Source organism: Pempheris klunzingeri, chromosome 9 (assembly GCF_042242105.1).
Source record: "Pempheris klunzingeri isolate RE-2024b chromosome 9, fPemKlu1.hap1, whole genome shotgun sequence".
Lineage (NCBI taxonomy): Eukaryota > Metazoa > Chordata > Actinopteri > Acropomatiformes > Pempheridae > Pempheris > Pempheris klunzingeri.
Window position 1 is genome coordinate 9,948,108 of NC_092020.1, and position 72,089 is coordinate 10,020,196.

A 72,089-nucleotide genomic window follows, 5' to 3' on the forward strand; every position below is an offset into this window, starting at 1 on the left:
TGTTTTTTCATTCTATTCCTAATGTGATAATACATGTAGGTTAGGTTTCAATGCGCAAAAGTAACTTTTTGAATGTGAGGGGTTATTTCCTCATTCCTTCCTTCTCATTATGTTCATTCAAACACAAGCCTGCCCCATGTTTCTGATTGTTTAGTGCTGTTCTGTGCTTTGAAGAGGCGCTTAGATAGGACACGTCTGCAGTGTTATGAGGCACTGCAGCATCCCCATGTGTCTGCCCAAGGAACTGCACCTCAGCATGTGTTCATTAAGTAAGATGGGAGGGGTGTGTGTGTGTGTGTGTGTGTGTGTGTGTTACGTAGAGTGAGAGGAGAGAGGGAATCCGACAGAAGAGGAGGAGGACGAGAAGAAATGAGAGGATAGGACACGAGAGGAGAGGAGAGGAGAGGAGAGAGGAGGAGAGGAGGGGAGAGGGGAGGAGAGGAGGGGATGAGAGGAGAGGAGAGGGGAGGAGAGAGGAGGAGAGGAGAGGAAAGGAAAGGAGAGGAGAGGAGAGGAGAGGAGAGAGGAAATGAGTAAGAGGAGAGGACAGGAGAGAGGAGGAGAGGAGAGAGGAGGAGAGGAGAGGAGAGGAGAGGAGAGGAGAGGAGAGGAGAGAGGAGGAGAGGAGGGGAGAGGAGAGGAGAGGAGAGGAGAGGAGAGGAGAGGAGAGGAGAGGAGAGAGGAGGGGAGAGGAGAGGACAGGAGAGGACATGAGAGGAGAGAGGAAATGAGTAAGAGGAGAGGAGAGGAGAGGAGAGGAGTGGAGGGGAGAGGAGAGGACAGGAGAGGACAGGAAAGAGGAGGAGAGGAGAGGACAGGAGAGGACAGGAAAGAGGAGGAGAGGAGAGGAGAGGAGAGGAGGGGAGGGGAGGAGAGGGGGGAGCCAAACAGGTACATTACTGTAAGTGCACTAGAGTGTGTTGGAGCTGCACTGAACCATAAAAAGTGACTGTAGAAATTGCAGAGACATTTTGAAGCCAAAAATACTGTGATGGGTGGGCTTAGCATATAATTGGGTGGCTAATTTTGGCTAACATTAAACTCAAAATCTAAAATCAAGTATACGCGAAACAACCCTTTGAGGAGAACACGCTCCTGTGTGTTAAAAGCTGCAGGTCTTTGCTGTACACCAAACCTCGCCAGACCGGTTCGGCCTGCGGGCTGATCTCGCCCTCTGCCGGGCAGCCAACGCCAGCTAACGCGGTTTATCCAACGCTACACTGTCCGACTCATCAGGCGAGTGACTGTGTGACTGCTGGTGTTTCCAGACCCTCTGCGATGATAAGAGTGAGGGCCAAAAATGATGGAATATAAGCTTGAAATTGTTTGAAAGCAGAACGATCCTTCAAAGTGTTTAGTGAATATGTGTGATTGGACGTTTTTGTTGTGCTCCTCTCATGTCCTGTGATGAGCACATTATCAGCTCGGTGCGCGTGGTGTCTCAGTGGGATCCCTGTCACACCACACACCGCATCCTGGCCCACTTTCACTGTCGACGCAGGCTGCTGTGTTTCCTCAGAATGCAATCCAACTTTTCCTTCTTTTTATGCCTCGCTCGCTCGCTCTCTCTCACTTTCTCTCTCTGCCTGCCTACAGACTCAACTCTGACACACTATTCACACAATGTGTGTGTGTGTGTGTGTGTGTGTGTGAGAGACTTAGCCTTTGGTACTGCGCTAACTCCTGGCATTTCCATGCATGTATCAGTGCTGGTCTGTGTGTGTGTGTGTGTGTGTGTGTGTGTGTGTGTGTGTGTGTGTGTACACTCGTGAGTGTTATCTCTGAGCTAGCAGCATGAATGTTCCTGAAGCTGACGCCGTGTGGTAATAAAACCATTTCATCACACACCTACATGAGAAGACGCGCAGCTGATACCTTCCATGGCCAAACTCTCGGCTCTTTATTTTCATTCTTTCTTTCACCTTGAACCTGAATTCTTTGGTGTATTAATTATCTCCTTCACGTTGCTCGGAGGTGAACAGAAAAGGTCGCGCCTCTTGACACTGAATCAAAGCATTTATTTACAGATTTCTCGGTTTCCTCGGTGTTTAATTAAAACGCGAGTTGTTAGGGCACAAAAATAGAATGTTTAGGCCCTTCTTCGCTGGCTGTAATGAGCCCAGATGCGGTGGTGTGTGGTTGGGAGATGATGTCGTGCTGTATGTTCTTAGTCTGCTCGTCCACTGGGAGCTCTCTTTTTTTTTATAGCGCCGACTTTCTTTTTGTCGTCATTCTTAGCCGAGACGATGCATTGCTGTACGTTCCCTCCAGAGTTTGGCTGAATGTGGTTTGAGAGCTTACCAACTGCTACAACTACAGAAATACATCAACTTCGGGCTTTTAGGGGACCTGTGGGACTAGGTGGCCGACTGCAGCTGGACACTGACGCCTGTTGTTCCGATGGAAATATTTAAAAAGGGTTGGAAACGATAGCTGTTTTCACCAGTCCAGTAAAAACATACTTTATGCATCAGGTCACTAACCTCTGTGAGCATGATAATCACTGTAATATTTCTGAGGTACTCTGGTATTCGTTTTCTTTCCACACCATATAACTTATATCATATTTAAGTTCAGAGGGATGTGACAGCTTCAAAATCCGTTTCGATTAATATACAGTAAATGATCATGATGACTATCCTTTAGCGTGTGGTCACACCACAACAGTATACCTGACTGTGAAGGGCCCTGTGGAAAGCATCATGGCATGGGGTTGCCCTTCACCTGTTCATGTCGAGTCATTTTAATAAATGTTTAAGTAACACTCCACCCTGAGCAGAGACAGCCAATGAACCATCACCAGCGTGGTTCAAAGTCCATACGCCAGCAGTGTTGGCACGGCTAGCTTTGCTCACACAAAAGCTAACGCTAGCTGACTTAAAACCAGCTTTGTTATGGCTCAGTGCTAAAGTGGAAGCTCCAGGGTATTTTGTCTCCATCCTGCCATCCTCTCATCAGCGGTAAAAGCCCTCCATTTACAGGATACAGAGCTGAGAGGGAATGCAGTGTGCCACAGGGCAGTGGTTACACAGACAGATTACCTGCAAATCCCACCCAGGGGGAATGGAGAGCAGCTACATCAGCACACACACACACACACACACACACACACACACACACACACCTCAGAGTAAGACTGTAGCCGCAGCAGGGCACATTGGCACACAGGGCCAAGCCACTTCATTCCTGATGCAGGAGGAAGACGGTGGTACCGATGCAGTTTGACTTGCTAATGAGAAATGTGAATGGACAACCGGCGGAGCAGAAGAGTCCACTTGAGGCCCGGGAGGTGATGGAAAGTCATAATAGCGGTTGAATCATCTGCATGCGAAAACCTGGCTGGAAGAGGGAAGCAACTAAAGGACACAAAACCTGGGTTCTTCTCACTGAACCCATGAAAGAAAAGGGTAATCATTCTCTCCTTCACAGCCCTCTAATGCTCAAGTTGCACCAGAAAACTTGCTCTAGCTGCAATAATCAATAACTTTTACATTAACAATGAATCAAACGACGTGTGTGGTGTGACGGGGGCTGCTCACTGACAAACCCACAGAAAGTTACCCACCGACTCTGCAATTTCCCACAGTTTTCACCGCAGCATCCTTCAGCTCATTACAGCCAGCAACCCAATTAAAACTATTCTCCCGTCAACTTACAGGGAAATTCTGATTTTTTTACATTTAGGCTTTATTGAAGGTTTTTATCGGTAATCATTTTAATGATCAGGAATTGTTTCTTTTAACTATCAAGTGATTTTTCAGTCTCGACGCTGACTTAAGAGCAGGTCAATCAGACAACAATCATATTTTCATTCTTGGCTATATTCGGCACGTCACTCACAGCGTTAACCTTAATTAGCTGCCGCTGACGTAATGTAATCTGACAGCAGCAGCATTTGTTCAGAGAGAGCATTGTTCACTGGCCTCTACAAATGACAAGCCTGCTGATTACCTGACTGTTTGGTACATTTCTGATAAAGAAAGCAAGGAGAGAGAAAGGTTTAGATTTTGTCAGCCACGAAGCACACCACATTTTGGTATTTTGTCGGCATCCAAATGTGTGCGCCGTGAGATTAGTACCAACATTTCAGACCCGCTGGACTGGATTGATCACAAAGAATGTTATTTATTTCGAGACAAAATACTCATTTCAGAATGTAAAGCATTTAAAACACCCCAAAATGAATGGGTTAGAAGAGCAGAATATTGATAAGCGGTGGTCTCTGACTGAGAGCCCTGACAGGCAGAGGCATCCAGCAGGTACTTATTACCACCTGTACAGTACAATGAGTCAACTTTTTCTAAAAAGAATTACATACTAAACTCACAGCAGACACTGTATCACGGTCAGTGACTTCTTCAACACAAACACATAGTTATTGTAGATGGACATTAACTGCTCCATAAATAATCACAATATTCACAAACAATACACACATAAAATGGTTGTCACTTCTTTCAACGTACATTTTTGTCCTTTTTAATAAAAAAACATTACGTAAACTCACTTAAAGCGGAGACACGTATATATCTTTCAGTCTTTTGAAGAGTACCCCACCACTTTTACCTCTGCGGAGTACAGTGAATGTGGCATTTGAAGTGATCATAGAAGTGATGCAGAGTGCTGTTATTGTTCAGCGGGGATGACTTCCAGGAGGATCTGTAAGGTTCTGTTGAAGGAATCTGAAGAGACAAAGAAAGCCATTCAATAATGCCCTCTCTCATGTTCTGTATGAGGTCAAATGTTTGACACATACTAGCCTAATGAGGATGTGTAATGGTAAGAAAGAGTGGTGTTTCGCACAGAGCATTTACAAGGCTGTGCCAACATAGGGATATACTCATTCCTAGGTTTATACAACAGAAATGAGATACTATTAGCCCAAATGTGCAATAAGCACATTAACAGCGGCTCATTAACACTGCAGAGAGAGCATACTTTGTCGGGGATATAGCTGCTACCTCAGAGTTTGCCTTTCATCTTTCCCATTATTATCAAATGGAACTATTCGACATGCCCATACAATAGGATGAAAAATTAGAACAATCTGCTTTTTAAATGACTTCACACTATTAAAAAGATGGGTTCCAAAAGAGTTCTCCATGAGTGCTACTTAAAGCCTTGTCTGGGAAACCCCTTTCTGTTTAGCATGAACACATATCCCACTTAACCTCTAAAGACCTGGCGTACACATGCGTGGACATCACATTTTGGGTTATATTACCATAGTAGTTAATTCTGCTTAGCTTAGGCCGTATGGACATGTATGTGGGCAAAATTGTTGATATTTCATATTGTTTTTTGCACCGTGATTTTCAAAATATGTTTTGTATGTGTTATAAATACATGCAAAAGCAGTCAGGAAAAAAAACTGCTATGTTCAGGGTGGAAATAAAGAGTTTTGCACAAAGGTGACTTTATTGTGTTTTCTGGAAATTAAGACCGATTGTCTTGTGGACATAATTTTTCTCTAAAACTGCACCATGTAAAAAGGTGATGCTTAGGTTTTATACTTATCAAGGTCCAATAAGCCCAAGGAGAAATAAAAAATGCATATCAAACAAGAGCTCGGGTCTTAAGAGGTTATGGACAGTTATCAAACATTTTTTATCAATAAATGAAGTAATCATGTATTCACATATTTCTATAGAAAATAGCTAATATGTCCATGTGCCATCTAAACCCAAAAACATTCATGTCACTATTCTATGAAGCAGAGAAAAGCACAAAATACATTCATTTGAGAAGCAATTATTTGATTATTTTTAATTTAATTTTCTGTCAGGAAGGACTAATTGATTAATCAAATAATTTTTACATCACTAATCCTTATATTCTAATGGCATATATGTGGATACATGTGAAGTTTTATTGAATTAGTAAGTAGCAGTGATGACTCACCTAAAGCCCTCTGAAGCCACTTTGGCCTGCGGTTGAAGTGAATGAAGATATAGTAGGCAGGGATGCCAGTAAGGGAAATGGCAAATCCAATCCCTGTGTTGACCGGGTCCGAGTACAGAGACAGGAAGACCATGAAGAAACATGTGACGCAGAACACAACTGGGATGAAGAGCGGGACCTGTGGCCAAGTCAGGAGAGATGTGTCAGTTCTATCTACAGTATATACCGTACGTACGCAGAGCAACTAAGTCACGCGTTCCTTTTAATTAAACATCGCTGAGGATGTTCTCAGTAAAATGACCCAGGGCAGGGTGAGGTACTGTGGAGTAGATGGAAGGAGAGTGGCCTGTATTCTGATTAATATTGTGGCACAGATAGTGCAGCGTGGTGGTGCAGTGATTAGCACCGTCAGCAGGTTTGTGGTTTGAACCATGAACCTTTCTGTGTGGAGTTTGCATGTTCTCCCCGAGCTCGCGTGGGTTCTTTCCAGGTCCTCTGGCTTCCTCCCACAGTCTCAAAGACATGCAGGTTAATTGGTGACTTTAAATTGCCCGTATGTGTGAGTGTGAGCAGGAATGGTTGCCGGTGACTGGCAGCCAGTCCAGGGTGTACTCCACCAGTGCCCCCATGACCCTTAAGCATAAGCGGTGTAGATAACGCATGGATGGATGGATGGATGTGACACAGACAGGAATAAATGCAGATACAGCTGTATACAGGCGCAGAAACACTGACCTTAAAGGGACGGGGGAGGTCAGGTTTTGTATATCGGAGATATATTAAACCGAGCACCACCACACCGATGAACAGCCATCGCAGGAAGCTCATGAAGTTCAACAGGCTGTAGATGTCTCCCACAAACAGCTGGAGCATGGTCATAGGGTACTGCACAAACACACATACACACATTTAATGAGTTTGAATTAGGTTTGTGGCTTCTATAACTACTGTGGCTTATGTAGAATGTCTAGAAAGAATAAGACATTATTGTTTCTCACTGGCTGGCAGGTGTCAATTAAAACCTGTCATCAGGACACTGTAAACATGACAATATGATATGATATGATATGATATGATATGATATGATATGATATGATATAATATAATATAATATAATATAATATAATATAATATAATATAATATAATATAATATAATATAATATAATATATAATTCTAAATGCTGTTTGTTGGTGTGGTTGTTATTTCAAATGAGGGCATTTGAGGTGTTGTCACTATTGTCTAATGAAGAGTTATTGACTGTTGTTCTTATTGCAGTAAACTGACCAGTATGAGGACAGAAGCCAGTGGAGTGTGTCTGTGGATGTGGATCATGGACAAAACCTCGGGGAGCTGTCCTTCACGTGATGCCACGTAGAACATCCTGGTGAAAACACACACACACACACATACAGAAATGTAAACAAGAATGAACTTAGAATGTCATGCAATTCAATGAGCATGATCAAAACTGGGAACTCTGAGATCAAGTCAGCCGTCAGGAAGTCTGCGCTCTGTTTTCTGATTTTCATGAGAAACGTCTCACGTGCAATGACTCAGAGACAAACAAAGAAATTGGCACACTGTGAGGCTCGAAGCTTGAAACCGAGGCCGTGAACTAGTTCAAAAACCTACTTAAATAGTAAAATAGTGGCTTTATTTGTCTCATTTGCATGGCTTTATGTGAAACAGGCCAATATTAAATATATATATAATATATAAGGTTTCTCTGTTTCCTTTTTATTCAAATTGGTTGATTGCTGTTAAGCTACTGCCAATGAAGCTCAACACTTCCTGCACAGACATTTCCAACACCTCCTCACATCGAAACAACAGACTATGACTCCCAAAATGTAATATATAAACATTTTCATTCCATGTGACATGACTCAAATTATATTTAAAGTCAAATTAAGTTTGTGACGTAATTTACGTGAGTTAAAATAACTCAACAATCACAGTACATTTACAGTAGACTAAACACCATAAGCTGTCATTTGTCCTCTACAAGTGATCTAATCATTAGAGCCAAATAGCTCCTGAATGTTTATGTAAAATAAATATGTAAAGCGTTTTGCCGTTGATATTTCAATCAATCAATCAATCAGTCTTTATTTATAGAGCGCCAATTCACAACAGCGTTATCTCAAGACGCTTTACATGAAGAGCAGGTCTAGACCAAACTCTTTAATTATTATATTTGAATGTGTTTGAAAAAGGAAGCATCTCTACCTTGACAATGCAAAGAGGCAGCCGTTCATGGAGCCGAAGCAGGACAAGGCCACAAACACTGGCACCACTATGGAGAAGTTTCCCATCAGCTTCTCTGCAAAAGTCTGTGAGAACCAGCGGGGCAACCAATGGGTGGACCAGGGAGAGAACCAGACAGAGCAGAGTGAGCAAGAGCATTGGTTGTAACATGTGAGCAGCATATAACAGCACTACGTACTGAAGAATGTCCATCCATTATCTATTCCACTTATCCCTAGAGAGAGAGGACTGGTGCCAATCTCAGCTGACATTGGTGAGGCGGGGTACATCCTGGACTGGTTGCCACTCTTACTTTAGACTTTAGACACTCTAGATTCACCAAGCCGGAGCACCCAGAGAGAAGAGGCAACAGTGCTAAACACCCCTGCTTCCAGTCTTTATGCTGTGCTAGGCTGAGCGTTTCCTGCCTCCAGGTCTGAATGTCACACGCAGATACTTTTCAAAACTAAGTCTAACTCCCAAAATGAAACTTCTTTAATAAGTACAGCAGGGTTCTACTGTAAATCTATCAAAGCGTCCAGCTATCGGTTTATTCAATTGTTTGTCTTATTTTATTAACCGCAGCTAGTTAGATGAAATTAGAGCAGTTGACAGTTGACAGGGCTGCTGGCAGTAATTGTCGTAAATGGGTCATGCAGAAGTGGGAGCGAAAGCTGCTTATTATTCATGAAGCCGTTCGGCAGTGACTAGTCACAGGCCATGCTTGTATGGACGAGTACGGCTGTAAGGGGGAAAGAATCACGTATATGTGAATTTCTAGTTCCATACAAGTGGACACTGACATCACGTTGTTATTAAAGATCATTTCTCACCACATAACGATGAACTACTGTTTTGAATGCATGACTTCCATTTAGAAAAGTGTTCTATCAATCACATATACGTTAAAATAACACGTTAAAAGGGCAGTGATGTATTGGAATCATTAAAGAAAATAGTCATAAGACATTTGTCATAAACCCATAAAAAAGTGTCATGCATGCCACCAGCTGGAACAGGATTACACCGAGACCACAATGTGTGCCATTATGATTAGGAAGTCATATACTGACAGAGTCAATGAAATCCAGGAAGGTGATCTGGCCTGCAAATGAAACAGCGAAAGGCAGCTGGATGGGATCTGGATCAGTGATGGAAAAAGGATAAAGTGGGTTGAACACTAATTGGAAGATCAAGCTGTGCTTCAGTGTGTGAGTGTGTGCGTTTATGATTGGTTTCCACTGGCAACCTGTCTAAATGAATGGTGTGTGAATGGGTGAACGTAGTGTTAAAATGCTTTTAGTTGTTGAAAAAAAAGACTAAAGAGGCGCTGCTGAAGCACAGTCCATTTACCATTTAATTGAGTATGTAATTATGTAATATATAATTACATTCCTAATGGTAGTCGGTCTATGCGTCAGCCCTTTGATTAACTGGCGACCAGTCCAAGGTGTACGCTGCCTCTCACCCAGTGTCAGCGGGGGTTAGCTCCAGATCCACCGCAACAGTGAAGGATAAGTGGTGCAGACAATGGATGGATGGATAATTGTGTTTGTATCATATATACAGGAAGTTAGCTTGCAGCCACAAAAGTAAAAAAGCAAATAGGTAACATAGCAGTTGTATTAACGCTAATGTCGTAGAAAAATGTAGGACAGTGTCTGCTAAGTGGCAGAGATGTGGTTTTGAGCTGATCAAGAGGTTGATCACAGGGTTGTGTCATGAAGAAAAGGGATATATCAGCATATCCCTCATATATTAGAGCTCATTAGGAAGCACTGTAAAGTTAGAGAAAGACTCAAGCTTGGTCTCCAAACTGTACACGTTATTCGTTTCTTTCATTTTTTGTTCATTGCTGAACTAAAGTCACCGCAGGTCCAGCAGATTTAGTTGGCAGTCTATATCCAGCATGCCGAGGTTGATCACTGGGTAAGGATATCAAGATGTTTGGGTTAATAATGGCTACATGGCTGAGTATTAATCAGCTAGAGTTTGCTTCAAAGTCATATAGCTTCTGAGGTCTCCCTATTATTATACTGACAATCCTTACAGCTGAAGACAGTTGGTTTTATCAGCTACTTGACCACATCTGGTCCTGCTAGCTGGAGTAGACTGTAGCAGCACAACGTCTCATAGAGTTTCCCCAAAATACACATTAACAGTACGTCTAAGGTTGTGGTAAACTGCCACAGAGAATTTCTTCTCTGGCTCTGCTGGCTTACAAAAAATCACTCCCAACACACCAAGCATTACATTCCTCACCTGTAGTATATATGACCTATAAACTAACTGAAATAGAACATCTGTTGTTGTACAGTACAGGTGATCATTGAGACAGGAGGAGAGAGGATAGAGGTTTAACAGGCTGATACCCAGCAGAGTTAAGAATGTAAGAGTTCTCTCAGCAACGATGTAATGATTGCCGTTCACTGTTTTGAACTGGTAGCAGCAGCAACAGCAGCAGGCTCCCTGCTACTTCTGATCCTACCAGCCTGGATACCACAGGCTGCTGCTATCCACTGTCCACCCAGTGTAATTCAGTTCACTTCAAAACACTTTATTTATCCCCATGGGACAGTTCTGAGGCTGTAGACTCATCACTCAGATGAAAAAAGCAGGTTGTGGTTTTAAATAGAAGGAAGGGTTATAGGGGCAATATGACAGTGCAGCATGTTTTGCTGACTAATATCATAAGTGTTGGTTATTTTAATGAACAGTTGTAACAAGTCTTAGTATAATGAAGTCAGTACAACACCGCCTTCAAGCTCTTTAAGCTGTTGTTGTTAGTCATTAGTCACATTATGGGACTGAAGATTTTACCCATAGGCTATAATAGATTTTACCCATAGCCTGACCATAGGCTATAACAGATTTTACCTATAGGCTATAACAGATTTTACCCATAGGCTATAACAGATTTTGCCTATAGGCTATAACAGATTTTACCCATAGGCTATAACAGATTTTGCCTATAGGCTATAACAGATTTTACCTATAGGCTATAACAGATTTTACCTATAGGCTATAACAGATTTTGCCTATAGGCTATAACAGATTTTACCTATAGGCTATAACAGATTTTACCCATAGGCTATAACAGATTTTACCTATAGGCTATAATAGATTTTACCCGTAGGCTATAACAGATTTTACCTATAGGCTATAACAGATTTTACCTATAGGCTATAACAGATTTTGCCTATAGGCTATAACAGATTTTGCCCATAGGCTATAACAGATTTTACCTATAGGCTATAACAGATTTTACCCATAGGCTATAATAGATTTTACCCACAGGCTGGCCGTAGACTATAACATCACCAAAAGGCTGCTGTGCTGGTTGATGTTGTGTCTGTTACAGGGGGCTCTGTTCTCCCAGTGAAAACATGGATGCTGACTATGGAGGGCAGAGCCATCATCCATCCTCGAACATTTGACTAATTTTTCATCGACACCAGCTCTGCGGTAGAAGAGGCCACGCTGGAGTTCACTCAGAGGTTTGAACATCATACATTCATTCAAAAGCAGGATAACTCTGTCATGACATTGTGACTTTTCTCCTGTCAAAATGTCAAATGTAACACATTTGATTTTTTATTTTAATTTTGAAATGCCTGTTGTGCTTTTCAGCAGTATGTGTTCACATTTTAGCCCCACTAGCAGTCCTTTAAAATTGTCTAAAAATCTCCTATTAAACTTGCTCACACTGCCACAGTTTTCCTTTCAAAGATATCATTTATACATAAAAATATGCAAACATTTGTGCCAGTCACACACATGTAACTACAGAAGCAATCACACTCACAGTTTTTGAATTTTTAGCCTCAAAGCGACAAGAGATTTTTGATCAAACACACACATGTGGGACTTTTCAAACTCGGATATCTTTGTCATTTTTAAATCTATCTGCATGAATTATATTTACATCTTCAACAAACTCCTCCAATGCTCACAGAGGAATCTGTTCATTAATACAGCTGTCGGCTGCAGCCTGAAGCAGCGAGCTCACAATACAGGATTGTAACGATCGCCGACAAAATCCCCAGATCATATAATACTCACACAAACACAAACACACACAAACACTGAGTTCCAACCATTCATCATTCACCATATCCACACTCCTGGGATACTAACCACTCTGGCACACTCTTTTCTAGTCTATTTTCTTTATTTGTTTTTTAACTATAACCACTGCATTCCTCAACATTTAACCACAAGATTTTCTCCTTGTTTTCCTCTCTTTACTTTATCAGCCCACATCAGTCTGTGGCCATCCAGAGGGTCCGCTGCCGGTCAAAAAGGTCTTAAAACTTTAAAAATCACAATATACTATTATACTTTTATATTTGATATATTCCATAGATATGTCTTTTTACGACATCCCAAAACTGCCATCCCAAAACCGAAAACTTTTCTAAAATACTAGCTTAAATATCTAGATGCAGTGTTATTACTAATAATTACTAATTGTCTTTTTACAACTCTACTTTGCAAACTGTAGGAACTGCCAATCCAAAACCTAATTTTCTAGAATACTATCTTAAATATGTGACATGAACCAACACATTTTTCTCAACATCAATTATCTAGTTGCAGTGTTATTACTAGTGTCTATGTCTTTTTAATGACCCTGTGAGAACTGAGAACTACAACTGTGGTGCTGATTTGTGTCAAATTGCATGGTGCAGCTCTCGGGAACTGTAGTTTTTAATAAGAGCCCTCTATAACAATCAGTCCCATGTGTGCAGCCCTTTATGATGCCGAATTTCAAGCCTGATTTCAAGGTTCAAAGGTTAGTATTACACAGCAGGAGCCATGTAGAATCTTCTTACTGATCTATGTTACTCTCCAGACCGATGGCATTCTAATGATGCATTTGATGCATTTAGCTCTATGGCAAAGTTAAAAATTTTTAATTTCACGTGCACAAGGCATCACAGGCCGAGTTTCAGAGAGCACTTTGATGGCATACATAAAGTAGGCTGATATCAAAATTAAACAGAACATTTCAAATTTATTTGTGGAGTGGAATTGTAGTCTAACAGTTCTGAAATGGAGAAATCTGAAATGAAATATTGACCATACAAAGGAAATATGGACAATGGATAAAGTTAATTTCATTCTAAAATCCTCATGAATCCTATAAAATGAAATGAGCAACTTGGCATTTTACAATCATAGGCTTTAAAACGCCTATAAAAAGATACAGGGGGGTTTGATTTGGCTTACGGCCGACTGGTGGCAATTTGAAATGGAATGAAGCCAACTAATGGCGGAGAGCCTGGGGCAATAGTTGAATGCGGCCAAAACACAGTGTACTTTTTTTCTTTTAATAGATCAAATATCTAGTACAGCCGAATTAGTAATAAAACTGCATGTAGATGATCTATGATTTAATTCAGTAATGTAAATGGTATATTAGGATTATAGTGATAGTAAAAGTTTTGTACTGTAATGCAATGTGTTTGTGTGTCTTCACAAACACATAGTCAATGAGTCTCATGGATAATGACATCACTTCTGCTATGAAAAACAGACGGAAAAACTTGTTTTTAGAATCAAGGAGGAAATAATTCAAACTCCTTCGTATTGTTGAGCTGTCAAGGACACTTTTGTGTTTTTATGTTGAGAGATGTTTGAGGAAGCGGTGACAGTGAGGAAAAGCGGAGCGTTGTCACTTCTATTGAAAAAGTTTCCACCATTAAAAACTGACAAAAAACATGATTTTTCAGGATGGCAGGAGAAATAAATTGAACTGGACGATCACAGTATCAACCGGTCATATTGTTGTCTTATCAAGCAATCGTTTTTGGTCTGCAGCAGAGCTCCGGACTGCTGCGTGTCCATGGACACAAATTCATAGATTAAATTTCACGCAGTTCTGTGAAACTGGATTGGACCGATATATTCAGTGCTGAAATTACACAGGTTTCTAGCAAATGGAAAAGCAAACTGGTTCTTAAAATGTTTGAACCAAGTTGAACCAAATGTAAAGTGGCATTAGCACCAGCCCAGAACCAGAACTCGGTTTGCATTGGGTAAAAGGTGGTTTTGGAAAGGAGGGTCCGGGTATCATTGGATAATCCATATTCATTTGTAATTTAGAAATGAAAAAAAACAACAGAAATCTGTTTTTTTTTGGTTCAAAACCAAAATGGAAAAACCCATTTTTGGTGTCAGAATCAAAAAACCAACTAACAACGGCCTGTTTTTTGTTTTTGCCAGTTCCTTTTATCGCTATTCCTTTTTGATTAAAGAGAAATCGAAAATGGACGTCACGTGGCTTTTGATTTTATGTCCCCAAACCAAAAACGATGATCCTATTTTGCTTTTTGCTGGTGGGCTGAAGTGGAAGTAAAGTGTAACAAGAGGATAGAATAGCCATTCGATAAAAATGTTCAATCTTTTCCACTGTTATCTTAGTGAAAATATTCATTCATATGATGAAAAAACAAACCGTCTGATCAAAAGATTGGAATTTTTAGAATTTTTCAGTGATGGGATTAGAGTACCTCCACGCAAGATGTGGAACCCGTCTGTCACTTCCCCTCTCTTCAGAACCAAGGACCTGGATTTTGCTACTTTGAAACACATCCTAACCCAAATTGTTAATCTCTCCAAGCCTTGAAGGATCCATCTGCTTCCTGACGGAACTGACGAGGCTGTTACAGTCACGTCATTCATGAAAGCTCTAATAGGGGGTTTGCTGGACTCCAGACTTGGTTATTGGGCCTCGGCACTCCACCTCTGCTGACTTGACTAGCATGTTCATAGCCATGGAGAAGACTAGGATGGTGGATCCTGTGATAATCTCCTCTCCAGTTGATGCCACTCAGATGTGATAGTCCCAGATGTGAATCTCAGATTTAAGTTGTTCTAATAATCCATTATGAGGTTCTTACTGTTGCTTGGGACATGAAGCGTCAGTGCTGTCTCCACCAGTTTGTGTGGAATTGAGCCATAAGCCTTTGCGAGGTCGGGCCAGGTCTCCTTTCCTTTCTGGAGCCTCTCTGATCAGCTATGTCATCGCTCCACTGTGTTCAAGGCATCCAGGGAAAGCTGGGATCCCTCCCTTCTGCACAGAGGAGCTGATGTGCGTTTTCCTCAGGAGATACTGTGTCAGTCACTGGGCAGCGAGATGGTCCTAGCCACAGACATCCAGCACAGATATCCTCTCTGTCTCCAGGTTACATACCAGTGACTGCATGTTCTATATATGAAAGGTCTCTGGTTCAAAGCTTGATGTGACCTATATTTAAACCAATTCTTATTCAGTCCAACAACACTGTTCTGTTAATGATAATGCTTTAATTAACTAATAATTAGAACTGCCTCATAATTGTTCATAATTACTTCAAACACCATGGGAATTGTGACTAATTGTGGCCCCTTTGGTTTCATGTGTTTGCATAATGTTACACTTCTATAGAATGGCTGTTCTGTCCTCCTGGCTTTCATTTTGAATGTGGTTTGGAGACAGAAAACCAAAAGTTACTTGATTTCTGTTTTATGTTTTAGACCTTTCATTCTTCAATCAAAAAGGAATAACGATAAAAGGACAAGAACGGAAAACGGATCGTTTTGGGTTGGTTTTTTTGTTTTTTTGATTCTGACACCAAAAACAGGTTTTCCATTTTGGTTTAAAAAGAAAAAACAGATTTATCGGATGATACCCAGACCAAGGAGACTACTGCTAAACAGTTAGCTTTAAGTTTGTGTTGTTTTCTCATTGTTGAGCTCAGTAATGTGTGTCGGCATTATAGCAGAACGACTCAACCTTTAGTTTATGTTGACTTGAAATGACACAAAATGACAATCATCTGCGTGCAATCCTTCAATGTTTTCTTCTCCATCCATCTATGATCCTTCTCACTCCTACATTATGTGAACACACCTATAATTCATGCACTCAAAAATTGCGATATTGTGCCTTGAGGCCAGCCTCCTCGAGACAAGTTCGAGACATGAGTTAAACTCTGTAATTAAGTTTAAGATGTAAACTTTTGCCAGCTGTCTGTGAGACAGGAAGAACAGAGTGATTTTTTTCTTAATCTCATCACAACCTTCTAAGAACAGTTAAATGCTCTTATCACCTTTCTTAAGGCGCTGCTATCACTCATAGCACGCAAGGCAATATAACTAAGTGCATTAGAATAGATCAGAGATCTCTTAGTGAATGAGTCTTCCTCAGCTGTAAGCTTACAGTAGGACTGATAGCAGTCCTCGGTCTAATAAGCAATGCTGTCTGTTATTAGGGGGGTGTCTTGTGATGTGATTAGCATTAACAGGGCTAGGCTGGAACAATCGCATTAACAGCTGCTGGGAAGCGGAGCTGTCAGAGACACTTTGCTAATAATGACATGTTAAGTGCAGGAAGGCAACCGTGGTGCTCACATTAGGAGTAAACATCACTAACGGCAGAGAGGTGAGATCTCAACTGCACGCTCTCAAGCAGCACACACCTTCCCACTGCAGGAGAGCACAAGTTAGCCTGAAGTGTGAAGAACACTGTTGGCAGCTAGTTTATGGTTAGTTTTATGATATATAAGGAATAATGAATGGGAAGCAACGGCAGCACGAGAAAAACTACAGTTATATACAGTTATACTGATTCTGCTAAGATTGGGGGAAATTAGGTGGTGCCAAACCTAACCTGTTTAAGGATTTCTTCCTCATATATGTATATAACATTGCACACATTTTACATTTGTTTTTAAAAGTGGTGTATTGGAAAAATGTAACAACTAAGATTTTGCCCGGAGTAGACTAGTACGCTAGTAAAACTGAAGTCAGCATTACTGTTGCTTACCACTGCAACCGCCTCGGAGGCCAGGAGCTCCTCTGCTGACATCACCGTGTAGTATGCCACGTTGGTCAGCACATAGCAGGACGTCACAATCGCCATGGAGATGCAGATAGCGAGTGGCACAGTCCTGAGAACAAGAGGGATAATAACAGAAGTATGACACAGTCACTCACTCGTGTGTCTCATTAACCCTCCTTTCACCTCTATCATGACCTCTTCTCTTTTGGTTCTTTCTTCATAAAACAGTGGGACACACTGTAGATTCTCAAATATAGCCCACAGAGCTGCTGCAAAACCTTGATTATGAAATTTCTTTGTAGGACGTTCTGAGTTTTGTTAGTTAGATCTAAAGATCTAATGAGGGCAAAACAACTGGAAATGATGAATGCAAACATTTCTGTTAATATTTCTGTTTAGTGGGAAGTGTGGCATGGCTCAGTTGAACTGATTGAATTACTTCTGTGTAAATATACATCACAGTGAAGGTATCAGGACGGGGAAACATGGGGGAAATATTTAGGTTGTATTAACCAGACTTCCAATAGCCTTCCCTACTCTGTCTGTGGCTTTTAGTTCCAAGTCTGGTTCATACTGAAGACATGAATCTTTAAAAATGCCTCACAAATGTAGTTTTGTTTTTTTGTATTTGTTTTTTAGGAAAAACTCAAACAGGAGGAAATAATGCAGTTTTCAGCAGTGCACATCCACATTTTGTTCTCAAATATTTGGGGAGTAAGAATAAATGATATCAGGCTCTGATACACACAACACTTGCTAGTGGGAAACATTCACTGTTAGTTCTTGAGCTTTTTTGGCTCTTTAGCTGCTAAATGCTGCGGTATGTTCACCAGCTAGTCTCCAACTGCCTGCTGGGTGTGTTTCTGAGCAGATCGTGTACAGCGTGTTTATTAGCACTCAGTGCAGCTGCGGTTTTAAATTCAGCAAATACAGACGACTGATAACAATATAGCCAACACACTTACCGCTCAGGGTTATCTACCTCCTCTGTCACAAAGTTCAAATAGAACCTGCAAAGGGGAAACAGTTACTTTACAAATGTTTCAATCACGTGCAGTGCAACTAGAGAAAAAAAAATGATAGGTGACAAACTCAAACAACTATGAGACCGACCTTGTGTGCATGCATTGGTGTATACGTGTGTGTGTGTGTGTGTGTGTGTATGTGTGAGAGGGCCATACCTACCACCCAGCGTATGCATACATCCCAGAATAGAAAGCCAGTGGCATACCAGACAGCTTCACATTATTCAGCTCGAAGGCATTCTCAAAGTTCTTGGTTTCTCCTGCAAACATACACGCACACACACACACACACACACACACACACACACATTTTTTCTTGTTGACTGTTTGAAGCACCATTATTGCTCCTAAATGAGGAGGGATTTCTGCAGCAATAGAAACTTCAGTGCAAATAGTTCTTACACAGTCCAGGAGTAATCACAGCCATAATAATGATAAAAGTAGCTTTAAGAATAAAGCAGATGAATGGAGCAGTGCTGTGCACTTTATTAGCTTAGAGAAATGTTTGTACTCTGTTTGATGCAGGAGTTCACATTTGAACGAACAAATAAACCAATCTAATAGGAAAGTAATGCACTGAATTGTTTGTAACGATGATGAATGTGTGAAGACATGCAGAGGTCAATGGGGACAAAATTAGATGAAGGGCCCCCACTGGCCCCCTGGTGCCCCATATGTGGTACTGTAGTTTAACACAAATGTATTTAGGATAAAGCACCATGTATATGGGAGTACGGTCCCAGCTGGTACTGCAGCCGTGAATGAGACAATCACATACAACACATATCATTACAGTAATTATTGTTCCCGAGCATGAACATATTAAGTTGTGCTAAAATGAGCTGGCTGTCTCCATAGTAACATGAAAACTGCAGTGACTTCAGAGCTGAGCAGGTATCCATATAGTTTTTTGATAACTCAAGTTAATTTCCATGCCCCTAATTAATACCTTGAGGGCATTAATTGATTATTAATTAAGTAATTATAAATTACGTGATGAATTTATTTGATTTTTGTCAATTGTTCACATGAGAAAAGAAACAGTTATCCCATGAAAAGTGTTTAAGGGATAACAGTGGTGTTAGATACGGCATGTTTCTCTGGTCAAATCAATAATAATAAGCATAACCCAAGGTTTCTGTTTATTACTGTAAACCAGCTTTGGAATCCTGCTTATTCTGAATTTCCAGCCACCACCTCTGATGACTGTGTATAAGATCAGTGGTCTCAGATCAAAATTCAACCTTGGAATTTCTTAACCCTCTGAAGCTACCTACCCTGTACTGCTGTCTGCGTTCAACCCGATTTCCATTCAAGACCTTTCCATTTCCATTACAGGCCCGTTTCCACACTTCCTTTTACATCTAACATTCTTGTTGTTACTCAGCAGCTTCTCCAGCTGGCTGAGAGACACAATATATTTGATAAATTTGAATCTGGCTTCTGTCAGCAACATAGTTGACTTGACTTATCTGCTGCCTTTGATATCACTGATCAAGCCATCTTAACTGACAGCCTTCTGAACTGGATTGGTATCCCTGGTAATGCTTTGAAACGGTATCCCTCATACCTGTCTGATACACACTTCAATAATTATGTTTATCTTACATGGGGTCCCTCAAGGGTCAATCCATGGGCCTATTTTTATATATAGTGACATTTCTTTACAATTGCTGCTGACAAACAACTTTACTTTTTGGTAAAACTAAAAAAAACTTAAACTTACCAAGCGTCATGACTGCCTGGTTTCTGTTGATTGGATGTCTCAAAATTTCCTCAGTCTCAACTCTGACAAAACTGAGGTTGTTGTGATCAGCCCTGATTGTTTCACTGTAATATCAAGACCACCTCCAACAATCTTGGTATTGTTTTTGACCAACATTTGAAATTCAGACCTCATGTTACTATGTTTATTGAGTCTTGATTACTCCAGCTAAAAATATTTCACAAATTAAACCCATACTATCGGCTAAAAACACAGAACTTTTAGTACATACCTTAATCTTCTCTCATTTAGACTACTGTAACTCCATCTTCACTTGTGTTACTCAGTCCTCTCTAGCTCGTCTTGCAGCAGCTAGGCTGTTAACAAAAACTAAGGTCCCACATCACTCCAATTCTTGTCTCTCTTCATTGGCTTCTAGTAAAATACAGAACGGATTACGAAATTCTCCTCATCTCATAGAAGGCCTTACATGGTCCTACCCCTGCATATATACTGTAGCAGAGTTACTGAACCCCTATTCTAGCTGTCATCCATTCCGATCATCTGATCAAAGCCTTCCATCTATTCTCCGGTCCTATTTCAAAACCAGAGGGGATAGTGCATTTTTTGTTGTAGCTCCTGTTCTTTGGAACAGCCTTCCCCTTCCCATCAGATCTGCTGAGTCTGTGCTTTATTGTTAACGGCAGCTGAAAACTAATTTCCGTAGGTTAGTCTTTCTATAAAACTCTCTCTATTCTCCTTTGTCTTGCTTATTTTGTGGATGTGCCTTAACTTTTGTCTGTGTCATGCTTTGACATGTGTATGTGTGTGTGTGTGTGTGTACGTCTGTATGCAAGAATGTTTGTATTTGATCCTACATGTGAAGCACTTTGTAACTGTGTTTCAAAAAGTGCTATATGAATAAAGTATTATTATTATCATTGTTGTTATGCAGCAGCCAAAACCCAAAGAGTAATTAAATGAAAAGTGTATACACACATGGTTAGACTGTTAAACTGTTTTGACTGTTACAAATTACAAATTTGTGCACACAGATTATTTCCAAGTTTCCATCAATACCTCCTTGTTGCTTTGTCCTACTTTTTTCGACCTTTTTATAATCAACTGTTTTATTCATTTATTCTAAATTAACTTATCATACGCACACATATATGTATGAATGTATTTGTGTGAAAGTGTTTGTATATGTATGTATATGTGTGCATGTGTACTTGTTTGTCTATATATTTGTATGTACACTACTCACAAAAAGTTAGGGATATTTGGCTTCAGGTGAAATTTCAGGATGAACCTAAAATGCATTCTAACCTTTCCAGGTGAACTTAATGTGACCTTCTCTAAACCTTTGAATGCACATGTCCAACTGTTCAGTGTTTCAGTACTTTTTCCACAAGTTGCTGTTCTCTAACAAGAAGCTTAACAGCAACATTCACAACAGGTTTGATCCATGAATCGACCAATACATTTCCTGCTTCAGTTAGAATTGGTATTTAAACAGTCCTCCTAATCATGCTGTTCACATTCTGACATCATGAGACCAAGACGACACCTAACAACTGATCAGCAGCACCTCAACACTGGAGGCTTCAAACAGGAAGTCCTCAGACGGAGGTGTTCACTGAGCTTAGAGGGTCACAGAGGTCATCAGGAGGTTGTAACAGTGATACAGAGTGACTGGAAGAGTCACAGAAAGGAGAGGAGTGGACGTCCTTTGGCCACATCCCAATTTATTGAGACACTGAAAATGTTTTGTTGTGGTATACCTACCACTGTTGTTAGATTTTCTTTCAATAGATTGTTTAAGATGAATAAAATGACCATTGCATGCTTCTACTTAAATGCCCTACTTTCATGATATAATATCACTGAAAGCCGAATATCCCTAACTTTTTGTAGTGTATATATATATGTATATATGTATATATGTATATATGTATATATATATATATATATATATATATATATATATATATATATATGTGTGTGTGTGTGTGTGTGTGTGTGTGTGTGTGTGTGTGTGTGTGTGTGTGTGTGTGTATATATATATATATATATATGTATATATATATATATATATATGTGTGTGTGTGTGTGTATATATATATATATATATATATATATATATATATATATATATTTTTTTTTTTTTTGTGAAATGAACTGACATGCCGTGAACCTGTTGTTGTATTGTAGTGTAGGAATATTGGTATCTGGGCAGAATTTATATAAAATGTCTATACATGTATGGTTCATGTGTCATGCAAGTGGTCGACCAAACATCTGAAGGTAAAAAAGATCCAACCCTGCTTCAGAGCTCCGTTAGCCCTTTCACACCATGTTCTCAACATCGATCTGACCCATGTGGTATCCTGTAAAACAAGAAACCTCCATGGCTCCCTGGCCGTTGTTCTGTCCGGCTGCATTTGTTATGTCTTAGATACAAAAGTGAAGTGAGCCTCTATTATCCCCTCTACCAGTGGCAGTTCATTAATGTGGGGCAGTGTAGGGCTCCAAATATCTACAGAAGAAAGCTGTTGTGTTTAAATGTTAAACATATATTCTTTTCTAATGTGTAAGAATTATTAAATAAATATTGTCTAAATTGCATGTGAATACATTCTGTGTACTTGGTGATGGGCACCGGCCAAATTTGAGTGTATGTGAGTCCTTTTCACTGCTCTTAAAATGACAGTCCCACTTTTATTGACAGAAAATTGGTGTTGTTTTGTATGTTTGTTGGTGTAATGTGATTAGACAATACAATACTTCAATACATCTATTTCATTTGATGTCCACTTAGTGACGGTGTACCTCTTGATTTGTCTATTATTATCGGCACTGCTGCAAGAGCTCAACAGCACACCACAAGGGGGCACTGGGGTAACACTCACCAGTGTGTTATGTGTAAAGATAGATAAGTTAATTGATTACAAGGGGCATCATGGTGGACACAGTATAATAGTGCTGTTGCTTCACAGCAAGAAGGTCCCAGGTTTGAATCTGCTGGCCGGCAGAACCTTCCTGTGTGGAGTTTACATGTCATCCCTGTGTGGGTTTTCTCCTGGTACTCTGGCTTCCTCCACCAGCCCAAAGACACGCACTCTAAATTGTGAGTTTGAGTGGTTCTGTCTCTGTGTGTTGGCCCTGTGATTGACCGGCGACCAGTCCAGGGTGTTCCCTGTGTGTGTTCGGTGTTCGGCCAAAGTCAGCTGGGATTGGCTCAAGGCCCCCCTGCGACCATTAAGGATAAGCAGTATAGACAACGGATGGATGGATTGTTTAGGAGTTCAGTTTGTTTATGAGCTTGTGTTTGTGCAATAAGCTGTTTATGTTTTGTGTAAGAATGCCTCAGCTTTTTAGGGTTTACATTTCACAGAGTACTGGTCTCCTGCAATCGTGGCACAGCAATCTATAGAATCTGTACTGGAGGATGAACGGCCGTAATCATCAGGATGTAGTAGTGTTAATGGCTTTAGCTGGCGCGCCAAGAAATGTGAGTGATGAATGATTATGAGATGTGATTGTGAGTAACATAATATATATGTAAAAACAACAGCAGTTAAATTTATAACTCAAATGAGTATTCGCCTATATTGCATGTGGTAACGCTCGACAGACAAACAGAACAGAAGTGAGGCCCATGGCCGAGGGGAAAACTCCATATGCTGTGATTCAGGGCCGCTTGTGAGGATATTATGCCTGAGTTGTCGCTTGCTGTGAGCAGCTGTGTATCAAGGCCTGCAAGGCTGTGAGGTTATATTTACAGTACATGTTGTTGAAGCTGACTGCTCTGTGTGAAGTCTGAGAATGGTCCCTGACAACAGTGGTAATGATGAAACGCTGGTTGGGCCTCTAGTACAGTACACTAGAGGCTATTAGAGGTGACAGTGATAAAAGTGTTGGTGATGATGATGACGATGATGATGATAATGATGACGGTGATTATGGTGTCCTACCTTTGAAGAGCTGGTACATCCCAGGCACTATGATGATGGCGATGGCCAGCAGCTTGCTGAAGGTGAGGACGATTTGAATCCGGGCTGTCCACGTCACACTCATACTGTTCAGGTACATAACGAAAGCTACAGAGACAGAGAGAGAGAGTCGTGTCACGCAACCATGTGTTGTCTGGTGGCCATATTGAAAGTGTGGCTCATTCTGGTGGGTCCGACTTGTCTACACTGGCGTTTTGGTAAAGGCACCGCAAGCTGCTGCAGTCCTCCATCACTGCATAGCCTGGGCCAGATTAGCCACAGTACTATCTAACAGCACTCACAGTCCAAATCACAATCAGTGCAGTAGAAAATAAGCATCAAAATACACGTTAGGCTGCAATTATGTGCTTAAAGTCACATAAACGTGGTCTGTGTATTCTTCATTGACTCAAATAACACCTGAAAAACACTGGTGAAATGGTGTGGACACTTTGTCAGAGCTGCAGGTATCGGTTTAACATTTCTATCAAACCGTTGGACTCAAGAGGAGCTGAGAACTGAAGAAAACAATGTATCCACACACTCTAATAAACCTCCTAAATCCAATGAGTTTTATTCATTTTGTCAAGTGCTGACCATGACATCAGTAAGATGTTATCAGTGTTGTGCCTTACAGCTTGTCTTCTTTCATGTTGGCCCTTTGCCTGATGAAGTTCCGTTTAAAGTCCTGTAATCCAGTGTGAGAATACATTCCTTATCTTCCCTGAATTTAAGTTTTTACTTAGATTCAGATCAGATGTGCACACACTATTACTGACTACCGACACACGCTGCTATCCTTATCCTTATCCAATCAAAATATTACAAATGACTCATGAATGTGGTTTTATAACAGAGGGTTTAGTTTTGGCTAGCAATATTGCCATAACGCAAATTTCACAGTATTATACATTTTTGCACAGTTCATGTTGCACTCTGACAGGTTTGGTGAGATAAAGACGGTGCTGTGACTCTTTGTCTTGTGGAAAGGCGACACCGTGCTCTCCTTCCTCCTCCTCCGTCTCTAACTGCAGTTTTATTCCTGTTATCAAGCGAGCGTACACCTCCTGTCATTTGTAGACCGCAGCAGGTCAAAAAGATAATATCACCCTGACATATTGTCACACTGGTGTGATAACATAACGGTAGTCTAGGTATACATACTTATGCCGATGGCAGTGGCCAGTTTGATAGCCATAGGGGGGATACCACAGGGCATGAACAGAGGCTCCAGGATGTACTGACCAAAGGCCAGAGAGATGACTGCCATCCCTGCAGGCCTGGAAGACACAAACACACACACAAAGTAAGGCACACAAACATATCAGTACAAGCATACTAAAAGTTTAGTGCAAGTAAATTGTAATGAGTTTCAGTAATCATCAAGAGTTTGATTGAAACATTGAAATGACTACATGGTGACTGAGTCTGTTTGTAAGTGGATGGATCCTCCGTAATGTCACCAATAGGTTGTAGACTGCAGTTTTGAAGCCTTGAGTATTTTCTTCTCTCTTTTATATCTCTCTTTTTTGTGTCCACCTGATGAATGTGGGTTAGTATGTTCACTCTCATTTTATGTGGTTTTAGCTGCTAAATGCTCGGTGTCTAACCATAGTGCACAGTGTACACGGCAGCTGGGGCCTGTAAAATCAATACAGTGCTATACAGTGCTGAAAGAGTATATATATATATGTATATATATATACGGAAGGCGCAGAAATATTTTTTTGAGATTCTAAAATTAGGATATACATTACAATAATTGCTGATAATGATTCAAAACATTTCATATGTAGTATATATATAGTGTAATGTAATATATATGGACAATACAACAGGGAGTGTTTGTATAGTATAGCATAGTAATAGTAATATAGTATACATAACCTGCAGCTGAAAGCTCCAGAAGTGTTCTGTATTTTTGTTTGATTGTGTTTTGCTTTTTCTTTAAGTCAAACTATCATCTTCAAACTCAACTTTCATGCTGAAATAGTCAGTAAAGAAGGCAGATTATCCAGAAATACCTGTTACTAACTTGTAACAAGCAGAAATGTAATAAGAATATACAGTAGTGTATATCTAGTATGGTCTTAAGCTATCACTGAATATTTAACAATGCTCAGGGAGTATTTGCTGAAATCAGTATTCAACCGGGCCCCAGTAACCTCCCATGGAGACTTCCAACATAACCTTATTCTCTGAACAGTCAACTGTGATATATCCACATGTAAGGTCTGCATTAGCAGGTATTATTCATTTATTCAGCAGATGTGTGTGTGTGTGTGTGTGTGTAGTAATATCTGATGGGCAGCATCCTAGGCAAACGGCTCCCATAATCCCATCCTCATGTGAAGGACAATGTGCTGCTGTCCATAGGCTTGGCTTTAATAAGAATCAGATAAGGCTGGCTGCTCCCACAGGCTCATCTTATGGCTCATCAGTATTTCCCTCTTCATTTCCCACAACAGCCACTGAGCTGCTGCAGCCGGGGAAATCTCTCTTTGTCTCTCTCGTTTTTGTTTTCATTCTCTGCCTCTGTCTCTGTTCATTTCCCATGGTTTCCATTGAGTCCAGCTAGCCTGAGGCCAGCATAAAATTGGGAAGCTCAGGATAGCCACTAGACTGTTTATACTGCTTCGCCTTGGCTGTGTACACACACAGCAGCACACGGAACGTTTTCTCACCTCACTGGTCTAAACTAAACTCAGCATCCCACCTCACAAGGTCACAGCCAGACAGCCCCCCAACACACTCTAACGAATCCTCTGAAACCATATCTGCTGATCGTATGTTAAGGAAACAAATCACTCTCCATCATTAATGACATTATGGGTTTTCCTTGGATTGGACACATTTTCCTATTTATGACAAAGCAATTCAAGGATCCAAAGGTGGCCCTGGTGGCCCTGGTGTACCAAAATGATCCATTCTGATGATGACAGCACTCTTATTTCTTGTGAATGTATGTGTACCGTCAATTGTCGTCTCTATGACAACATATCAAGCCTCTTTTGTGGCGCAAGGTTATATAAGACCATTTAAAATCATATAAAATAGAATAGCTGCGTCGCTGGGTTTCTGCCACAGACTATGGACGTAGCCACCTCCATCCGTTGTGAGTTTGGCTTTATAAAATAATAAAGAAAAGTCTAAGTCTTTATAGCCATCTTGGTTTCATCATCATTGCCATCTTGTCTTTTTGGAGCCAGAAGTGATCTTCAATCCACAAAGGCCATGGTTGGTTAGTCACAAGGTAGTCCTGCCCCCTAAACCATCATTTACAAAACTAACATAATGCTGTACTGAAGAAAACTAGCGACTACTGAGGTAATAAATGTGATGTTTTCTCATAGACTTTCATACAAACAGACATCTTTTTGCAACCAGCTGAAAGGATGCAGCTTTAAGGCACCTCCACATCGGCTTCACTTTTCAGACCTGGAAGCTATCACTATGTCCCACTATGTTACTAGCTAAAATGCTCCTTGGAAGTGAGGTGAATTATAGAATTGAGTGATCACTCTCGCTACAAGGGTTCCCTTTCAAATGACATACAGTGATTTGACCCTTTGTTAATATTGAAGTATTGATTAACGCAGCTTTAAGTTGAAGCTTAGATTTCGTGACTTTGAGTTAAGGATGCATTACCTTATGGCAATGAGGTCAGCCCATAGCCTTATGAAAGCCATCTGAGGTCCGAAGGCTTCCATTATATATATGTAATGTCCACCAGACTTCTTAATACAAGTCCCCAGCTCAGCATAGCACAGAGCTCCTGCAGAGACAGAGGTGGGTTAGAGGTTAGAGGTTAGGGTTAGGGTTAGCTCGGGCTCAGACACAAGCAGACAGGCACAGAACAGTCCCTGAACACGACTGTTAAACTGTCCATACAGTGCAAACGTACAGTCCCTCCGTGGGCCCCATGATCACCAGAATATATTGCTGTGGGGGCCTTTCAGCATCTCAACCCATAACTTAAGCAAGAAAGATTTGTTTGGACGAATTTTAATTACAGGTTTAGGGAATAAGAATTAAGGATGGCAGGAAAGGGGTTAAGGAAGTTATTCAAGGATAATGTGCTTAGACCTTTCATTACAGCCCAAAAACGGAGGGATTTAAGGATACTGCAACAATATATGCTACAGTATACAGTGCACAAAAATACCTCAGCAATCCTGCCTCCTGCAGCCTCCTGCCGTGCCAATATTTCAAGCCTGACTCCTTGAGATTAGATTTATATATTACTGTAATGTTTTCCCAGTTATGTTGTGGTGATGAACCTAATCACTGCCTGTATTATGTTCAGTTTATGAACCACACTGAATTCACAGGCAGGGTCTGAGAGGACGGAGGACGTACGAAGCCTCCAGAGGCCAGGGTTCGCATCCAGACCCCTACATGTGGTAAGGTTTTGGCTACAAAAGCACTGATTGAGGTTAGGGAAAGTTTTAGTTAAAGGCTAGTAAATGCATTGTGTCACATGCTTCAAGACAACGCAGACTTAGTTCTTGATCACAGATATTTACCTGTCTGGGGACCAACAGAAAATGTTGGGCTCATGTTGCATCCAAGTTTCCATCATGTACATTCCACTCAGCCCATAAACTACTACTCTGCAACATGGTTTTCTGTATTTCAGTTAGTTTGTGGTGACTTGAGGAAACGCTATAAACTAAAGTGATAATGGTGTCAGAAACTACACTGTGACGCAGAGCATCTCTGCAAGACGGGGGCCACATGGTCAATACTGTACTTTGTTGGTGCAAATTATCAAAGAAATTGCATCTCATCAAATTAAGAAAACCAACTGATTCAACCTGGGTCTGTCGCACACTTTGGTCGATTACCCTTCTCATGGGACACAGAGGCTTCAGTCATGGCTTCAGCAAGCATGGCCTTCATTACACGATGACCAATCCTGACTTGAGCAGCTAATTAGTGATAATGATAATAATTAACAATAAGAAGAAGAAGATTCCAGGTTAAAAAAAAAGGCCCAAACCTGACGCACCTGATGGTGAACATCTTCATATGGAATAGAGGGCAGCGATTCACTTTGCTTCTCAGGCGTTTTGCCAGGAGAACGACTACATCAGTTCTACAAAGTAGGATGTGATGTTTTTAACAGATGATTTGTAACTACGCTGGCTGACTTCAGTGATACTACGGATGAGAAATTTCATCTCACTGCACACTTGTTACATAAGGTGTGATGTGTAAATAGTATCCTCAGGCCAAAAACACTGAGGGTGGAAAAATAGACACAATCTAATAAATAGGTAAAAAGCAGAAACTCCTCAAAATACAACCTATAAATGATTAACCTTGGTTTATGGTGCACTCATGGTGGATATTAATTTGGTAAATGATGGATATAAGTTATTTTATTCTGAGTTTACACATAAAAAAAACATTTTATGCCCTTTTTTTTAAAAATTCTTTACCCATATAAACCAAACACAACCATTACTTTACTTTACTTACTAAATCTAACCTCAGTTTGTTGCAATCAGTGCTTTGACTCCTGTCACTAAGTTGTCAGACATCTTTCTAACTTTCTTCTTTCTTTCCTTTAGAAAGTGACTTTTTAACAGAAAGCACCCTCTCCATGGAGAAGACATTTGGTGCACGGCATTACTATACTTCTCTTTTAATCTGTGTACAGACAGTAAATATATTCAGTAACTTCCGCCCCCACTAGCACCTTCCCCATTCAGCGTAGCTTCTCTCACATTAGGAAAGACATCTTTCCCATCCACCGGTGCACCTGTAAACCAACTCACCAAAGAGTGACAGCACACCGCAGGCGATCCACACTATCAGGGACATTCCTACACTGCCCGAGTGCTTCAGAATGCCCTTTGGGGAGATGAAGATCCCAGCTCCGATGATGGTGCCAATGATGATAGAAATCCCTCGGAGCAGGGTCACCTTCTTCCCCAGTCCCACCTTCCTGTCGTCCCCGTCCTGCGTTTTCCCATTGTGGGAAACTGTGTGTCCATTTGCTGCAACTTTTCCATCTTTTTGGGTAAATGCAGACCTTCTGGTCATGTTTTCAACACCCAAGTACACACACACACACACACACACTCACACACACACACACAAACACTCTCACACAGACACAGTCTCTCTTTTTTTTGAATGATCTCAAAGTGTATTTCACCTGGGAGCGTTTATCCTCTGGTCTAGCCTGGACCCACTCAGCCTATCAAACTTGTGAAGGCAAAGTTACACAACTGGGAGTAAAGCTAAATTCCCAGGAGGAAGAACCTCCTCTCTCTCTCTCTCTCTCTCTCTCTCTCTCTCTCTCTCTCTCTCTCTTTTCTTTCATTCATGTCCTGCTCACTAATCTCTCACTTTACAGCCCCGGAGGCCTGCTCTTCACTTCTCTGACTTCACCAAACGTTTTTTCCTCTTGTTCTTCTTTTACCTTGTCCTTGTCTGTACTACCATCTCATCTTGGGTTTGGTTTTCTGTGGTCACTCCCTCTCTCTCTTTGTTTCTCCTGTAAAACCAGCTGCTGCTCACTGACGCGAGGTGTTGCGCTCCTTTGGTGCAAAGTAATCATGACACAGCAAAGAGGGTTGATACCTGTTTTCAGAATCACCCTGCCTACCTCCAGGTCTCCGCTCCCTCTCCAGTTTGTCTCTTTTCCTGATTCAGTTCAGCATGTAACTCTGTATGCAGCCTACTTCTAGTTCCAGCTCAGATTTGGTACTTTAACATAATAACAAAAGCTGTTTCACCCATGGCAACCAGTAGAACGAGCTGGCCCCTCTAACAAGGTTTCTCACAGGCTGCTTTGCATTGTAGTGACGTGTGGTACGATGTTTTAAGAGGAACAGAAACTTGGGAATGTGTTCACCGTTGATATACTTGGAACAGATCCACTCGAGCTACACACACACACACACACACACACACACACATTTATTTGTATAGCAACATTTACAACAATGCAGCTCAAAGTGTTCCTGTGTAGTGATATATTGAAACACTGAAGAAAAAAAAGCATAAAAAGAAAAGAAAAAATAATAATATATATAATATATAGTAATATATTAGTTATTGCCATCAAAAAATTCAAATCCACTCTATGTTGGTCCATCTCAGAACACTCACTGACTCCCCTTCTGGGTCCATGGCTCTCAGCTCTCAGCTTCCTGGTTCATAAATGTAAAAAAGAAATCTGTAAACAGCTAACAAATTAATACTTTCATTCTAAAGGATTCAGTAATTTCCTAAAACAGTTGGCCACTGTAGTTTTTATCGAATACTAATAGAATATTTGTTCTGTGCTTTGTCTGTTTGACACTTTTAATCTTGGGACAAACACTAATTTACAATGTTTACAGTGTTACTCACCCAACCCACTGTCTATACCCTTGAGGTATAACAAACACATGGAGCTAGTAGCCTCCTTCAGAGAGCCTGTTTGCCATTTGCCAGGTTGATTATTTCTGTCTTATGGTATCTAATAATGATATCCATGTTTGCTTGGTAGCAGTCTTCCTCTTCAACGCCTCTGTTAATGGGCTCATAGATCAGTCTGAAGGATCACAAGTTGACGATTGACAGAAGAACCGGAGAGGAAAGCACCTAAACTTTTATTTGTATCATCAACAAACTATTTCCTCAGTTTTTTTTTTCTTTTTTGTGAATTATTACCTAATTCCACCTCACTAGGCTTCTAAATGAATCAAAAAAAAAAAAGGAATAAAGATTCTGCTGGTGAAACCTCTGGCGTCTGCCCAGTACAATGGAAAAGAGAAGTCCTTGAAAATCATGACAGTACGGCATTTGATGCAACCTGAAGTGATGCACATACAACCACAAATGGTTAATCGACATGGATCAACATTCTTTCTTTACCGAAAAATCTTCCAATTATGTCTCTTTTATGACGTGAAAAAGTGCTTACTTGGTTGAAAAACTGTCAGTTCATTGTAGGGGGGGCCAGCAGCACCACGGCCATGACTAATGTCATTGTTAAGCTGTGTGTCGCAACACTAGGCCCACAGGCTGATATCAGACGGAAATGTCAACTCATTACAACTCAGTACAATGGGCAGATTCAGAGGTGCGGATGTAGGCAGCTCTGCCCTGGTAAAACCAGTATGTTGACATGCCTACACATTGGCTTTCCCATGGGAATTCCCATGGAATTTGGTTGGAATGGAGTCAGACTGAAGATGGAGCTGGAGTGTAAATGAGTTGATTATTATCTGTGCTATCAGGCTGAACCAACTTATCACTTGCTCAATAAAACGTCAGATCTCACGGCTGAAAAACTGGAGCAAGATGAGTGTTTGACAGGTGACAAATTACTTAGACTCTCTAACTTGCACTTATCAAAAGAGTGGACAGTTTTCTGTCAGGAATTCATTGAATAATCAAATCGTTTTTACGTACATGTTCAGTTTGTGCACAAACAGAGCTGAGTCTTCAAAGAAACAAGCATCTTACAAAGTTTAGCTGAGGTGGAAAAGTTGTATTGTGAAGATGCATTAATAAAAACAACATGTGATTAAGTGCAATAGAGCTTTAAAATGGTGCATATTCCCGACTATGTTTCATCAGATGACCACATCCTAAGTGACTCACAGGGGCATGGTAGCACTGGTAGACTGATCATATCACGAAGCTGCCACGAGTTGCTCTTTGAGGCAACAGAAGGTCACTGTTCATTTTTGCCATAGGGTCTGCTATGGCAGGTTATTGTTGCACTGCCAGCAAACACTGGGATGAGACCACCGATGAGTAACTGTCTATCATAGCATGTATGGCAACTAATGAAAAGACTGCCAGTTAGCCCTCAGCACTTTGTCTCTTGGTGTAGTGAGCCAGTATGAATGAAGAGTATTTTTTTCTACAACGACAATACAGTAATCTGTATGATAATGGAATCATCATAAATCAATAGTTTTGTCTTTATTTTGACAGTTTGAAAAGTTAATTCAGTTAGTTATCCAACCTGCTCCTGGATAAACAATGACTCAGTCCAAGGCACACACATAGATCTAATCTGTCACAGTTCCCAAACTTTTCAGGAGATTATCTTCTACAACAAACAGTTGTAAAAATGTATTTATTTTTTGATTTATTTTATTATGCAGACAATTACTGCACTATTAAAATGGAGCCAGTCAAATGAATGTGGTAACATAATGCAAAACACAAAAAGTCTATCCAGCCTTATGATTAGATGAAAAAACACAGCTAGTTAACCTCAAACATCCATCCATCCATTGTCTAGACCACTTATCCGTCAGGGTCGCAGGGGGGAGCCAATCCCAGCTGACTTTGGGTGAGAGGCGGTGTACCCCCTGGACCGCTCACCAGTCAATCACCTCAAATAGGCATTGTCATATTTTGTGGAGGAAAATACTCCAACAACAGCTGTTGTTCTGGGGTCATTTTAACATTATCTGCTCTGGTAAGTCAGTTTAATGTCCAGAGTGCATAGAGGGGTAATAATTACAGCTGGAACTACCTTCTGTTCTGGGAGCTGGCTGGTCATCCTGTAATTTAAAGTGTAACTTCACAAGCAGGTCTGAGCCGTCAGGTCGTGGGGTGGGGGTGGGAAGGTCATATCACTTGGCTCAAAAACATGGAACAGCTGGAACAGACAAACACCAACGTATAGGCCTGTTTGGGAACTTGTATGACAACAGAAAGCAATTAAAGCCATCAGGAGAGTAAGACTCAGTAAAAACTCATCAAATGTACAAGCAGGTACTGTAATTCTCTTTTGATCCCTGATTTTTAGCCTATGTGTTAACATTTTGTCACCATTAAAAATATTCTGAATTAGCTGTTAGCAGTTCCTGCTCACTATGTACCCATTGATGGATAGACTTTTACTTTTACTGGATTACATTATTACTGCAGGTGAATTTATAGACATTTATTTGCAATGAAAGAGGGAGATAATGACATCCTACGGACGTTTAAGTTACAGTACTGATATTAATGGTATCAGTTTGTGTTACATGTCTGTGTGTCCTTAGTTTTGACGCTGAGGAGGATTACTTTCGGATTTTAATTCTCTGTTTTTGCCTCCCTTTCAGTTCTCCCCTTCTCCCCTCTCCTGAGGAAGCTTTTGGCTTTGTCTGTAGGTTTTTTCGTGCTTAATGTCTCCATGTCTGTGACAGACCATCTCCTGTAATTTCACCATGGTTAAAATGCCGTCCAGAACAATGAGCTGTGTTACAAAGGTGCAAAGTGAATATTTCATATTCCCTGGCAGTGGTCAGGAGGATGTGTCGTTAACTTCTGTGGTGTGATACTGGGTGTACACTATACTGTATATTGGGTATTTCATTTAAATTTGACAAACAATGCACATTGATCAGACAACTGTAAATGTACCAATGTTAGCCAAAAGGCTAATTTTCAACTGTTGCCCCTGGCCAAACGTTAGACGTTATTAGATAGTTATTTGTTTTTCAAATACCATGCAAATTCAGTCCGTCTGTATATCAGTATGAGAAGTATCCGACTGTGAAAACTGACAATAGATGAAATGATGAAATGGTGTGGAAATGTACGTTGTTGATTTGATTTGATAGACCGCGGGGTAGACCATAGGATGCAATTTACACATTATGAGGTTTAAACCATTGCTGGGAGGACATTTTTGTTACTGGCAATTACATTCATTTAGAAAGCTGTGGGGCTCTTGCACAGCTTGCCCTGATATGTGTTGTTTTTTGCAAGCCCTTGTTTCCCTGGAATAGAGGTGAGAGCAACGTTAGCAAAATGCATCAGGATGAAATATAGTGGAATTTTCCTTTAGTGCAGCTTTAGAGCAATGTTAGCAAAATGCATCAGGATGAAATATAGTGGAATTTTCCTTTAGTGCAGCTTTAATTACTATTTGGAAATTAGCTGCTGGCAGCAGACCATAGACTGCATAAAAGAAGTGTTCATAGCCTCTGGGTCTTAGAAAGTGTCTTTAACCTGCATTCTCTCTAATGTCCAGTAATGGGTGACTCTGCTGGTTGCAAAAAGAAGCCCAAATGTGTGGAAGTCTGAAAAAATGACCCTACTTCTCATTTTATTTATAACCTCTGTAAATGCAAAATCACTTCTGGCTTCAAAGAATCCAAGATTGCGAATGGCCATGAAACGGAAATTGCCTAAAGCCAAACTCATATGGCTAGGTCCCATTCTAAAATACAGTCTACGCAACAGACCTAGAAATTATTTTGCTTTGAGTTTTTTCTGTCAGGTGAATTCTGGAACTTCAGTTTTCCAGGGTTTACACAGTTACCAAAGGCTCCCTTTTGTTCATTTTGTTATAGTTGTGTAAATGGAAGGCATGTCATAAAGAACACTGCTGAGGGTCAAGCACACAGGATCAGTTTCTTATTCTTCTTAAGTAGCAGAGTGGGACTATAATTTGCATCGTGTTGCGCAACCCTGCAACATCTTGTGCATTTCTCCTCTCCCACCAGACAGAACTGGCAGAGGTGTAACAGAAAGGAAACAGGCTGCCGCTCAGGTGAAAACAGGTCATATAGTTTGCTAAACCAAGTTTGCTGTGACACCTTCACGGTGATAAATAGTGAGTTTAATGCACAACAGAACGCTGAGCAATTATCAGGACAATTGGAGAGATTTGCACTGAAGCTAAATGGGGCAAAATGCTGTGGTGTAATTATTTGTCATACATTTTGTTTGTCTCCTGCAAAAAGGTGCAACGATAAGGGTGATGAATGTTTTCCTCCTGTGTGTTGTGCTCTCATATTGTATTTTGAGGTTTTCTTTGATATGCTGTATCTCCCCTATCGCTGACATTTAGCCACAGCAGCAGAAAACGCTCGTAGAATCAACTGGGCTCTTATCTACCAGTGCACACTTCACTGGATTCAAACTGTAACATTTCCTCAAATTTATTCCACTACACTCCTTTGTACTATGTAATTTTGATAAGCAGAACTTATCATTTAAGAATCAATCGTGTCATTTATTCATGAAAGCTGGGGACCTTTCTGTCCATGCTCTTTCATCTTTCTTTCCAGAAAATTACATATCCCCTAACTGCACTGTAAAAACATGTCACCTCTGTTCAAAATCTTTCCTAGTAGTCATTTATACATTCATGGGTTGAATATGAAGCAGCTGACAAGTCTCTAAAGACTTGCTGGAACAGTTGGTTGGTTGGACTCCAAACATGTAGAAACCACATGCTCACCTTTTCTGCAAAGACATGGGGGGGGGGGGGTTGGACTCATCAGACCAAAGTGCAGATTTCCCCTCCTTGTCCACCATTGTTTCCACCATTCCTTGTGTTTCTTGGTCCAAGCATTTCTCTTCTTCTTGTTCTTCCTCAGTAGTGGCTTCTTTGCGGCAGTGCGGCCATGAAGTGCAGTGCTGGCAAATCCATTGATGAACCTTGCTGGAGAAAAGTTGGGGTTCCAAAATCAGAAGGTGGTCCTCGTTTTTGATGTGCAGTGTTCTGGTTGCAGGTTGGAGGAAAATGGTCACTACATTGGTCCTTGAAAGTTTGCCACTCAGTGCTAGCCAGCTCTTGTGCTCCTGTTTACTTGAAAAGTCAGTTGGCAGACTTAGTGTCAAACCATTCAACCATTATCTCAAGGGGGGCTGCAGCCAATCCCAGCTGTCATTGGGCAACATAGGAGGTAAGGGCTATGTTCCTATATATTATTATTTATTAGTTGCACACACACTGAAACAACTATAGATAAGCTAAATACTTGGAAAATGGACATGCAGGAGGACATTAATGAGGAATGAAGCTTGTTTAAAGGCTCAGAAACAAACAATAAACACAAGGTTTAAACTACTACAGTATAAATGGTTGATGAGAGTGTACATAACTCCTGCCATGCTCCATCATATGACAGCTAATATCCCAGGTACCTGTTCTAAATGTTTAAATGAGAAAGCCACCTTATTTCATTGTTTATGGAAATGTAAGCAAATTAAACATTTCTGGAAAGATGTCTTTAAATGTCTGTCAAATTAATGTACCCCTAAGTGCTCAAGCATGCATACTAGGAATATACCCAAAGGACTTTCCATATGTATCAAACCAGATACAAATATTGAGCTTTGGACTTGCATTTTGTTGGAAAAGTACAGACGCTCCTTCATTGGGAATGTGGATAAAGGAACTGTCGAGCTGCATTGGACTAGAACAACTGACTTATATCACCAAGGGTAAAGAGAAAGACTTCAACCATACATGGCCATGATGACAGAGGGGAACATAAGACCTGCTTAAAAGTGTATTTATCTATTGGGCACTGTATGTGCTTATCTATATTTATTTTTATTAATTTGTATTTTATTTACTCCTTTTTTTTATTATAATTATTATTGTCATTTACTTATTTCATTTTTAGTTACATATTTTTTACATATGTATTTACTTATTTTTAGCTTGTTTAATTTTTGTTATTTTAAGAAATATTTGATATACATCATGATCCATGATGGTGCAATATGTGGGTGTTTATATGTATGTATCGTGTTATTAGAACTTACAAAAACCTGATAGTAAAGATATGAAGATGAAAAAAACAATGGAGAAGATCTGTTTTATTGACCTAAGGATATCAGGCATCATGTGCCACAGTTGTCCAAGGTACAGGGATGCATTTCGCACATGGTATGAAAAGTACTTTGAGAAACTGAGTTCAGAAAATGAATCCTTTTCTTCAAAACAAAGAAACGTGTAGTGTCCACCATTTTGAGATGGTGGAAGTCCCAACACGACCAGAGAAGAAACGGTTGAGGAACCTTTTAAGCTCCTCAGGCAGCAACTTATCTGCTCACGTGTAGTTCAGCTGTAGGTCGACAAGGCAGCCAAACGGCGAGTCCTCATTATGTGTGTGAAGCTTTGGCTGTCCGTTTACAGGTCTCTCCCTCTGATGTTGGCTTGGCCTGGTCTGTGTTGGCTGCAGATTGGCTCTCACATTTACCCCGTAGGATTCAAATAGCCCGTGGTGTCCAGCCTTCTGACAGCAGTTTGTTTGTCCTCAGCCTTCAAACCATCCTCTGTGTTTGACTTTGTCTGGGACACTGTGTTGCACCTGAACAAATAAACTGCTTGTAAATAATTTGTTTTCCTTAGTGTAAATCGATGAATCACTTTAATGTGAGTATATCACTGACGTGGTAGGGATGATCTGCCTTTTTTGTCATGGAATACCTTTTCTCTCCTGTTTTTGGTTTAGTTAAGGGAAACAGTTTTAGTTTACAGTTGCACTCAAAGTGAATAGAATCCCTTATAAAAGCACTCATTTGCAAATCAGGTGTTGTCTCAAGCACATCTGATGCAACTAATCAAGGAGCTCATCAGTTGCATCAGGTTTGCTTGAGATAGAACACATCACTAGGGGTTTGTTCACAGTGATGTTTAGCTGCATGTTACAAATATGGATAAGTCTAGAGAATTATCCAAAAAGTTAAGAGAGGAGATCATTGCCTTGAACAGGCAAGGAACAACAAAATGATAGCAAAGGCACTGGATGTTCCCAGAGATACTGTTGGAAGCAGAGTTCACAAAGCTAAAGGAACACTGGCTGCACTACCTGGACGTGGCAGAAAGAGGAAGCTATCAACGGCTGCCATCAGATTTCTGAGGAGGCAGGAGGACAAAAATCCTCAAGTGACTGCAAAAGACCTGCAGTAAGACCTGGTGGCAGCAGGCACTGAGGTTTCAGTTCCTACAGTAATGAGCATGCTAAACAATGAAGGCCTCCATTCCTGAACTCCAAGATGAACATCACTACTGACCCAAAAGCACAAGACAAGTCTGATCCAAGAAACCAGAGAAGTTTTGGGACTCTGTTGCTACAGCAGAGCTGGTGGTAATTCTCTGTGATTTATTACTATCAGCAACACCTTTTACATAACACATGCTGTAGTTGATTGATTCATTGTTTGTAGCTTGTTGTAGTTTCATGGTTATAGTTGGACTCGACTCGACTCGGTTTCGGTCGTTTTCCATTACAATTGAGTACCAACTCAACGTGGGTGGGGTCGTGATAGCAAGGCGGGCCGAAACTCATTCGTATGCGACACAAACACAACACAACTAAGGACATGGAGGTGGTGGTACACCTGCTGCTCAAGGTAGTACGCCCAGTCGCTGTTGTCAGGGTTTTAAAAACAGCGGGTTTGATTCTTGTGAGCGAGTCGCTCCCATGACTCATCCAGTGACTCCCTGGCCAATCAGTGGCCTGCAGCCTGTTGATGTCACATTTTCGGTTTGACTCAGCTCGCTTGGAACCCCGGCCGAGTAGGTGCTAAAAAAGTACCTGGTACCAGGTACTAGCGCTAGTGGAAAACAGTACAACCACTGCTGGTGGCAAACAACAGAAAGAGAAGGATAGAGGGGAAAAGGGGTGAGACAAAGAATAGATGAAAAATCCCACCCCTGAATACTCGACTCTGAACAAGTGTTTACAGGCAAGGGAAGAAAAAAAACTAGAGAAAAAAGCGAAGCAGGCTCACAGAAAGCCTTTGGATCCCTTTTCAGTTTGACAGGCTCCCCACTAGCTCTTCTGAATGAAAAGGTTGACAGAGCCAAGGACACACAGTCACCCCTCACAGTGTCTTTCATGTCTCGTAAACGGCCCCCTTCCCCACAAACTGTCCAACACAAACATCCCCGATCACCCCTCTTAACCTCACCCCTCCATTCCCAGCTCATGAATCTATGCAGACATCTCTGCAGAAGGGCCCCGGCCACCCAGCAGAGTGGGAACGCACAGCTGGATCGCTGAGGGGCCGGGTGTTTGATCACAGCGGGTGGCGGTGAAGACGATAAGCTCGACAACTGAATTTAAGTTCGCCCCGTGTAGAATCTGAAATTCAAATACCAAACATTACCAACAGAGGGAATATGCAGATTTTAATGAAGAACTGAGGGGATTTACAGAGTAAACTGGTTAATCTCAGGGTAGAGTGAAGCCTCACATAAAATCTGCGCAGACAGTTTTTAAGTCAGTTTTCCCCTCATCCCTGCTGATAGTTGCTTGAAGCTCATGAAAACAACTGAACTGCTTTAATTAATTTCATACTGCTTGGATAAGTATGTTATATCCCTGTACTCCCTGGTGTTCTGACTGAATTAAAGCCACCAGGAGAGCAGGAACCCATGAAAGCTCATGAAAATGCTGTAATGTCAGCCACAGGTAGGTAATGCTATTATTATATTGGTTTTAGGCTGTATTAGTTAACATTCTAGCTAATTGGCACTATTAAAAGTATGCTGAGTTGGCTTATTTAAGCTATTAGCAGATCCTGTCTGCAGTGTACCCATGGATGTACAGACTGCCACTGGATTACTTTGATAATGAAGAACTTTTTTTTATGTTTTTCTTCGGGGGGGTAAAAGTCACACTGAATCTAACTTCATTGGTTTTTCATGTGTGTGTGTCTGCTATTGTTACGGCCATAGTGCTGTGTGTTTGTCTATGTGTGTCTTCCCCTCTGGCCCTTCCATGCTCCTCTCTTCCCCCTCCTTACACCTGCAGTCAGTGGTGGTGTGCCATTTGGCTGTATGTGTGTGTGTGTGTGTGAGTGACGGAGTCAGTCAGTCAGTTCAATCTAACATTGGTTGCTGGATTTACTCACAATTGGTTTTCTGTTTTTATAGAAAACGCATTGTCCACCCCAGGGGGTGGCTTTTAGCTTTCCCCTTTGGTTTTGTCGTGCCATCTCCCGTAATTTCAACATTGTTAAAATGCCGTCCGCAATGATAAACTGTGTTGCAAAGGAGAACGATGAATATTTCATTCCCCACCTCCCCTCCGTGATGTTAATCCCATCCGAACTGGGCTCAAGAGGCAATTTTATGTGTGACATTGGACCATGAATGCTTAACAAATAGGCGTGAAACTCTTGTCTTTGTTCAGATCCGCACGTTACAGCAGGAAAGCATACATTGATTTGTTTGAAGAGAGTTCTTCAGCAACACAGTTAATTCAAACCAGAGGCAGGCGAGGTCACACAATAGACAAAGGTTTTTGAACAAGTGTAATTTGTTTCTTGCTGGATGGAGCTTCTCAAGATGTCCTGGAGCTTCATTAGCTGCTGTGGTGTGACCTTAATATGGGTCTCTGCTCTTACTTTGTTGACCTCTTCCTAGTGAGTGCTGAGTCCTTGTGATCTGTAGACTGTGGTTAGATGTTCTGACAGTGAGTCCCACTTGAATGCTTCTGATGTTATGTAGTGTCCACCTTGGCCTAACAGTGGAACTGCACCAATTGTATGCAACTGCTTCTGCTAATACTACAATAATACTGTGTATGTTCTGAAGCAGTATAAAGCCTTTAGTGTATCCAGAGGATAAATGTCACGATGTTGTGGACAAGACTTCGAGTTGAAAATGAACAACTACAGCTACTAGCATAACACATCCAAATGTCCAAATTGAGTGTTAGTGGCACAGTTGCTCTATGGGTGATGTAGGCAAAAGGCTTTTAAGTGGGAAGACAAACATGTGGAATAAAACAGATGATACTTAAAATTGCTGAATACTTTTAATCGTCTAAATCAGAGAAGTGTTATTGTGAGTCAGGCTGAGATTCTTGTCTACACATGCTGTCATCTTTGTTCTGTCGTGGAAAACTTGCCAACATATGCTGACTGTGCATACTGTATGTTCCTCCCTACGCTGAGTCAAGGCTGACTGACGTAAGGCTAGAGGCTGTGATAGTTCCTCTCTTGCATATATCAATTGTGTCTGTACCAACTGTACGTAACCACAGGTTCCTCCTGTAGTGGCCAAACTGATCTCTGCCCAAAACTGTACTCACTAGGTAAGATGTTTTTGTGCAAATCATGATGATAAACCCCACACACTGTGTTGTATAAATATCCTGTGTGTGTGAGACTCTGTCCGCTCTTCTTGTACAAGAATAAAACACAATTTAGTGTCTCTCCCTCTATTCAGAATACGTTTTTCCACGACCGTCGGCCTTCTCAGGTATATGAAAACAGCAGCTGGATTTTATTTGATTAAATACAACAAACAAATGTGCACACAATAATAAAATGACTCAGGTTATCAAGTGCTTTGTGAACCATCCTGTCCTTGTTGACATTTGTACACTGTCATAGTATCTATGATAGTGGGATGGATTCAAAGCTCTCCACTAACCCATAATAATGATCACACTTGCTTCTGGTTATCTCTATCTCTTGATTACTCAACAACTTCATAATAAACGTACATTTGGAAGATGTGTGTTCACTGAATAAATGAAAATAAAAATAAGGACCTGCTGCACAGGTCTGAAGATGATGTTTTTGCTGTGGTCGTGGGCGATGTTAAGGTGAAAAACCTTTTCACTGCCCCGTCAAGTGAAAAGCCCGGACACAAAAACTGCAAAGAACACAATCCTCGGTCAGCGGGTACGTGTGTGTGTGTGTGTGTGTGTGTGTGTGTGTGTAGCTCAGGTTTTGTTATGCTAGCAGATATTTGTATAGAATGTGAAGTAAAGCAGCAGCAATGAACACATGTCATAACCAGTTAGCTAACGCCACTACACATGTGTGCACACACAGTTTTTACTCCGACAGTCTCTCCCTCCCCCTCTAAAGCTGTGCTGATGTGTCCACCCCCCACACCCCAACACTCCACAATGCTGTGTATCACACTATATCATCAGGGATGATGTGTCCTTTTATTACATACACTATATTGATATTATGTATCTTTACATTGTGTGTATATATAATATATATAATGTGTGTGTGTATTCTAATGTCTATTATTTCATATTTCATCTATATTTATATTATATGTTCTATCTATCTATCTATCACATAAATATACAAATAAAAAGACAGTAGAGTGGTACTACTATAAAATGCTAATTATTTACAGCAAGCGTACACCACTCAGTCTGTGCTATGGGTCACATAGCTTGTTTTTACTTTAAAGCCAGAGTCCATTTCAGATTAATTGTTTGTGAATATGTTCAAAAGAAAACCTAACTCCCAGAATGAGCTCGTGTACTCTTTGAACTCCTTTAATCATTCAGTCGTGAAAGCATAACTCATTTAATGTGGCCAACTCAGACATGTTGCCGTCCTCTTAAAAATATGTTCCTAAACTAAATACAACAATAGATCAAACTGAAAAGGCACAGTTTTTTTTTTTTTTTTTTGTGGAAACTTATTGTGTGTTTGTCTGTGTGCGAAATGTGCAAACACTGTAAACTTCCTCCACTCTTAATTGCAATTGTAACGCGTTGAAGCACTTAGTTTTGGCCCCTGAGCAGTGCTACGGAGCCCTGAGTGAATCCCTACTGAGGACACACATGCATGTGTCTCATCACAGGGGGCAACACGAAACACATTCCTGCAGCTAGTTTCACGCAGTTGCAGGAGTAGCAGTTGGCGACTGTTAAAACTGTCACAATAATAATTAATAACCAAAGAGTGTGATAAATTCTATACGCGTGCATCTTTAAAACAAGAAGAGATTAATTAACAAAACATCTAAATTATATCTTCACTGGACTCTCCAGTGGGCTGGGGCTCCACTAACATGGTTGGCAAAGAACACTCCGCCACCTTTTTCTGCATTCTCTACACCTGCTCATCCTTTTAAGGGCTGCGGAGGGAGCTGGAGCGTATCCCAGAATGCATCAGGCAAGAGGCAACGGCTGTGTTGTACATCTTGTGGCTGTTTTCTTGCTGACCTCTGCTATTTGCTGAATTTATAGGAACAAGCCCCAAGTGCCTGATTGAATTAACAAAAGAGAAAATAATGGGCCAAACTGCACACAGCAAGCAATTAAACACAGCATTAGAACATTATTGATTAAAGCGGCCAGCATTTCCATTCTAAGCTGGTCCACACGTCCCTGGATCTGAGGTTTCCTCCGCAGCCTGTGTATGCACGCCGTCACTCTGAGAGTCAATGCCATTTTCAACCCTTCATCAAACTCTTATCAGACCTGAGAACTCTAGTGGAGGGGCAAGATGGGTGAACAAAAAATTGCCAAAAAGAAATTGCAGCATTTGTCGCTATCATCTAATGCTTTGTAAACTATTGTTTTTGGCCTGTACGAAGATATGAAATGTTCATTGCTGCTACTTAGCCATGTGTCTGTTTTTGCAAAGTTTTCTGGCTCAACCACTTTTTCAGTTCTTTCTGCTGGCATCATTTAGACAAACTAAAGCAGTAAGATGGGCGGCACGTGCTTGCTGTGTGTGGGACTTTACATATCTTCTTGGAAGGGAGTCACTCCCGTCCCACACAGAAAGGTTAGGGCCACGTTTTAATTTCCGACACATTCACAGACATGGTGTGTTTCTGTAGCAGTGACCACAAACAGGAGGGCTCTCTTCAGCTTGCATTGCTAGCTGAGTATACATCAATGATGACCATGTACAGGTGTACCTTTTGAACACTTCCCTGAGAACTTAGTTAGCTACAACCACCATGTTTCCTTCATTGGACATTGAAATAAAAAGAAAACAACAAAAACCTCTTCAAATGTCAGTTGAATGTTTTTGAGGGTTGTGGAGAATCATTCAATTTTATTTATTTTTTTGAAATCAATGTTTTTGATCAATTACTGTGTGTGTATAAGGAAGGGGGAGCACCGTCACTGTCAGAACAGCGACAAAAGGCAACAGTTATCCCCCCCACCACACACACACACACACACACATACAAAAACACACACACACTTCCCTTGTTTTCCTCTCACCAACGCATTCCCCCCCCTGCCCTCTGACTCCTAATGTGATTAACCAAGCCAGTGTACATAGATAACACAAAACACACAAACATTAACAAAACTACCATTACAACCTCAACGTTCCTCCCAACCAGATCCCCCTGGAATCCCTGGAATCCCTGGAATGCCAGGACAGTTGTAGACATATAGACATACACCAGTGGCGTTCAGACACAACGGCATCAGGTAATTATGCTAGTTTCTTTTACCGTTCATGATGCTGTTCAAGGAAGAAACCAAGAGCATACAGTACATAAAACACATGTATATACTAAATATGAAGAGACCAAATCTAGTATTGACAGTCTTGTCTGGCAACAAGGTCGCCGTGCTAACCCTGTGCACCATTTCCACTGCCAGTCTGCAGGGCTTTGTACAATTCTAGTTATAGATATATATAGAAATTTGACTTGGCATTCAACATCTTCATTACTGTGTTTTGAACGTGGGTTGTTTCTATCCTCATAACATCCTCTCTCATAAAGAAGCTGCTCCGTTGCAGAGTATCTATAAGGTGAAGCACTGACTGACTGATATGAGATTTGTAAGTACAGGAAAGTAAAGTATGTACTGGTCCAGCTTGACTCCACATCCGTTCTCTCAGACACAGCAGGAAGACCGCGAATGCTGCTACAACAGGTCATGTATTTTTGAGTCTCTAATCAGTGGGGATTCATAATCTATTGAGCTGCTGTATCAACAAACTGATGTGAAGAGAAAGGTGGCAAGAAAAAGAATGTGGGAATGTTGTTTGCAGCTTGCTTGCTGCCAGCTTCAGGCTCCTTTTTTGTAGTATTAGCTATTAATCCAACATTCTCTACCAATGCTATGGTTAGTCCCGGGGAGAGGCCTGCTGCCAACACCACAACCTCACCTATTCGAGCAGAGGGCCTATGAAATATGGATGACTGCTGTGGGCTTCACACAGAGGCCTGACTTCTGTGGTTGCATGGCCAAGCAGGTAGGAATGGCTGAGATTTGGAATGAAGCAGCACCGTGTTCAGCCAACACAGTCTCATTCAGCGAACTGGACAAATGACCTGTTCGTGGAGACAAAGGATGAACATTATGTTCCTTCAGGGTCACAGCAGAGACATTTTCATACATTTTCAACAGCTATCTTCAGCCAGGTTGTTTTCACCCGTCCCCCAGCGGCCAGGAGGGCCGCCTCTGTCCTGGACTGTCCACTGGACTCCACTGAGGTGGAGGGGGTGAGAGGAGGACGGTGGCAAAGCCGACAACCATCATGGACAACACCTGTCACACCCTGCGTTAGGCTGTGGAGGCCCCAAGCAGCTCCTTCAGCACCAGACTGATTCACCCACGGAGAGGGAGTGTCACAAACATCTCCAACAGCAACATCACAGCCACCGCCTGCACTTTACCACCACTCATTAGTCTTTTTTATTATACCATCCTGTTTATATTGTACACCTTTCCTCATATTTTTGAAGACGAAAAGCCATTCTGCTTTACCTCTGAGCACACCCAGCAGTGGAGTACACTTCGACATCAGAGATCAAAACACTGGAGATCAGGAAAGAAAGTTTTCAGGGGTTTTATTCTAAAAAATATCCAGCATTTCCACATTTATTTTACTGGACTTTTCCCATACAGCTTATTATATAAGATATTACAGCATTTTAATGTTTAGTTCTCAATTGCTGACAAAGTGGAAGCTAAACTTGAATAATGTGTTTTTTGTGTTTGAATTTGAATTATGTCCTGATTTAAGCTGTTACCTAATGAAAATTAAACAAGTGATTTCCATAAAAGTCATTTTCATAATTATGTTGATGTTGACTTTGAATTCACAAAGCAGACTTGGGTGAATCTTTCCATTACCTGCATTTATAATTTATTTTTCTGCATGGAGATTCTTCTTTTTGCATTTTTACATGAAGAGAAAATACACAAAGGAGCTGTCAACCGAATATGGAAATAGAAAATTACATTTTTCATTCAGTTCCGTTGTCATTAAGGCAGTGTTGCACTTCAGGGCGCGCTGCAAATGATTTGTCAAAAAAGTTTTCTTTTAAATTCTAAGTTCAGCGCTTCCGAACATGAAAATGATGATTGAATTTTAAAATCTAAATGTAGCCCTAATATCACGCAAATGGAACATTACATTTGAATTTGATGAAATGGTTATATTTTAGCATTCGCAGCCACAGATTTCCACATGTATTTTTATGGAATCACTTCATGGTTAGAAAATGGATCTCTCTCTCCAACTCTTTATCTCATAACTTCTCTCTAAAGCTCGTTGACTTTAATGATTACAAACAGCATACTTGCTGCGTAATTCTACAACACTAATGCAATACATAGCGCTAACAAAATTAGAATACATTCGTGTGTTTATACATTATTTTCTAGAGGGAAAGAAAAAATGATAATAAAATTCCTTTTCCATCCAGGCGAAGGATGACAGCCAAAATTACACAATAGGTAACAGAACAAATAGATGTTGAGACACACCTCCTTTTCCAGAGTCAGTACTCTCGTGCAAATATTGCAGGAGACTCAAACGAGCATGCACGCTTAACTGTGCATTCACACACTGCGGTGATGATGATATATTCGAAAAGACAAACCAGTTAAGTTACAGATTCATTTTAATGTGGCGTCTTGTGAGCAAGTGTGTCTGCGGGATTGCTGTAAATGAAATAGATTAAGGTCTCTATCTATCTGGTCGTATATTTGGCTCAATCCCCTAACAAGGCTGATCACGTACAGCCTTTATTCATCCATTAAATGTCTTTTGTTCAAAAGACGGAGAAACACGTGGTCTACATTTTCTGGTGAAGCCCAGCATCTGACCTGAAGTCATACAGACCGTCATTGATTAGGCAACTTTGGTGATGTTGTCCTGCATCGTCAGCATTACATCACAAATCACTCGGAAAGGCCTCTGTTTGCCTAATAAGAAGTGCAGGTTTAAGGCGCTTCTGCATTTGCTTCTCTTTCCAGCTCCAGAGGCTATTTGCACTTCCTTTACACAATCTATTTTGTAGACAAAGACAGAAGACTGAAGCTGCTGCTCTGCTAAACATGCTCATCAATCGTAAAAATCTGCTTTTTCTTTTTTCTCTCGTCCTTTCTAGTCTAGTTAACGACAATGGACTGACCCTGTACCTTCCAACTATGAACTGAAGATGAAAGAAAACCATTGCTATCTCACATTGCCGTTCCTCACAATGATGGAATGGGTCATGTGCAGCGAAAAATGACAGACAAAGCTTTTTTTTTTCAGGCTAAATACTATAATTCACTGTCAAAGCTGCTGAAGTCCTGAGGTATCTCATAGCGCTTTCTTCCCCTCGTAGCAGACTTCTCCTCACTCCAAGCATGACTCCATGAGTCACAGAAGCAGAGGATTTCAATAAGCCAAGACAAGCCTCTCTGAAAATATCAAGATAATGAGAAATTCAAATAAACACAGTGAAGGAAAAAGTCAATACTCTGAGGATATGAGGGAGTGGAAGAGAGTCACAGATGCATTAACACCAAGGTCATTTGTTAAGCCCACGGCTCCGACTCTACCGCAACAGCATTCAGAGGGAAACGGCAAATCTAATTTTCTACGCATCTCATTAGCGGCGGAGCGACCACACTCACTTATCATTCTCTGTTGTGCTTTCTTCCACTGTTTTCTTTCTTTCTCTGCTAGTTTCAGTAATTGCCAAGGCCTCTGGCGTGGAGTGCATTAGGACATCATCCGGAGCTGTTAAGCACTTTCATTTAGCAATATTCTTCTAACAGCCACTGCTGACGGATACTACGTGGTTAGAGGGCTGGGCTGGGCTGTTGGTGTGATGGCTTTTGTGAGTAAGGTTTACTGCGAAGATAAGAGTTTTCAAAATCCCCCTTAAAATCTGGAATTCACCATCTTCAAACTTGTCCATTTTCATGTCAAGAGATAATCTCTCAACGCTTTTCTCACAAGCGATTCTTGTGAGAGCGGCACTTTGGACAGTCCAGTCTGTGCTTTGTATTGCTTTGTGCAGTTTCTTGGGTCTCCTGTGTGGCCCTGTGTGTGTGTGTGTGTGTGTGTGTGTGTGTATGATAGAGGCGTGGCACTCATTCGTTAGAAATCTGTAGTTCACAGGAGAGAATCTGCGTTTCAGAGTTCAAAAGATGCTGTTGAACAGTAGTACTTACATTTAGATATTCTTCCTTTGTGTTGGCTACACATTCATTCCATGATTTTATATTCAAATTTCCATTAATACAAGCTTCAATGTTATGATTAAAAACCATCCAAGCCCATAATTAGCCCATAGCCAGTCTAAAAACACTAGTGTTTTAACAGACCACGCTGACAGGGAAATCCAGAAGAGAATGAGTGGATGACGGTCAAGATGAGCTTGTGTGCACATTTTGACAGGGTCTCCGTCATATCATGAGGGAAATCTAGCATTAAAAGAACATTCCCACATGCAGTGGACGTAGGGTTGTCTCCCACTGTCACCACTTGACTTATGGTTTGAACTCTCTGCACCATTTTATGAAAGAGGCCAACAGATATGCACTGTATTGGACATTAAGGAACTTGAACACTCTCTGGAGCGTGTCAGTAGAGTTTTGAGGCTGACAGAGTTTGCAGATGGCTCTGGACAGACAAAAATTGGTGCAGGTCCCTTCAGATGCAGAATAAGAGACTCATCTTCTTCCTTGGGGCATTTTCAAAGCTATTCAGTGTCAGTGACCGATTGTATCGACCTTAATGAGGGTCTAAAGGAAATGTTTAATACTTTCAGGAATAACTCTGATGGGGGTTTGAGAGGATCACTGGCCTCACTGAAGACGCAATGAAGAAAAACAATGCATGCAACTATGATCCTTCGCATCAGGAAATCAATGTAAAACAGAATGAAATTTGGCTGCAGTTTCTTTCTCAATGTCTTTCAATTCAATTCCAGTGGCTTTATTGGCATGAAAGTTTTGGAGCAAGCAAAAAAAAAAATATATATATAATATATGAAATTATGCAATAATTTGGACAGAATAATAGGAATGATATGAACATCAGTACAAGATTGACCTATATGTCTGTGTGTGTGTAAATGGTCTGTATTTGTACAGCACCTTTCTAGGCATTTCGACCACTCAAAGCACTTTTCCATCACATCCTCATTCACCCATTCACACATCATTCATTCAGGAGGAATCTAAGTTGGAGGTGATTATTCTTTCACACACATTCAGTGTCTTGGCCAAGGACACTTCTACCTGCTAACTCATAGGAGGCGGGAATCGAAGGACCGACCTTCTGATTGACGGACGAGCCACTCTACCCTTCTACTTCTGCCTGTTGTTGCTTGTTGATGCATATTGGGAAGATCTGTCCTGTCCCGCCCTACTAGAATGATTTTTTTGAAGCTCTTTGAAATCACAGTGGTGAATTTGTTAAAGTAAATATTTTCCATTGTAGGATTGCATCTCAGTCTTGGTGTTAAGAAAGCAGTGTTGTTGTTGTGCAACTGGCCAGTGTGTGTCTGGAGGGTCTTAGCACCAACTGAAATAAGGGAAATAAGTGAAATAAGGGTTTGGGGGTTTTTGTAATGGAAGGTATCTCTGGGGCTGGACTTTAAGTGTTCTCTTTAAAACGGTGATAATGAGTGAGTGATCTGCCTAATTCTACCCAATTTTACCCAATTCTTCTCCAAATGCATTTGTTGGTGTTTTTTTGTGCATATGTAAACTCTCTCTCTCTCTCTCTCTCTCTCTCTCTCTCTCTCTCTCTCTCTCTCTCTCTCTCTGTCTCTTAATGCATTTTATGTCTATGGATGTTTTTACTTTTTGTGAAAGATATCAAAGAATCAAGGAAAGGGGAAAGAGGCAACTGTTCAATTTCATTATAGAAGAAGCCAAAATAGCAATTTACATTTCAAAGAAAAGTAGGATGAAAGGAAAACAGACTTGTTGCTTTAGTAAGAGCCACAGTATGGATCTGGCTTTAGATTCCATTCCATTTGATGATGAAGAGTTTGAATGCTTTATTAAACAATGGTGTTTGAGAACGAATAGATGGTTGGGATTAGGTTGCAGAAATATTTCAATTTTTAAAAATCAAACAAAATAATTAGTTTCAATTCGGTTCAACAGGCTTTATTGACATGACATTTAACATTTATTGCCAAAGCACAAACACGAAGAACTCTGCCACTCAAAAAAGCCCATCTCTCGGCCAGCGCACAGGCGATGTCACACATGTTCTTATAGATGATTACCTTGTTGCAAGACATTTGTACCTGGAATGCAGGACAGGTTATACACCTACAACAGACTTTTTGAGCGTGCCTAACAAAGTGGTGGTTTAGCTACGTCGCTTTGGGCTTCAGCTGTTGGGGCATCCAGTTTTCCTGAGGTTTTGTCCTGGCAATGCTACTGCCATTATGAGTCCAGAAGTGTTATAGGAGTGGAGTGCTAAATCAATGGAGTAGTACAGTATCACGAGTAGAGCTACAATCATAAAGTCAGTGTACAGTGAAGTATTGTCAGTTGCACTACTATAGCAGCCCAAATATGGGCGTAGCAGCAGACCCCCTGAGTGTACTGAAGGTTTGTTTTATTGCCACAACTATTCATCTGTAAGAAGAAGATTGCGGCACTTCTTTTAAAAATGACACAGTATTGCTTGTAAGCTGCAATGGACAACTTTAGATTTAGATTGAATTTTTTGACAGATTTAATGAGCAGGGAGTCTTCACGTGACACTTAGATTGACATTATATGAAGCTTGTACTGGAGATTTTAAGAATCTAAACATTTTTGCAGTTTATCACGAAACGGCCACAGTTGTGCTGTGACAGTGGGAGCTGATAGGCCCGCTTATCAATGCTAATGGCTCCCCAGGCCAGCTACTGAGATTTCTGTCTGGCTGTTAGACTTTACTGTTTACTGTCTTCCTCCTGCAGAAGAAAAAAAAGAAAAGAAGGACAGGATGTTTTCAATGATTTCATTTTTATTTTTATATGCTGCCCAGGGTTACAGGCAGGTAACAGGAACAGGATGGGCAGGTATGGATTTATTACAAAGTCTGGTTCTGGTTCCACTGGTTTGAAAGTACAAGCATATAATGCATGTTTGACGATCAGACAAAGGACGGGACAGGCGGACTGGTATACTGTATGTAAGCAGGGCTGATGAGAGAAATGGGAACAGGTGAGCGGGTAGGTGGGCGTGAAGGAGAGAACGTCTGAGGAACTCTGGTGGACAGGTAGAGAATGGCAAAGAAGAACTTTGGAATGTGGCTAGAGGAGGGGATAGAGAAAAGTTTTCTTCTGTACTATTTTTGTGGTAGTATTGTAGTATTTGCAGATATATCTATGTTGAATTTCTGCCTTCTGTCTGTACTGATAACAAAAACACACTATTTGTTTGCCACTCAATGATTTGCTGCCATTTTCTGCCATCTGGCCTGAAGGGGAAGATGTTTTTATTTTATTCTATATTATTTTATATTTTCACATCAAGATGCTTGATGCCTGTACCTTTCATCTTCCGCTGAGAAACTCTCTCATTTGTTCAGCAGCATTGGCTGGCACATAAAACACATACAAATAAAGCCAGTTTACTGAATGTCAAATTCCGAAATCTACAACAAAAGGTAAAAATCCCTACCTCACAGGAAAAGAGAAGAAAATCAGATCACATCCCTACTGATCAACACTTTAATAAAACATAATCAGACTAAATTCCAGAGGCCAGTGATTCTGCTCTTCTGGAGGTTTGCTACTTCGACAGACTTTTAAAGATAAACTGACAAACCACAGGTTTCTCCTGGAAACATTTCGCTAGCTGTTTGCAACTGTTTGGCATGTGGATAATGGCCTGTTGCTGTCAGAGAGCTGTGTGGAAACACCTGGGCAGGGAGGGAGCCTCAGTGGGTATGGAAGTATTCACACCTCTCTCCACCGCATGCATTTCCATCCCAATTCCACCGGCTGCACTTTCAACCAGCACGAGGAGAAAAAAAAATTCTTAAGGCACAAGTTTTGTATTGAGTGGCACATTCTCAGACACACAGTGACACACAACCATCAGGTACAACCATCAGCCACTCACTTCCCAGTCTGAGCTCCCAAAACGCAGCTCATTAACATGAACTGTTATTTCATGATGAAAGAGTTTATTGCAGGTTTATTCAATTTCAACTGTTTTTCAATTCAATTTTTAATGTAGTGATGCCATTTTTTTCTAATCCAAGTTTTATTTGGCAATGCCACTTTTCATTCCAAAGTCTTTGTTTGCAACAAAGGCACAGAGTCAGTTCTGTTGTTTTAGACTAAATGACTGAACAGCCTAAACGACAGCTCACCTATCACACACACATATACATACACATACAGCAGCATGTCCACCTTAGAGACTGCAACTCTGATATGTTTGATGTAGTTTTCTGTCTTTTCATAATAACAAAATATTAAGAATACATGTAAAAGTAAGTTTGATTAGATTGTAGAGTATTATGTCATGATATCAGTGGGGAAAAAATAAGAGATGATAAAAATTTGTTGACAGAATCTGCTATTTCACAGTCTTGTAATCTGCAGAAGAACTTGTTTTGTGGAAGCTCTAACAGCCAGTTATCTATATTACAGTATGTGTAGGGTTTGGTCATGTTCAGGAGCCATAAGAACAGCCTACCAGATGACAGACTCACGGGCCTAAGCTTCATGTTGATGCATGTTTCTCGCCATGAGGCAGTTGTATTTACTGATCTGACGCCAGTTCATTTCAACTCTGCGGGCAGTAAAAGAGGCAAAGCCATGCTGTTCAGACAAGATACTGTGGAGATGGATTCTCCAATACTGAACCTGGCCAGATTACAACACAGAGAATATTGAGCCAGTAATCAGAGCTGAATGGAGCTGAAATTGTGAAGTCCGTAGCCCCATCATTCTCAGCTGACCCCTGGCTTACCTCCAGTGCACACACGCTGCAATGAATGAATCTTGAATCTTGGAAGCACACACACATGCTGGCACAGAAGAACCATTGCAGAAACAGTCAAACGCGTGCACTGATACATGAAAGGCAATCTTCAGCTGCACCAATGGAGGTAAAAGAAAAAATGAGCTGTGCGCTTCCTACAGACAGATCAGCAAACACTCCCTAACCTCCCAAACAAATGGTGGAGGATCAGGTTTGTCTGGCTGAGTCACTGTGTTAAAGGCAGCCGGGTGATATACCAGTATCTGTGGCAATATGGGGATACACGTCATCCTGCCGATAAGAGAGGTCGACCTGTAGACTGTGATCACACAGACATGCACACACACACTTACACCACAGCAGGAGACATCGTGTGTGTCTGTCTGATACTTTAGGCTGAATGAGATACTGTTAAAACCTACACAGAGAAAGATCAGCATCTGCTGATGAGCTGATATTAACTTTGATTCTAAATGTCTACCAGTCTCTTGGATTGGAGCAAACACACAGAACACTGGGCCTCTCATATGGACAGATCCCTCCTGAGGTAGCACGTATGAGTGATTTAAAGCCTCGTACACATGTTTACAGATAGTTCTATTAAACAGATATTTTCCCCTCCATTGAAAAAATCTGTCCACACAACCTTCTTTTTACAAAATATTAAAAATGTTCAAACAAAATGCCAAGCCAGTAGGTGGCGATCAACATTACATCAAGGATACATCTAATACCAGAGAAGAACATTTAGAGCATAGTGACCTTATTGCTAAACACACATAAATTAACTGGTGTCAGGCACATGCTCTTTACACCACACAATAATGGACATGTGAGAACTGAGGTGATGACGTTTTGAAGAAATCTCAGTTTCTCAGCTGTTGGGTATAAGAGTCTCTTGTCTACTATCAGGACCTTTTTTCTCGTTTTTTTTATATAGCGCCAATTCACAACAGTTTTATCTCAACACTCTTTCCATAAAGAGCAGGTCTAGACCAAACTCTTTCAGAATCAGAATCAGAATTCCTTTAATAATCCCCAGGGGGAAATTGCTTTTTGTTACACACAGCTCCAAAAGAATAAGAAAAAGACGATTCAGGAATTCAACATTAAGGATTCAAGAATCCCCACATGAGCAGCATCAGATATTAGATTACTAAAAAACAATACTTAATGTAATTCCACATGCCAGGCTCTTATTGAATATCTTAACTGGACACTAAATACCTTGAAGACAAGTAACTTATCAAATCAAAATATGGAACTGTAATGCACTCCCACAGAAATCATATTTTATGTACCAGAGTTGTAACTTCCACCAACAGAACACAGAGATTCAAGCCAAGCTCGTTGCATTGATATAACAAAGGAGGAAGAGTGAAAGTTTGGTCCTTTATGGGTCTGTTGAATGGAAGCCACTCATCAAGTCCTCCCTTAAAATTCTTTCATGTGTGTTGTGTTACCAGAGTTGTTCACTCAACTGTTACAGAAACTAAGTTGTAAGCCTGTATCACTATTATTCATTACATCTGTGCTTCTCCTGCTGTGGCATGTCATAGTCTGCCATGAAATCTTCCTATCATGCTTTTCACAGATCATCAGAAACTAAAATGAGTTTCTGTACAAATGCTGCAAAATGTTTAGCAAACGTCTGAATTCATCTACAACATAATGAGCTGCTGCTGTAGTCACATTTATCATAGTATTCCTGAGTATTGCTCCCTCTCCATTTTGATTACGATATTAAAGTGTACATTAATACATAAATGCTGCACTGAGCTGCACCGCTGGAGTTGTGGCTGTCACGTCCTCATCAGCAAGGCAGTGGGTCTCTCATTGTCCCCCCATATCAGCTATCAGCTATCGACAGCCTCCCATACCATGTGTTAATAGACCACATGTCTGGGGACAGATGACTGCTTTACAGTCAACAGTGTTTTAACTTGCGGGTTGGTAGTTATGGGGTAGTTTATGACAGCTCTAGAAATGGCCCATTTTATTTTACAAGTTTTTTGAATGTTCGGAATGTCGGGAGGGGCCTGGCATTCTAACTGATGAAATGAAAAATATGGACAACAATCCCCAAAAATGAATAAATAATCGAGTCCGAATCACGTGAAATACTGTACATATAACTTTTGCTGTCACAGTACACTGCCATGCAGATTCACCTCATGTTGTCAACAATTAGAAGGCTTTTTTTGAAAGTGTGTGTGTTTTGAAGAATTTTTCTTTCTCAGCTAAGTTTCGCAGCTTTTCGGATTGTTTCTTTTTCTTTGAACGGGGGCATGAATTAACACCAAGAACACTGCCAAGCCTCGGAGCTATCGGGAGCATAAAACAGTCTGAAAAACTACCAATCAGGTGTAGCCCAAGTTCCCAGAGAGAAATAAAGATATGACATAGCTAAAGAGTGAGCTGTGAGTGAAAGAGGGAGTGTTTGCCTGTGAGTTAGGTGGAGAGAAGGACAAGTGATGAATAAAACATATCCAGCAGATTGACTGTCAGGCTGAGCACTGAGTGGCTACCATATAGAGTGTCTGAGAGGGAGGAAGCTAAACCCTTGATTCACATGCGCAGCCCTCTTCCTCTTATAGCCATCTATTATAGCTCACATCCATTTACTCCCATGTCAGAGCTGGCTGCCTTACACAAACAGACAGGCACATTTGTATAGATGAATTATTACTAAGCCTACATACCCAAACTGTTAACTTCCACAGCACTATTTCCTCTGTCGTGCCGAGAGTGATGTGAGAAAGTGAGATAGAGCGAAATGTTTTCAAGTTAAATCGTCGTCATTGCCGCGGAAAGTGTCTGACTTACATTTGATGTGTGTCGTATGAAGAGATACAAAAATGGGTTATCTCTTAAAACACTTTGAACATTTTGACGTATTCTTTCTTCAGCTTGTGAGTGGGAACTCCCCCCAGTAAGTTTTGAGTGTATACAAGGCTTTGTACATCCAGATCCTTTAAATTCTTCCTTTTCTCATTGTTTTTGTTCAGAGACAGTTATGTTTCAGATAAACACACTCAAAGCTGGGGTGAAAAACATCACAGAGATGGGCATTTATGGTGTTGCACACGCTTTCCTGATGTTGTAATTTGCTTCTATTTCTGAAATGTTTGTAATGTAACAAAACAACCCAACAATCATGCCTATTTGCAGTGACTGGTCGGGTCTACAGAGGTGTGAAAGTACACAGGACTTGAACCTTTCAGGCTTCACAAACCTAATTTGTAACTTCTGACCTGTACAGCCATGTGTCGTTTGTTCCAGTGATGACTTGAGCAGCAGCACTTTGAACTATTTGAGGGAACTCTGGTGATTTTTAGATCAGCAGGAATGACCTGATTCTAAGAATGAGTTTAAGATGGTAAAAACATGATTGAACAACACTTCGCACTTTCACTTGGCCATCAAAACAGAGGTTGGAATCAAACATTATCATAAAGATTCCAAGCAGCCTGCATAATATTATTGACAAGATTAACATCAAGGAAGTGGATAGAGTTTGGGGGACCGAACAGAATCACCTCTGACTCTGACTTATCCTCACTGAATATAAGGACAGTGTCATTGGCATAAAAATGGCAAAATACATATCATGGTTATTATTAACTTGGCCAAGTGGCGGCATGTACATAGAGATCAGGAGGGGGCCAAGAACTGAGTCTTGATGGACATCACAACTCGGTTGAGCTAATAAGGAAGTACAGTTACCCAGAGGGACGGAAAATGTTCTGTTAGCCAGATAAGAGCTTAACAGGCTAAGAGCCTATATTGTTATCAATGGTGTCAAAGGCAGCACTTAAACCTAGGTGAGTAAAATCAAACAATCACCAGGAGGTCATTAGTAACTTTAACAATTGCTGTCTCAGTACTATGACGTGCTCTAAAACCAGACTGGAAACGGTTAAAAACAGACTAATGTGAGCCTCTGTCTGCCAAACAAAATGCACCGCCATGCCACTTGGTACCACCACACCACACCAAAAGGCTCCCACACCTGGCCGCAGCGACCATGAAAGGATGAATGGGAGTGGAAGGAAAGACTGGGGGATTACCATCCATCCTGAATATGAAGGTTCACACAGCACCACCCCCAACTCAGGATGCCGGTAAACATGGCAGTGCCACGTAGATGCAAAGAAGGGGACAACCTCCAGCTACATCATGCTGACTTAGCCTCATGCACAAGGGTTGGCTCATGGTCAGCCAAGTTGTGCACTAGCACATGGTACTTGGTGGCTGAGTCCAGATCTAGAGCCCCTTGCTCCTAACGTTTTCTTGTCTCCAACTTGCTCGTCCTCTACTTTCCTCTCATGATGCCTCCTTTCCTTTAAACTCCTCAGTTTGCTTCCCCAGGCACCAGGGTTGCTGAATTGAGGAAAGTGCATAGTGGCCTTGTTGGAGAGACCAAGCAGAGTATTAGTACATTTTTTTATTGACATGAGCACAGTTCTTCACTGTTAATCTGTTAATCCAGTCTCTGGATATTAGGAGCTGGGCTGTGAGAATTGGGGTCCGTCAAAAGAAGCTGATAAACGCTACATGACAATTCAAGAGTAAAGACTTCCTCCATTTCCCCTGAGAACAGAATTGTGTAGGGGGAAACTGTCCGGTGGTGTAGTGTACTATTCAATAACTTTGATACCTGTATTGATATCCTACTAGACGAGTAATAAGTAACACCCAAGCTGTGGTGGAATAGTCAAAAAGTATAGGTCCTATGCCTTCTCTTAAACACTGGAACTTGACCTCAATAGAAGACGCCATGAGGTCAAGGAAGGAACACCTTTGTGAAGGAGAATTCATAAGGACTTGGGGAAAGACAAACACAGTGCAGAGAAAATCCAACAGCAATTATACTTGGATATGCAATTATGCAACCTCAGAGAATAGAAAGAAAACACTGAGACACGCTCTCATCATGACTGCCATTTCAATACTTCAAAGCAAAAGAGAACATTCAAACACAGCCCTAATTGATATTATTGCCTAGAGGCAACTGAAGAGGGTGTATTTCTCTTTGAAGAGGGTGATAACCTCCTGCATCAGTCACCTTGTTGATTTACTGTCATCACCAACATTCAACCCTTTCCCCTCCATTGCTACTATTGATCATCACTAACACACCAAATTCAATTTGATAATGAAGATGTAGTGGTATTTGAAGCCCAGCAATCAAACACTTGTTTCTTTTCACTTTTGTTTCTCACCACGTCTGACTTCTAAACAGCTTCCCATTGATTAAATTGACCAAAGAAACGTAGGGTCAGCATTGTTGGTGCTCCGGCCGAGGCTTCCTTTCTCCTCCAACTGCGACAACTAATCCATGTCCATCAATGGCCACTTAGGGAATGGCGAGGCTACCTTTCCACTGAAGGGGAATCACTGGTGAGGAATGAGTGCATCAGACGCAGGCTAAGGATCTATTGGCGTTAAGATGAAGGCACAATACACACTGTCCCCTTCACAGGCAGAGATGGATTTGATATCTCTGTCTGTTTCTTTTTCAGTCTCTTCCTCTCTGTCTTCCTTCCCACGTGTTTAATTGTAGTGGGTCCTGCAGGGTGCATTGCAGTGACAGGTTAGGATTAGTAGAAAATAGCCAAAGGTAGCAAGGGAGCTGATAGAAAAAGCGAAGGGATACGATAATAAAACTCCCTGGTGTCACCTAGCAGCTAAACCTTGTGCATCTCTCGCACCCACACACACTGTTGCTTGTTGTCCATCTGCCTTCAACTTGATCCCCAGGGCTTCAGCTCTACTTGTCTCTGTCTTTCTCACTGTCTTGCTATTTATGGTGTTTTGCCATTCATTTGGGTCTTTTCTCTTTCTTACAAAATCCTCACTCCCTAATGTGCTGTCCTATCCACATACTTTCACCTTTTCTCTGCAGTGATTCTGTGACAGTGTCTTTATGCTGTCTTTGTACACGTAAAACTGTATAGTTTTCATGATTAAGCATCGACAGGGTATCTGATTATTTCATCCTACTGTATTGGTACTCTGTTTTATGATACATCATTCACCTGTTTTACTCCAATTCTGCAGAACGGTGATTGAGTAAAGAATAATCAAACTGAGGAACAGTATGTAAAACTTAAGTTGCAGTCAGCGAGTGACTTAATATTGGTTTTAATCTTGCCGTAAAGTGAGAGAGATTTAAGGAAAGAGCATCACTTTAAAACACCACTATCTCTTTGTGATCTATGGCACATTCCATCAGTTATTTTGGAGATGAAATGTTCTGATTGTCTCTCTAGGAGTGTCCTCTTATCCTCAAACTAGCTTGTCTTCTTCAGCTGCAGGCGCACGGTGATTGCTTCTATTTTCTGAGAACATTTTGACAGCCCTCAGAGGGCATCTTATTGCTTTCAATCAAACAGCCCGTAATGTACAGACTTATTACAGCTGGCAAGACAGGCGAGATGAGATCCCTTGCGCTTTGATTCCTCAGACACACATTGAAACTTAGTGAGTTATCGTACATTTTACATAGATGAACACTTAAATGTTTGGATTATAGCAACATCCAGCACCTGTTTAACTTATTCAGCCCCAGGGGTCCCCTTAGTTCGTCACACTGTCTGCCTCAGTTGTTTAGATTTGACTCGGTCAGATGGATGGAAACAGCCTTACAGAGAATATGACTCAGGTTGACAAGTCAACTCCTGTTGAATGTGTTATTATGTGAATGTACAATATGCACATTTGGTATTAAGGCTCTGAACTCGCCTCTCTCTCTCCCTCTCTCTCTCTCTCTCTCTCTCTCTCTCTCTCTCTCTGACCCCCCACCCCCTCCTAAAGGAAACACCAAGCTCAGCACAGCAGGGAGTTGGGAGTGGCAACTGTAATTCAACCTAAAGGTGAAAGTAGACTCAGAGCCTGCAGGTGGAGGTGCTTTTGGGTTTTTGAGCTCTTGTATGAATAACAGCAGGAACAGCAATTGCTCAGCTGTGTTCCTCAGAAGTCAGAAGTCAGGGCCATCGCACACGAGCTGGCTGCATTCCATTACAACAAGTCAGAGCCAAGATTGACACCTACAGGAAAACCTTTGTTGTGCTTACTGTTGTTAACAATACCAGTGGATAAAGACACATCACACTGTATTTTGCTCACACAAACGTCCACATGTAGAAGTTGGACACTACTGTGTCTGCAACATATTCAATCAGACACAAGTAAGATACAACATACATACACACTATAAACATTGTCTGTTACTCTAACTGTCACGTGCTGTTGATGCCCGTCGCTGACATGTTGGATTTTGAGGTTTTTCCAACTGAATGTCGGAAAACAAAATTTCCTGTTGAAATTTCCGAATGGGAACTCAAAAATTCCGACTTCCAGCCCAAATGGAACAAACCATTAGCACAGTGTGAGTGGTGTGGCTGCAGGCATTATGATTGTAGCCCGGTCCAAAGTTGACTGCTTAAACTAGTGCGCAGGCTTCGCTTCATCTGGTCTGTGATTCTCATAGTATAGTATAGTTCCTTTATTGATCCTTCACAGGAAAGCACCCCACAGACAACAAACAGCCACCACAAGACAACCAATACTTAAGGCACAACAACAATAGTAAAAAAAACATGAAATGAAAATATGTACAATCTAAAATAGAATGATATAACATAAGACTAGTATACAGTATAAAAAATTAAAATAAATAGAAATATCTTGCGCAAATATCCAGACTTCAAGTAAGATACGCTGTGATTTTTGCACCAGCAGCAGAAGAGAGCTTCATACGATCTATTATCAGCAAAGATGAGTCGAAAAATCTTTTTCTTTTCCTTATTTTGGATTAACCCATGATGCATATACACGTGTTTTGCTTTCACACACCCAGATCTTTTACCACTTTATCACATGGGCTGGACTCCTACGGAAAAATCTGTATAAATCTGTGATGAATTGCATTTCACTGTGGACCTTAAAGACTGCTCTTGGACATGTGTTTCTCACGCAGTAGACTCTCATGTCAGCCCGTCCCCGAGGAGACTGTGTCACACTGGTAGTATCTCCAGTATTCATCTCTGACGCTCAGGATTACTGTTGACATGCGGGGAGCTGGGCTGAGCTGCCCACGTAAAATATATAGCTATGGGTGTATATGTGTGTGTGTGTGTGTGTGTAGTGTTTGGATTTGCCCGTCACAGTGCGAGGGTATTGATTTTAGTGCAGGTGCCGGCTGGTTAAAAGCGCTGGTCTTTACTCTACATCTCAGTCCTCGGTGCGTACCAGCAAGCAGACAGCAGCTTTTTATTTGTTTATGCCAAAAGCATCTCAGCTCTTATCCCTCAGCGGCCTTTTCCACACAAATCAATGAGTGCACGTCAACTCAGATTTTAGTTTGCTCTGACAACACACACACACACACACACACCCATACTGTTGTTTGCTTTTAAACAGTTGGAGTACAGACACAGGGGCACTCACGCACTCTAACATTTGTATTACTTGTGGAGGTCTCATGGCATGGATGTATCATGCTTGGGATCCGACTACGTGATTTCTTGTCTCTTTAGATGATCACTATGTCAGAGTCGACAAATTAGATTTACACGTTACGCCAACCGCTGTCATTCGCTTGTGTCAGATTTCGCTGTCCCACCTAGCAGCACTAATGGCAAATGTTTATGTATGCAATCAGGCTTTTCTGAATAATAGTGAAGCTGGAAGCGTTCACCGTCGCTGGGTGATGTCTTCTTCCTTCTCAGTTCGTAGAGAGAGAAGCTGAGTGTGAAGATAAGCAGCAAACATGTGTTTGCAGAGGTAACATAAGGTTCTTGACCCACGCTCAGTCATTTTACACTATGACACACTACAAGAAATTTAAAAATACTCCCAATGTTAATTTTTTGCTCTCAGCTCCCCACGTCTGTCAGGTCAGGGCAGGTCTGGCTGATACTGTCCGGTCTGAACTATGCATTAAGAGATCTGGATGCAGTGTTTTTAAGATGGCGCCCCACTCATTCCACCGAACCGTTTGTTCTCATTCTAAAAATGACAGCAGTGGTCTTTATCTTAACCTCTAAAGACCTGGCGTACACATGCGTGGACATCACATTTTGGGTTATATTACCATAGTAGTTAATTCTGCTTAGCTGGGGCCGTATGGACATGTATGTGTCCAAAATTGTTGATATTTCATATTGTTTTTTGCAGCGTGATTTTCAAAACATGTTCAAAATATGTTTAAATATGTTATAAATACATGCAAAAGCAGTCAGGAAAAAAAACTGCTATGTTCAGGGTGGAAATAAAGAGTTTTTCACAAAGGTGACTTTATTGTGTTTTCTGGAAATTAAGACCGATTGTCCACATATGTGGACATAATTTTTCTCTAAAACTACACCATGTAAAAAGATGATGCTTAGGTTTTATACTTATCAGGGTCCAATAAGCCCAAATAGCAAGGAGAAATAAAAAATGCATATCAAACAAGAGCTCGGGTCTTAAGAGGTTAAGGTGGCTCAAGCAACCAATGTTAACCTCTAGTGGTCATGGTAATGATGAGAGTAAAAGAGGATGTCAGGAGGCGTAGAACAAAGACAGAAAAAGTCTGCGTGAGAGGAGGCTGGGATGGATGGATGAGTAAAGCACAGGACTGTGTCCCATGGGAGCACTGTACAGTCCAGTGTGAAACCAAGAGTAAACATTGAGTTATTTGAATGCATTATGTGACATTACGCAGCATAAAAACCACGTCCATGTGGCTTCTACATGCAGGTTTTTGCAGTTATGCTCATATTGTTGCTGTTCAGCTGAAATTGTCCTCAGTAGCCAACAGGAAAAACATGGACAGAACAAAAACACTTTTAATGCAGACAAAGTGAAGGTGGGATTTATTTATAGTGTGTTTCTGTTTTTTAAGAGATAACACTTTTTTAGAGTAGGGCCAAGTGTATGCCAACAGTCAGCACTAAAGGGGCAAGGCTCCAAGAGGAGCCCACTACCATCTTTATGTCAGCATAGACGAGCAGCGCAACAAGACTTCAGCAACACAGTGGTCAAGTGGACTCATGATGCAGGTTACACACCATCACCTTTGGATAGATGCCAATAAGTGTGTGTGTGTGTGTGTGTCTGTCTGTCTAAGTGATGGACAGCATGAGCGAGCGATGCGACCTGTTTCCTGCTGTATATTGAGTGACGACTGACAGGCAGAGGTCATGTGAATTCTCCTGAAAAATAAGTCAGCAGGGAGCATGTGTGTCTGTGTACATGTTTATTTAGTGTGTGGAGTGTGTGTGTGTGTGTGTGTGTGTTCTAACCACTGATTTCTTTCACTCGAGGATGTTAAATGTTTCTTCATTTTTCTCATTCAGCTGCACTTGCTTTATCCCTGGATTCTTTCTTGGACATTAACACAGCTGCTCACACAAACACACACACACACACACACACACAGACTCCACACACTATATGCGGATTGTGTCTTTCCCAGTGTCTAGCGTGTCTATGTGTGTGCATCATCCCTAGAAATGTGGGTATGTGGTCCGATTCTCCATGCAGTAGCTGCTGTGTGCTTGCCTGGCCTCTTTTCCCTGGTGTTTAAGTGCCCCCAAGTGGTCAAAATAAGAACTGCATGTGAAGCAGTATGGAATGATGACACACACACACACGCACACACACACGCACACGGGCGCGCACACACACACACAGCTGAATAGGCACATATAGCACAAAGCATCCAATCATGCATGTGAAGACCAACATATGCACATTACTTAACAAATGCATGTACATGTACACACACGCACACACGCACACACACACACACACACACACACACACACACACACACACGCACACATACACCTGCCACCTTACAGTAAGCTGAATGTCAGCATCTTTTCACAGGAGGCTAATAAATATCCCGAGCACTGGAGCTATTAAATCACCAGCATCTTGCTCTGCTGTACTCCCTGCTTCCCAATGTGTGTGTGTGTGTGTGTGTGTGTGCGCGCGCGCACGTTAGATTAGAGGCACGTGTGTGCTTTTGTTTCATTTCAATTATTTCCTTCGGGTAAGATCAATCTTTCAACAAGACCGCGAGCATTTCACCCAATCAATCATTCAGGGAAATCCAATAGTATTTCAAGCTCATTGATGTACAAATCAAATTAATAGTCATCCATTATAAAGCAGCTGTAGCAAACAGGACACCACACAGGATGAGACAGTGGATCCAAAGAGACAAAGTCATTGATTTTTCTCAGGTGATACCCATTTATTTTTGACATTTCACAGTGCTTTGGCTCGGAGCTGGTTATTAGATGGTGAGGAGTATTTTCTTGGCATTTGGTTTCCTTGAAGAAAAGTACTTCTTGTGGAGAAACACAAATGTTACCTCGCACTGGAGCTGTTGTGTTGCTGCCACTGTGATGTTTGGATGATGAATGTCCAAGTAAACAAAGTCTAATAAGAAGCGCCTTGATTGAGGCACTTGTACATTGTGGTACATTCTGTACAGGTTTTAGTTTTAGTGTATTGATTCTGATTCTACGAACTAATTGGTTCTTAATACATCCTGATGATTTATGAGTGATTTGTTTGGCCCAGACCTAAATGTTGATGATAGCATGTGTCCATCTATCACATTTAGCTGAAGTGATTTCCTCAGAGGTGGAGGAAGTTCTCAGATCTTTAACTTTGTCCTGCAAAACAAAGCGCTAAAGTACAAAAATATACAAAATATAATCAAAGTACCAAAAGTAAAAGTACTGATTATGCAGATTTTCCTATTTACAATAATATCTATTATATTGTTGAATTCTAATTGTTGTACTAATGTGTTCCTCGCTGTAAAACTTCAGTAGGTTCATTCAGCATTCAGGTTCATTCAGCAGTCATTTTGGACCAAAGGCTTTGGAGGCAGAGGGACAGGGAGGGAGATGGATGTTGAACTCTCTCAATTTCTGAAGTTAAGTCCGCTCAGTGCTCAATGCTCAGTGCTACCAGCTGCAGCTTTAATGTTTTATTAATGTTCTGTATTCTTTAACATTCTATATTCTCTCTTCTCTTAGTCTCCCTATATACTGCTAGCTGGCTTGCTAGCAGAATATAGGGAGGAGACTAAGATTTAGGTCCCCTTGGAAACCAAAAAAGCCTCATTAACATAATGATATCATAAGTTATTCATTTATTTAGTATATTTTTTTTTTATGGTTCATCTAAATCTGCAAAGTAAGACACTAAAGCGATCAGATAAATGTGGCGGAGGAAGAAGTGTAATGTTTTCCTCTGAGATGTAGTGGAGGTGTAGAAATATAAAACAACAGTACAGTACAGTAAATGTACTTAGTTACTTTGCAGCACTCAACTTCCTCCATTTTCACCCAGAAGTGAAATTCCACACGCCGCTGATGAATAAAGTAGGAGCGCATGCAGCCATCAGAGTTCCACTTAAATATACAAGGATGTTGCTCCAGATGGGATTTGCAGGAGGGCCAGCGAGCTCACAGACAAACAGGAGGCTGCTGCAGCCACTTGACTTGTGTCCTCCGTAATCACTAATCCATGTGCAAAGCACGCCGCCAAACTCGTTCGCCTCAAGGTCACACAAGTGCACTTCCAAAAAAACGAAATCCAAAAATCAAGAGCACTTCTGGGCATTTGGATTGTTCTTAGCTCCTGTAAATGCGGAGATGGAGAAAGGTCTTACTTTTGGACTTTGCTCTTTATTCTGGCTCAGATGTTCAGATTTGTGGGATTTAATGAGCGTTACAGCCCGCGCTGTTCTGTTAAAGAAAAGGTTCAGCTTTAAGCCCATTGTTCACGACTTGCCTTTCACCGTCTTCTTCTGTTCTTCCTGCCAGCTCAGGGTGTCTTTACACACTGTATCTCCTTGCATTTTCTCCCTCCTATTGTTAATGTTACCCGCTGAATATGAAAGAATGCAGTCAGAAATGCCACGGCCTCAGAATATTAAACATCCAGAGAGCAGACGGAAAATGAAGAGCATTTGAATTTGACTTGACATTTTTGCTGAAACTATTTATTGTCTGTGTGTTGAGCGTCTTTACATCGTCATAACAACCCTTCAAGCCTTCTTTTGTGTTCAGCCATTTTTAAAACAATCTGATTGGCACACTCATTGTCATTAACATTCACCGACGTGATGTACTGTACATTATTATAGAATCAATTATCTGAAACCCAAAAAAGCTCCATATGCTAGTGATGGCAGCGATGCCGATGATAGATATCATTAATAAAATATGATTCTTTTCTTTTTTCAGAGATAAGAAAGAAAAGAATAGTATAGAATAAATGTATGCATTGACCACGAAAGACCCATGCTTGTAGTAGTCGAATGAAACACAGCTTAAGTTAAGCTGATCTCGGATCTGTTGCAGGCTGCTTCATCATCGCTCTTGCCCCAGCAGACTTCAGGACATAATGAAGATGCAGAGAGATAAGCCAATGCACAATTATAGCAGCAAATCCTTTTATACGGTATGAGATGTCCCTAATGCCTGATTACACCTCTGTGCCTCCTAAACCCCAGCGCAATATAGCACCAGTGCTTTTATACCGCTGATAATGAATATACTGTATGTACAGTGACACTCTAAGTGATACCTACAGCACTGCACATGCATAAAGCTACGTACAGCGACAAACCAAACACACCACGCTGACATGTCGTCAGAGGTGTGAGTAGGTGAATGTGAAAGTGATGTTAAAGTGCTTTGAGTGGACGACTCAACTTCATCAAAAACAAAAAAAAAAAAAACACTTGCAACTGGACTTTGAAGATTTTTCGAGATTAGAACTTTAAAGTCAGTTCAAGAAATGTCCCATAAGTCACTATCTATCACTTCAGAAGTTCTCAAAATGGTGACTGAGCCTATGGCCACACTGATGGAAGCCCTGGCGTTTGCTGTATTTCTTGGTGTGATGAATTGGATGTCAAGTTGACGTTCATAGAAAAATCACACGTGGCTTTCATCACCCAGCAGTGGTTGGTCTGCCAGAGAGGGAAGGAGGAAGTGATGATTGGCTGCTGTCAGACTGATGAACCAGTCAGGAATGCCTTATAAGAGTGAGTCCGATGCGCTGGCTCTGCCTACCCTCTAGAGGAGCGCCCACTGCCGGATGATGGGACACACTAACACATTACTAACTGTGGGCTTGTGATAATTATAAAATATCATTAGAATAAATAATGTGGTTACCAGGACCAAGTTTAAATTTAGTAATATTGCAAATGCAAGAGCTTTGTATCAGTGGGCCATAGACTGAATAACCACTGTGTTTCCTTAAGCCAAATATAGTGACTTAACAGACATCTATTTAAAAGAAAATAACTTCTCCACCAACTCCGGAGAAAGCTGTCTGACTCTTCACTTCCTGATATTAATGTAAATCACGAATCACTTTGCTGATCACAATAATGTTGTTCAGCTCAGGACGATATATTTTACACAGCACCAATTCATAACAGCAGTTACTGCGAGGCACTTTTCATATATAGCAGGCCAAGATTTATATTCTTTGATTTAGAGGTCCAACAAAGTGAGAATCCCCACATGGTGGGAGAACTTCCCCTTTAACAGGTAGAAACCTCAAACAGCACCTGGCACAGGCAACCATGTTGGATTGAGAAAGAGAGAGAGAGAGAGAGAGAGACAGAGAGAGAGAGGTGCACAGCAACAGCACTGATAGCAATAACAACTATGATAAGAATAATAGGAATAAAACTAATAATGGATAATGATAATGATGATAATAGAGAGAGTGGGAGTCCCACAAGCACACAATGGAGGTCCACAACATCCACGTGAGCCCAAAAACTACCGTGACCACGTGAGACGAGAAACCAGAAAAACTCCAGGTAAGATGCAGAGTGGAACATGAATGCATACAGTTGCCTGATGCCGGTGCAAATAATGTTGATCTGAGACAGAACTGCAAAACAATGAGCTAAAATGCCAACAAGCTCTGCTGATTAGAGAAGCTTTAAGGATTACACAATACAAAGAGCAGCTCCATGTGACGCAGCTCGTACAAGTTGCCACGAATTTGTATTGTGTCTTGTATTGTGGCAACTCGTAACCTAATGTATCTGATTAGAGCAGGGATCCAACTAAATATCAAGAGAGGAGAAAATATACCGAGAGACACAACACCGATTGGTCAGTCCGAAGAGAGAGAGGACCCCTGATTGGCCGGTGTCACGAACCCTGAGTCACCTTCTCGGTCTGGGCCTCTGGCTCCAGTGAGGGGAATCAAAGTCCGCTCGGCGTTTGAAATGAGATGCTGCAGTGCGCTTCAGTGCCTCCCTGGACTTCGTTTACATAAATGCTCTTAATAAATCAGTTATGGGAGTGGGGGAAGCTGCACCTGCTCTGTTTTTGCTCTCACCAGCTTTAGCACGCCAAGGTTCACAAATAGTTACATGATTTAGTGTTTTCCTTTTTATAATAATGACGCTTCCAGCTGTACAAGGTAAAATGTTTTTAATGTAAAAAGCACATCTCTCTAATCAGTCTTGATCACTAAGCAGGGCTGCAGCAGAGAAGGTCTCAGCATCTCGCTAAATAAAAGATTTTTCTTATTCCGGATGTCAGAATAAACTTTTGTTATTTAACAAACACCTTTATCAACACTCTTTCCTGCCACTTATTAACCCCTTGAAGGTCCTCAGAAATAATCACGTTAAAGATCCTTACACACATAAATGTGTATGCATAAAAACAAGCCATAAAAATGTTAAAAATCTTTCTTTTTTTTTAATTTTTTTTAAATAGTTTTTTAGACCAGCATCAGCCCTAATCATACATATCAAATTTTAATTAGTTTTTTAAAAAATTAACCCTTAAATTACCATGTTTTTGTCATGATGCGCATCATTTTATGGTCTAAAATACACAAAAAATACATGAAAAAAATTGAGAACTCTGAAAAATTCACCATCTTGCAAAATTATAAGCAATATGCATGAAAAACTGATAAAATATGCTAAAAATAAAAATCATAACACACTAGAAAGTGCTGAAGACCCTCAAAGGGTTAAGTGCTCCTCCTCTGGAAAGCTGTGAAGCAGCCACGACACCGTGGTAGAAAGCATCACTGACCATTTCTAACATGATGGGATCTCTGAGGCTAACTGTCTGAAGCTCTGCTCCTGTTAATACAAAACAACAACACTGAAAAGAGTCATGGCTGATTCATCCACCGCTGCGTTGCCGCTGCTAGACCACCACACCGTGGTGCATTCAGAAGTAGCACGTTCAGTAGAGAGAAACGATGCAGTGGCCACAGCACTTTGAGACTTTGCTACAGTTTTGCTTTTATCTGGTTTTTTTTCTTCAGCATGTTTGAAAAATGAAATCACGAAGCCATTTACTGAGCTGAACATTTTACAGGTGACAAATAAGAACTACTTGCACTCCCTCGATAATTGTCGGGCAACATACACATCAAGTTTGATATCTGGGGTTCAGCGTCTTGCCCAAGGACACGTCAGCATGCTGACTCATGGCCAGGGATCGAACCATCAACCTTCTGATTGAGGGGACGACCCACTCTACCTCTGAGCCACAGCCGCCCACATGACAAACGTCAACTCAAAATTCCATTAATGAAGTTAATTTATTTTACGACTTAAAAAGCAAAAGAAAGAAAGAAAAAACTGTACAACCATTTAAAGTGAGAATAACAGAATACTCGAAACAATGAAGAAAAAGAAAATTCGCTATAGTTTATTATAGTTAATGTAAGAGTCCCTCTTATTTACATTACTTTTATTAATGTCCATTTCTTCTTTTTATGCCATGTACTGCTATGTGTAGTTTCACTATCAAAAAGACGTCTTGACTAAGCAGCAGCCATTGGTTGATAAACCAATCAGTCTATGATCCAGCTGCTTTCTATGACGGCTAAAAAGTGACCCTACAAAGTTCTATTTATAAATGAGCGTATTTCTTTTCTTTGTATCCCACATCCACCATAATTCATTGATGGTTAATGAAACAATTTTAGGAAAACTGAGAGATGTACGGGGTTTTAACTTCAAAGAGTTACTTGCATGTGAAAATGCCAGGAGATGAAAATGCCCCCCGCGGGGAGTTCTAATGTTCAAACAGCAAAGAGCAACATCACGTCATTTTAATCAGCAGATTCACTCACAGAGGAAGTAAATATGTTGAATTTGGTGAATTTAGACCTGCTCTTTATGGAAAGAGTCTTGGGATAACGCTGTTATCAATTGGCGCTATATAAATAAAGATTGATTGATTGATTGATTGAACCTATTAGCTGTGCTGCACCATCAGCTTTCACATCTGCTCTGCTGGAATATGCTTTGAAGAGAGCGATCTAACGGCTGTTTGTGGTTAAAGAAAGAGGATCTTCTAGGTCTCTCTCTGTAGGGATCCTTCCTGTTAGTGGGTGCACTTTGATGGGCACAACAATCCTCAACATGTGGATGTTACATTGCAGCTCTTGCAGCCTCTTTCACGGCTGCTGGCCGAGGCTTGACGACTCCACAAATGTCGTACCTGCCTGTCATTTCAAGCCCAAAATATGTACAAAAAGGGCCCCAGTTTAAAAATAACAGAACTGCCCTTTAACAAGCCAGTTACCTTGAACAGTCATTGTTGCTTAAAAATGAGTTTGAGCTGTCACAAGTCTACATTCTAAAAGCTGGATCCTTCAAAACTTTATTTGCTGCTTCAGGTGGGTCAAGTCATTCTGCACACTGGGTCTACCGTGAAAACGACGACTTGTGAGTGAACTTGTGTGTACGTGAGTTCCTGTGCTGGCATTTATATTCTTGTCTGCTGCTTTGTTTCTAACAATATGAATGTAAAGCAAGACGTTGCTGAAAAAGAGAGAGAGGGCACACTCAGCAAAGCTCTGCCGGTTAAAAACAGGACCAGAAAGATACTAAACAAAGAAACTGCTGGAGTTGGACAAAGCACACCCATCCATAATGATTTGTTGATTGTCTACAGTTCATGGTAGAATCATTCAAGATTAATGATCAAACTTTGAGGTATTTGGTCCCCCCCCCGTGTCTTTGTGAGACGCAGAAAAGGTGAGCAGATGGCTTTTACATGTGTGGTTCCCACCATGATGCATGGAGGGGGGGGGTTTGTTTAAAACCTTTTTGTTTCCCATAGAATTCTTCAATAATAATAATCTTCAATATTAATCTACAATGTAGAAAATAACAAAAGTAAAGACAAACCATTGTGTGCAAATATAATATCTGAAGGGAGCTGACCATTCCATTCCGACCGCAGGACGACCTGCTCTACCTCGGATTTACAGCTACCTGATCATCACAAAGAGTCACCCATGATGCTTGAGCTCAGTCTAGAAGTGGAGCTCTGTTGATCTGCTGCTGGGTTCTGGGTAGGCTGGTGCTACTGGGGAGTCTATCCAGAACCATCTCTTTAGTGAATGTATCCTGTTTACATGGTTCCGTGGAGCTTCCACAAACTGCACACTGGTACACTGGTGCTCTGAAACATGCATGTGAACGTGAAGACAATGTTTCATGTTCCCTGTTGTTGTCATTAAAAAAAACATGAATGAATCCAAGGTCAATGCACAGCAGAGTACACAAGTGAAAACCTCAAATATATTATAATAATAATAATAATGAAGCAGAACAAACTTTCATCTGGTCGGTGGTACATTGACACGTTTCACCAAAATTGAACAAATT

General features: G+C 41.0%; 1 protein-coding gene across 1 annotated transcript; it reads right to left on the minus strand.

Annotated features, from left to right (window-relative positions):
• Positions 1-4,105: 4,105 nt before the first annotated feature.
• Positions 4,106-29,753, minus strand: slc7a11 (solute carrier family 7 member 11). The gene is made up of 12 exons (XM_070837339.1): positions 29,486-29,753; positions 27,351-27,477; positions 24,867-24,982; positions 23,685-23,810; positions 18,163-18,262; positions 17,943-17,987; positions 16,963-17,086; positions 8,133-8,236; positions 7,188-7,284; positions 6,637-6,786; positions 5,902-6,079; positions 4,106-4,682 (listed from the first exon to the last, which is right to left on the minus strand). The coding sequence occupies exons 1-12, from the start codon at positions 29,751-29,753 to the stop codon at positions 4,627-4,629; spliced, it is 1,491 nt and encodes a 496-aa protein (XP_070693440.1). The 3' UTR covers positions 4,106-4,626.
• Positions 29,754-72,089: the final 42,336 nt, after the last annotated feature.

Bases quoted from the DNA above. Each gene is read 5' to 3' on its own strand.
- slc7a11 (XM_070837339.1), bottom strand. From the start codon at position 29,753: ATGACCAGAAGGTCTGCATTTACCCAAAAAGATGGAAAAGTTGCAGCA. The intron at 27,478-29,485 runs GTGAGTTGGTTT...CTGTCTCTGCAG, and splicing joins CGGTGTGCTGTCACTCTTTG to GAGCTCTGTGCTATGCTGAG. The intron at 7,285-8,132 runs GTAGAGATGCTT...TGTTTTCACCAG, and splicing joins TGCCTCTTTGCATTGTCAAG to GATGTTCTACGTGGCATCAC.